General features: G+C 39.3%; 6 protein-coding genes across 6 annotated transcripts; 3 read left to right on the top strand and 3 right to left on the bottom strand.

The window, feature by feature from the left end:
• Positions 1–11648: 11648 nt before the first annotated feature.
• LOC129730781 (apolipoprotein D-like) lies at positions 11649–12584 on the bottom strand. The gene is made up of 4 exons (XM_055690348.1): positions 12187–12584; positions 12026–12121; positions 11838–11961; positions 11649–11779 (listed from the first exon to the last, which is right to left on the bottom strand). The coding sequence occupies exons 1-4, from the start codon at positions 12530–12532 to the stop codon at positions 11767–11769; spliced, it is 579 nt and encodes a 192-aa protein (XP_055546323.1). The 5' UTR covers positions 12533–12584; the 3' UTR covers positions 11649–11766.
• Positions 12585–15978: 3394 nt separating this feature from the next.
• On the bottom strand, positions 15979–16996 carry LOC129730779 (apolipoprotein D-like). The gene is made up of 4 exons (XM_055690346.1): positions 16523–16996; positions 16366–16461; positions 16181–16304; positions 15979–16122 (listed from the first exon to the last, which is right to left on the bottom strand). Exons 1-4 carry the CDS (start codon positions 16878–16880, stop codon positions 16110–16112), a joined length of 591 nt encoding a protein of 196 aa, XP_055546321.1. The 5' UTR covers positions 16881–16996; the 3' UTR covers positions 15979–16109.
• Positions 16997–17246: 250 nt separating this feature from the next.
• On the bottom strand, positions 17247–19583 carry LOC129730780 (apolipoprotein D-like). The gene is made up of 5 exons (XM_055690347.1): positions 19567–19583; positions 17930–18296; positions 17771–17866; positions 17589–17712; positions 17247–17530 (listed from the first exon to the last, which is right to left on the bottom strand). Exons 2-5 carry the CDS (start codon positions 18276–18278, stop codon positions 17518–17520), a joined length of 582 nt encoding a protein of 193 aa, XP_055546322.1. The 5' UTR covers positions 18279–18296; positions 19567–19583; the 3' UTR covers positions 17247–17517.
• A 7511-nt stretch (positions 19584–27094) lies between these two features.
• LOC129730777 (apolipoprotein D-like) lies at positions 27095–42409 on the top strand. The gene is made up of 4 exons (XM_055690344.1): positions 27095–27284; positions 30812–31043; positions 31104–31332; positions 41879–42409. The coding sequence occupies exons 1-4, from the start codon at positions 27153–27155 to the stop codon at positions 41964–41966; spliced, it is 681 nt and encodes a 226-aa protein (XP_055546319.1). The 5' UTR covers positions 27095–27152; the 3' UTR covers positions 41967–42409.
• A 1316-nt stretch (positions 42410–43725) lies between these two features.
• LOC129730778 (apolipoprotein D-like) lies at positions 43726–45180 on the top strand. Its single transcript, XM_055690345.1, has 4 exons — positions 43726–43988; positions 44287–44515; positions 44579–44798; positions 44906–45180. The coding sequence occupies exons 1-4, from the start codon at positions 43848–43850 to the stop codon at positions 44913–44915; spliced, it is 600 nt and encodes a 199-aa protein (XP_055546320.1). The 5' UTR covers positions 43726–43847; the 3' UTR covers positions 44916–45180.
• A 1143-nt stretch (positions 45181–46323) lies between these two features.
• Positions 46324–70559, top strand: LOC129730776 (lopap-like). The gene is made up of 4 exons (XM_055690342.1): positions 46324–46645; positions 46794–47040; positions 70115–70201; positions 70265–70559. The coding sequence occupies exons 1-4, from the start codon at positions 46394–46396 to the stop codon at positions 70507–70509; spliced, it is 831 nt and encodes a 276-aa protein (XP_055546317.1). The 5' UTR covers positions 46324–46393; the 3' UTR covers positions 70510–70559.
• The last annotated feature ends 641 nt before the right edge of the window (positions 70560–71200 follow it).

Raw genomic sequence — 71200 nt, 5'->3', positions numbered from 1 at the left:
AAAACTTCTGCACTCGGACGAAAACGACGTATTTATTCAATTTCTATCGAGAAAAAATTTGTAAGAAATAAATTCGAGTGAACTCATAAAATTATCACAATAAAACGTGAAATTCAGACAAAATTTATAAAAACTCGTAGATCTCTGAAACTTGAAGAGTTAGAAATTTTGTATATTCTGTAAAGTTTCATGGAATTTAGAGATCTACAACTTTGTCGAATAACGCAAAGCTCTAGCGTGTAAGGGAAGGCATCGCAACGCCACCTTTGCGGCTAAATTCGGAACTAATTCAAACATCCAAAATGAAGCCCTAACTATACCAAGAAATTTTGTAGTAGACTGGAAACCGATTGGTCAAACCCTGAGAGCGCTATTAATTTCGTTCCGCTAGATTCCATTTCTGGCCAAGTGTGCATTGCACGTTCAGGTCCACTTAAGCTGGTTCACGTTTCTTCCTCTCCGATTTTGGTTCGAATACGTTGGATAACCGGGCGCGAATCTGGCTTATTATGAGATAGTAGTCTGAATTGACCCGAAAAGACGTCGATGACGTCTGAAAAGTGCCGACTGTTGATCAGTAAATGATCGACCTGGGAGCAGGCCTCTGCATTGGAGTGTCTCCAGGTGTGCTTCCGAATGTTTCGAAGTGCAAAATAGGGGCGAAATAATTCCTCGCATCTCATCCAGTGCATTCGTATTCCCATCGCCAATCTTTATAAAGTCTCCATTAGGGTGGTTTACCGGTGAAACAAAAGCCGGTAAAACCGATATTTTTTGACGTAGGACTACGTCTAACCGCACTATACCGAGATACATTCCGCGAAAACTAAAACCAAGATGTAACGACGGAATGAAAGATTTCTTACTGATGTAACCACAGACCAAGATTTATACTGATGTAACCACATGATGGACCACAATAATCGATATGTCGTTGGATTGATAAAATGATGGACAATTTTGTGATTCTTAAATTTTCATTATCACTTCATTGTTAAACAGTGAAAATTGAATAAAAGTTTCAGTGAGTGAGCCAACTTCAACAAGACAAATAGATATAGAAGGAAGTTTAATTTCTACTAAATCGTACTCAATTAAATATTTTATAGAAGGTTGCCTTTTCGCGCATTAAAGAAAATTCGCTGTATTAGAATGAAAGGTCAATGGTCCAGAAACCAAATTTAGGGGAAAATCAAGTATCTAACTTTTTTACTTTTGTAGATAGAAAACCTTGTTTTACAATTTTATAGCTCCAATAATTTTAAGTAACTTTGTAAAATAAAGTTTTTTTCTAAAACATCGCTATAGAGCTCTAGACCCAAATTTTCTCCTAAATTTGGTTTCTGGACCATTGTGAATGTTAAAGAGAATATTTTTTCTTCTAAGATAGAGTGCTGCAAAGAAATAATCAAAATACAGACCCCGTTCGATTTTGGCAACACCTCAGAATTTTTTCTGTTGCCAAAATCGAACCATGCCAATAATGAACGGTTTTTTTCATGACTTTTTTGACTTTTTAAATGGTCAAAGACGACCTTAAAAGTAGAAATGGCCACCAATGAACTAGTTTTAGTTCCAAGTCGTTTGAGGTGTCGCTTGATGAATTTGGGCTGACGACCTAGATACTTGATATTACCACCGGAACCAAAACACCTTCCTTTTGGAAGATGTTGAGCTTAAATTGATTAAAACAAATCAAGCAAACTACAAAAGTAAAACGAGCTCAAATCAAACATAGCTTCTAAATAAAATTATAAAATTATTGTGGTCCTACGTCAACTATGCGGTCGTGTCTTGGTTACCACCCTTCTACTATTTCAATACCGAAATACCGGTATTAGAGTGGCGAAAAAACCGGTATTTTCGGTATTTTTCCTAAAATAAAAAAAAAATCAGTCACAATATTCCCAAATCATTGTGAGACAAATGAATGATACCCACTTAGGTAGGCGTTACAGATTACTTGACGGTGTATATAATAAAAACATTAAAACAGAAGCAACGTTGAAAACTAAGCTTTGCGATCTGAACGAAATTGAAATAAAAATCTACATGTGTTTTATTATGAGTTTTTGTCGAAATTGTGTTCTGTTACTCTACGCTTAAGGTTACTGGATTCATTCAACGAGGTTCGTTTGATAAATGCATAATTATATACAGCGATGTAACCCGTGCATTACACGCGGAGACGCTAGACAAAAAAAATCAAACTCAAATTTATATTCATATATTATTGGTGTTAGTTTTATTTTTAAATAGTACTAAGAGAACTCCTTACGTTTTTTCGCGAATATGATTTTTAATACTTCCCAAAACTATAGTTTTCAGAATTTGTAGTTGAACCAGTAGGTTTGAAAGCCACAAATCGCCCCTGATTTGTAATAATCCGAAAAAATAAAAATACCGGTTTTTACCGGTTTTACCGGTTTTCTTTTTTATGAATACCGAAATACCGGTTTTTTGAAAACTCCGTAATACCGACCACCATAGTCTCCATACGTTTTCTCAAGGAGCTCGCAGAACTTCTCATTTACGTCGTTGGTTTTATCGTTTGTCGACGCTTCTAATACACATAGACGGTAAACAATGGGCCTTCACCTAATGACACGCTTAACTTGGTATCCTAGTAGCACGAAACCGACGCCCCGTCGCCGCCACTGTAGCAGATGTGGTCCTAGAAAGAAATGACCGCGGTCGGGTGTACCAGCCGGCATTCACGCTCTCCGGTTTTTGGTGATTTCCAGAATTTAAGAAAATTCACAAACTCTGCCAAGGAAATTTTAAATAAACAATAAAAAAGACAACGAAGAAAATATAATGAACCTGTTGTTGTCTCACTTGAAATGACGTCATGTGTGTAACTCCGACCAATTCACATTTTGCATCATAACTTGTTTTTACTTTTTTCTATCCTTGTACAAAACTGTGGATTTTTTTGGACTTATATTACTGCTGAAGATTGTAAAACGCTATCTTTAGAAACAACAAAGTTATTTAAATAATACGAATTGAAAAGACTTTATCAGACAACTGTTTTTTTTCCGGAAGTGGATCAGGTGTCCTTTCAGAATATCAGATAATTTGATTAACCCTTGAACAACCGATTGGTAAATATTTTTTTTTTATTTTCAACTACAGCGAGGTAAAATATCCAGCCCTTTCAAACCTCGATGAAAGGCTGCCTCGATATAACGTTATTTTTTCAAATATTTTAAAATTAAAGTACAACAATTGTTTTTGGGGTGTATAATGTTCCGAAAGAATGTTTTTAAGAAGTTTTGGGATCAAATAGTACCGTAAAATGGGGTAAAATTGACATTTTGTTTTAATGTTTGTTACTGGTTATGTTTGTCTACGAAAATTGTCTTAAAGGGGCACAGAACAGGTTAATATATACTTCTAAGTGAAGGGATATAAGGTTTTGTGCACTTTTAAGTAGCCATAAAAAATTTTGCCACAATGAAAAAAAAATTTTCTTCGTGCTTCGATATAACGTAACTCGATAAAACGTAACGAAAAAAAAAGAATTAAGTTGCCTTACATCAAGGTATGATTGTACACGTATTTATGTATGGCTAATAACTATACAGAAAATATAGAATGTTTACAAAATCTTGGAAAAAATATGAGCAGAATGGGGATTTGAGTAATTATAACATAAAACTATTTATATCTTTTTGAATATAAGAGATAGAAATCTGACATTTTCGACAAAGTTGCTAGCAAAAGCATCTGCTTAAACTTTTCTGAAGACTCTGGCTGTCTATCTCACCGTTCCTAAAATAAGATTTCTTCATATCACTGCTAGGTAGATTAATCAATAAATCGTCCTTTTTAAAAGAAGCGCAATAATATACATAGAAACTTTTTCAAATGAAATGCATCATTAAAATCAAATGTGAGGACACTATTAATTTAGAGCACGAAATAAGCAAAATAAAATACTGTGCAGCGATGTGATATTGCCTTTCTCTTAAGGGGTAATATCCATCAAATGCTCAAAAAAACAAGGCTTTTCTTCGTCAGTGGTTATCTTCGGCCCCCTTTTGCATAAGATTGCTGCAGAAAAACTGCCGAAGAAAACCACTGCAAAGACGTTCTTGGAGAATGGAAAAAAAATTGCTACTTTTTCTACAAAATGGCGGCTGTGCAGCGATTACCGTAAACCGCTTTTTTTGAAGTTCTTCCGCGGCGAGCAGTAGGAGTCGTACCCAACTCCACCTATAACCAAAACAATTTTTTTTTTCATTATCTACATAAGCATCGCTAGTGAAGTACACATAATTATATTTTTAGAATTTTTCTTCGCAAAATCGCAACGGTTTGGGAACAAAAATTTCTTTTCGACAAACAAAATCGAATTAAATTATTTATAACTTTTGTTTTTGTTATTCAATTACTGAAATCGTGTGTACTTCACTAGATAATCTAATGAAGAAGCTACAGTTAAAATTTCAAGTCAATCGGATGTAAACTTTTTCAGTTCTACTGTTCGCCGATTTTGAAAACATGATTTTGAGAAAAACGTGTTTGAAGTTTCAAAATGCTATAAATCTGAACAATCTCAATAATAAAACCCCTAATATTTTTTGTACCTTCAGTCAGCTATCCCTGCGCCGTAAAGTTGTCCTTCCTGGGCTTTATTTTCTCTTCTTCCTTTTTTATCTGATGTAAGGCTGTGCCTACCCTCTTTCACGATATCAGACATGCGATGCTCAGCGACTTTGACGCGGTTGGCGTCTGATCCCACGCAAAACTCGTACATGTTCGGTCCAACGGTTAACCCAAGAGCATCGTAAACGGCAAACAGACCTGACAAGCCTCCGTTGAAGGTAATAACGGCCACATCAGTCGCATTATCAACTATAGTGATACCGCTAGAAATCGTTTTTGGAGCAATTGTCCACACTACAGCATTGAACGTCTCGTTACTATTACGCACCCAAGCAGCGGGACAGACGGTTGTCGGAGCCGACATGGGTTACAAATGGGTTGTATTGCCTTGAAAACATCCTCAAGCATTGTGCATTGGGTGTCGGTTACAAATTTTACTCCGGGTTGTTCTGGTACCTCTTCTTCTACTGTCTTTGTGGCCACTGGCCTTGTCACTCATATTTAAGTACTTTTGAATATAACTCACTGTTAAAAAGTATGGGAAACTCAAACAAAGAACGTACATAACGAGAACGACTGATCGCCTAAACAAAGGGAAATTGTGAGTAAACATGTGCTGTAAAGACGCTGTAACGGTCGAAACTTAATGCAGCGATCTCTACACTTCACATTTGAAACACGATATCGATCTTAGGTAATTTCTACTAGTTTACAAAGCCTCGAAATTAAAAAAAAAAAATCAAGCATAGCCAAAATAAACAAAAAATGTGACAGTCTAAATCCGGCCCTGGCTTTTAGCAAAAGAGGCATTCCATGGAAAATAGGTAAAAAAATATTTTTAGCATGTCATTTCCGATTTCGCTGAAACTTTTCACAGTTGTTTCTTTTTGATAATATGTATCATCATTTTATGATATCCGCTGTTAACGTTGACTCGCGATTGCTGCTTCAAAAAGGCCTATCCAAAATGGTGGCTGATAGATAAAAATTTCTATATCAGGAAAACGGCTTGTTTGATTGAAATGGTGTCTCAAGAAAAGTTGTAGGGAATAAAAATGCGGTTCTAGGAAAAATCTGTACAGTCATCCCAGTATTATGGGCCAACCAGTATTATGGGCCAATACACTTCGAATTGGTTTCTAACCTATGTCAATAACTTGTGATAGTCAACTTTGAGTTTGGTAAACGTTGTTTACGTTCACTGAAGCTATATTTGACTATTTAAAGTTATTTAAATATGTTAGAAACCAATACAAAGTGTAGACTGACCCATAATACTGGGATGACTGTACACTGTAAAAAAATTATCCTGTGCCAAATTTTCCAAGTTGTCACAAAATATTCAATATCTCAAAATGGATCTTTTTTAAAAAATAAAATTTTAAAAGTAGCGTGCGCTGCCTCAGGCGCAAGTTTTATAGCGAAACCTATCTCTGCTCAATGTGACAATTTGGTAAATTTGGCAAGGAAAAAAATTTGTACAGTGTACGTATTTTTTCTAGAACAGCAATTTTATTACCTAAAACTTCGCTGAAGACACCATTTCAATCAAACAAGCCGTTTCTCTGATATAGAAATTTGTGTCTATCATTCACCATTTCAAATAGGTCCTTTTGAAACAGCAGTCGTGGGTCAACATGAACAGCTGATATCATAAGATGACCTTATAATCAAAAAGAAGAAACTGTTTCAGCGAGGTTGAAAACAGTCGATCAGGATCGATTTGCGAAGTGGCATGGAATGACTAAAAGACACTGTAAACTTGTACTTCATTTTCCAAATGTTGATAAAAAATAATTTTGCACCATTTTTGATGTGCTGTTTTCTAAAATCACTCGTTCGTGTGAACCAACGAACAACTTTTTAATCGTTATATGAACGTTTTTTTATTTCTTAACGAATTCAACTGAAATAATTCATGACTGTTGCATGCATATTCGCGTTCGTTATTAGTAGTAATTATTAAGTTCCGTTTATTATAATAGGAGATAAATCCCCAGCTAGCCTCGAGGTGCGATGCTTGCCTAACAAGTGTAACCTTTAGAAAAGTTACAACCCAAATTCCAAAGTTTCGGTTGGAGATTTGCTATATTAGATCTAAAGAGAGATCAACTCTGCGGTTAAAAGTTATTATTCACGCAAATAACCGTCTAGCATTATATAAAATTACTAGCAAACAATGAAGCATACCAGCACAGACTAACAGACATAACACGTCGAACAAACTTTCAATAAAATCATCGTTTGGATGATTCCAGTACTTTACGTTAGTAACACTAGCACCATCTGCTGTCGTGTTCGCGCTGCGTCATGTATTTCGACATCAGCGCCAGCGTTACTGCATGCGTCAAATGGGGAACTACAAAATATGTATGAGATTGCATGACAGCGCCCCAGACGACGTTGTCGCGCGATGACTGTTATTCGATTGAAAATTTGAAATGAACGTTTTTTGTGACGATGGAGCTAGGTTCCAGTGTTACGTCTGTTAGTCTGTGATACCAGACTTAGTTAACTGGCAACATATGAGTAGACACGGCGTAGCGGGATGTAATCGGTTGCCACGCCAGATTTGAAAAAAGAACTATAAATCAAAATATGGGCAGCGTAGCAAAAAGACCCGATGTGCTACCAAATGGAGACCAATTACATCTTCGTACGTCAAACTGGAGTTAGGTAGGGTTGAATCTGGTATGCGTAGAGAGATGTGAGGAGACTCTGCTGTTTGTACGGAAATGCCGGCAGTCAAGACGTACACCAACCAACTATGCGTTCGAAAAGGAAGCATACATCGAGGAGTGACGACGTGCTGTCTTACGATTGGTCCGACTGCGGATCGGGAGAGTAACGCCAGCAGACTGCGTTTTGAGGCGGGTATAAAAGGCACTGTTGAACCAGCACGCGGGATCAGTTCCTGGGACAAGTTACCACTATCGACAGTTAATTCCTTTCGCGCGACCCGAATAATCGATAGGTGTCAGCATTTTAAAGTGACGCCGTTGTTATCTGGGGCCCGGTCCGTATTCCAACCCGGTTCACCCCATGCCGAGACGAGTACGAAGAAGTTAAGTGGGACTGCCGGACGTGAACGCTAAAACTACCCTCGTCCCCGGTGCGCGAGTGTCCCAGTGAAGTCAACCGTTCGTAAATATACGGCTAAACAAGTGTCAGGCCACAGCAAAACGGCCCCAATCAGACCACGCAACTCCTACGATCCCTCGGTGGACAGTGCGCGAGTGCCTTTGTTCCAAGCCGTTCGTCACCATACGGCTGAGTACACGTGCCGGGTCATATTAGACCGGCCCCGATTGAGTTCTCACGTCGAAGCCTGACCGTTTGTTAACCTACGGTTATAGGGCGAAATTCTCGTGCCAAGGGTGGCCGAGCACGTTCCAGCGACATCCACTACCCCGGTGAATAACGAGTAGCAGCAACGGCCGGCCAGCGAGCCGGCGTGATTCAACAAGGAGCGGTGCGAGCAGAAAATTCAGCGGTGGCGGCTACAGGCGACGGTGTTGTCGGACAGCAGTGAGTCATAGAAATTTAAGATTTCTTTCCAATAAATTGAGCCAGAAGGCCATGATCCAACTTGTATAAATTTACAAAATTTGCTTTTCCCTAATAAATTACCTGAGTTGCCGTAAAATTTAGTTCTTTGCTTATTTGCGTGAGCCGAAAATTTGGTTTGCAGGTAGTGATGGATTTAAAGCTACATAGGAAGGTAAGTCTCCTTGAGCGCTTTTTGCCGACCCTGTAAAAGAGAGTGACGCCGGGCAATCGAAAAGAAACACAAGCCAGTCGTCGTATGTTCGAGTCCCGGCTCGGGAGAGACTGTTAGTGTCAGTAGGATCGTAGCGCTAGCCCCGCAATTGTTCTGAACATTTAACAGTCGGCTGCGAAGTCTGTGTATAGTAAAACATAAGGTCGAATTTCGATACGGAATGTAGCACCAAGGCTTTGCTTTGCTTTATTATGATAGGAGCCACAATAACATAAAGTGAAATACTACAAGGTATACTGCCTTAGGGTTGTATGGAATGGTGACGTGGGACTAAACACTGTAATTAGGGTTTTTTTTGTTACAAAATATACAGCGTCTGCTGACAGAATCAATGTGTTTGCTCAGTGACTGTACGTATTTTTATTTTCGGCCCCCCCCTGGAAATCAATATTTGAAATATATTCAACAACACTCGAAAGAATACCGTTTATATCTGTAGATTTTCTGCCTATAATATTTTTTGTGCAAACAACATGTATTTGAGAAGGCACAAGCATATCGTGCTTGTTGAAGAATCACCAAGAATTTCTCGTCATGTGTCAAAGTCAGAATTAAATCTATACCCTCAAAAACCGAATCCAATAATACTTACCTTACCATAATGAATGGTTTTGTCTTATTTAACTTCGATTGAATCAAATCTATAATATGGATCTTACTTTCAATATAATATGGTAAGGGCTTCCATATTATATTGAAAGTAAGATCTATATTATAGATTTGATTTAATCAGAGTTAAATAAGACAAAACCATTCATTATGGTAACGTAGGTTCATTAATTGGCAAACATAGGAAGATATTTTAAACAAAATTATTAACGAGTTCCAGCAAAAAATCGTAGCAATCAACAATTCCATTTATTTTTTTTGCTTGACAATTTTTTTCATTTGCCTACAACGTTTATAATGGTAAGGCTTAGAATATTATTATATCATCTAACAATTCTGAAATGTAAAAATTTTTCTGAAATTCTGAATGAATCTTAGTAATAAAAAAAAATTCACAAGAATTCACAGGCTTTTACTCATCGATAAATGTGTATTTTTGAGAATTTACTCTTTCGATACTATCCGGTCACGATTATTTAGTGAATATCGAAAATAAAATTAAATAAATATCCATTGCAAAAATCAACAATTCTTGTTGAGTAATTTATGGTAATCATATTTATGAGACAAACTTTCAATCACCATCTACAGCAGCATTGCAGTTTTTTCTGGATTGCACACAAATAGAAATGTACGAACAAAAGTGTACCACTGCAATACGAATAGAACCGCTGCAGTACGAATAGAAGTGTACCGCTGAAATGTACGAACAGAATAGTACCGCTGCAATCATAGACAACGAGAGACCTGCGTCTCTTTACTCCGCTGGTACTGTTGCTTTACCGGTATGTTTTCTTTCAAGACATCAGTTTTAATTAGGTTCTGAAAGCAGGTTTAAAAATTGTTAAAGAATGGGAATTGTTTCAAACTTTTCGGCAAACTTTTACCTTCGAGACATTATATTAGTCTATGCTCATGGAAGCAAAAATAAATTGACCTATTGGGACGGGGAGACTCTGCCAATTTATATTTCGATATTGGTACACGAATATCACAGGATGGTGTCAATTTACGTCGTCTGTGCTAGGAATGCTCGCAAGTAATTGGTTCATTATTCGCGTAAATTTGTTATTGGAACTTTTTATCAATTTTACCGCTTAGCAATTAAATTAGAGTGATAACTAGCATATTACAAAATTGTTTTACATTATATCTATCCAACAACATATTGGTTATTGTTATCCATCATGTAGTTATGCTGTTATTAACGTTTGAAATCTGACGCAACATTTGCCAGTTTCATTTCCAATTTTACAGAATGCTGGGATGCATTTTAGTAAACAAAGACGTAGTCCCACGTAAAAAAACATGGAAAAAGTGTCAAAAGAAACCCTACGCGTCAGTATACTGAAACGACGATTATTTTTAAATGCCGATTGGTACTAAACACCAACAATTGACCAAAAATGTTAAGAATCTGTCAATAAAACAGATTAAAAGTGTGAAATACAGAACCTTTCAAACTTTACTATTGTTGCTACATATAATACTATTGTGGATATTGAAATGAATATTTGTGGGCATTGAATATAAATTGAATTGAGCACTGCAGTCTAAAGATTTATGTTTGCAAGAAATATTTTGTATGAGCAAAAATCTGTGCATTTATATTATTCAAAATTTCACTGCAAACAGTCAAACATATACCGTGGAATGGGGTGAAATGGACTGAAAATTCGTGATAAAAAATACTAATCAAAGGATATTGCTCTTACACCTCTAGGCAATGCTAACGTGTCCTTAAACGCAACTTTTGCATGATTCACATACCTGCCAAAGTTAACCCTTGCATACCCGGTGCAATTTTTCATATTTTCGAAAAATTCTTCTAACTCAATCAAAACTCAATCAAATTTTATCAAACAGGTTTCCAAATAACAAAAAAAAGTATTGAATTTACTTAAAGTAATCCTAACTGAGGGTTAATTACGTTAAATTTGGAGAAGTGAGAATAGTTTAATAAAAGTTGAAAAAATGTAATTTTCAACACTGATCATTCCATACCATTAAAGAAATACTGATGAATTCGCAGGAAACCACAAAGCTTTTAATTTCAGAGCTAGTTTTTGACTTTTTGCAACAAACCGAATAGAAATCGGTCTAACGACGATCAAATAAGAGCAAATTTAGCAACAAGCAGCCCGTGAACCAAAGTAAACAAATTTCAACCTGAAATATCGTTATTTTCGTTTCCAAACTAGCTGTAAATGATATTTTTCAGTACAGGAATCATCATTTATCTTTAGCTTATCGAAAAGAAGCACATTGCCAAAAGAATGTATGGATTTCAATGGTGATCAATTTCACCCCAATTTACGTCATAGTACCTTATAGAATTATCGAATTTATTTCATGAAGTAGACGATAGAAATTTTCCAATAGCCATAGAGGTTTACTGGAGCACATGCCAGTACTTGTACTATTTCGGGAAAAATGTACATGAAGCTAGTTAATTGGAAATTGTTATAAAAATTTATCAATTTCACCCCGTTCCATGGTACCATAAAAATTTTTCGGAGCCTATTCTTAAAATTCATGACTCTAACTTACTATTTTTATCAAATTTACGAATAACCAAATAATCTTTTAAAGTAAATGTTTACCAGAACTTTCGGACGATAGTATTTGATTCAAACAAGATGTGTGAGTTAGTGAATTATATTCAAACTTGTGAAAATTACTACACTTACAGTTGTCTTCAAATTCGTGTTTAAGAAACACTAAGTAGTAGTCCCATCACAATGTGGCTAAGGTTTTTGATCCTAATCGACACAACTGGAAGCACACGATCTGATTAAAACACATTTGCTACACAACAATAAATTTCACTTACAATTCTAAATCCTGCAGCGTGGATCTAACATGACGCCGATCCAGATACAAATCTGTTAACTCTTCCACGCGTTCCTGTACACTTTCCGGTAAGGGAACTGATCTCGAGAGCAACCAGAAGCTTTCTGGAGAAAAAAAAAACAAATACTAGAAACTTCGCTATACATTGTTAAGCTCATAGTCCTGCACCTGCTTTTATGTTATCACTGACTGGGAAACAACTCCACACAAACGAGAATGTAGTATAGTCCGTATCCAAGACCCAATAATTTGATCTGTCGGTGGCTGCGTAACGAAAAACCAGAATAAATATTTTTCTAAAGATAGTAAAATTTATAGTTTAAACTTACGTAATCCAAAAAAGCTAACGTTCAGCATGGCCTGAAGAGGTTCCTCGTCCGGGAACGATAAAACGGCTTGTCCAATTTCCACTCGAAATTCGCTTTCCGGTGGAACTATCATTCGGTTGTCTACCCGAACCGATCTGTCATCGTTCAAAGAGTACGCGGCTCTGCTGCACTCACCACCACGCTCGAAAGTCTGCTCATAGCGACTAATCTCGTACCATTGGCCCAAGTAAGCTGCCACATCAAAGTTCTGCACTACCGGGTGTACTGGACAGTCGCCTAGTGAAATAACCTGAGCCACTGAAGTTCCGACCATTAGGCACACTAGAACCAAGGTTTTAAGGGCCATTTTTTCGATTTTTCACGGAAGCGATGAGTCCGAATGTTTTCGAAGCGTGATGAAAATGCATGTTTTATACCTGATAGACGCTGACAACTCCATCATCAAATACAGTTAGTCGTCGTTTCGTTCCGTGTTCCGGAAGGGAGGAAAATTAGGTTGAAATCAGATCAAATATTGATCTTTATATTGAAAAAAATAATTAGGAGTAAATCAGAAATATACGTTCGATATCTTCGATCAACAGTTAAGAAAATCCTAAATGTGAAACTAACAAATCAACTACAGACTGTGTACACCGCTATTACCGATTATGACCGATAAGATTTTAATTTCAGCACTTTCGATATAGCATTGATTGCGTGTCCCTGAATCATACCGAATGAGTTGCTTGTTTTTATTTTCTATTTTTAAGAAAAAGCATCTGGTATACCGGCCAATTCAATTTAGATAGCCGTTATCGGTAACTTTCAATTTGGTCAATCAGTATTGTGTTCTTGGGCTATCAACGACATTTCCTGTCGTCAATAAATAATCCTTATATGAAAATAATACTGGAACTAGGGACTGTTTCTTATTTCTTATCAAAATATCTTAATAAACGCATTCAGCACAGCATCGTTTATTCCTTTCAAAACGAACCCATTCAGATGGTTTGTAATCGTAAAACGGCTGATTCAGAATTAACAACAAAAATTTATCTGTTGACAATGTATCAGGTAGGGTTGAGTTGTGTTATGTAATGAGAGATTTTCGTTAACCCTTTATAAGGCAGTGACAACTATATTGCCACCAATAACTTTCGTTTTTTTCTGCTTCATAATTACGAGCTATGATCAGTGATCAGAAATAAACAATAAAATTTAATCACATTTCTTTTGCCTTAGCCCGTTAAAGGGTTAACAGTTTGAAAAGTCTTAACGAGTTTTTTATGTTTGACCCAGTATGAAAACCCATCCTCGCAAAAAGGGGAGAGTCATGTGAAGACAAATTGCTATTATTTAGTTGAGTATTGCATGAGCTCTGTTTGTTTAACAGAAGGCGTAAATTGCCGAGAGTTTTGCATATACCTAACGTATAAAAATTCAATGTACGAAGCGGGTGCCTAGATAAAAAAAATACCCCATTTTAAATAGTAGTGGATATATCAATGCTCTGCATACTTGAAACATATAAAAACCGTACCAACCTGTTTGCGGGAAACGTTTTGAGGTTTTTACGAACTTTCAAAAATTTTGAATCAAACCCGAAAATTTTCCATTTCACGAATATTCAAAATGCCACTCAAGATTAAATGGGGATTGAATAAAAAAAATCACAGGAGGGTTGTGTGCGAAGCCACGACCGCAAGATTGAAGTAGAATACTTTTACACAGCTCTACTTACGGCTGTACATTAACCTACAACCGGGCGAATCGGTTCGCGCCGCTTTTCGCGCTCAGCCTGGCAGAGGCCTAATGCGCACGGCCAACACAATAGAAAGATGTTTTCACAATGAAAATTAGACACGGCTTTACTGGAGTAAGTATTGGCAAATGAATCTACCGCTAATACCACCGCTATCGCATGAAAGCGCATCGTTTCATGTGGGGAATAATATCAACAACGAAAAATGACGCGTTTAAGAACACCCGAACTGTTTCTCCGTGCCGCTTCCATTCATTTCCTTATAACATCGGCCTTAGGGAAGTACCGGCTGCACCTACCGCTGAGGCTGTTACCATACTGCTACAGGTACCCAAAACTATTAACTCTTCAAATTGAGTGTTTTGTTTGTCCTCAAAAGAACAATTGTTCAATTCCATATCGGATATAATGCAATCGCATCTCTGTAATATTACCGACAGTAATATTCTTCTGAACAAAATGATCCAACTTTTCCATTAGAGGAAGTGCCGGCTGATGCACCGCAAAAATCTCGCCCGATCGCTCGCGTTGGTGTTCAGCCTGGCAGAGGCCTGAGACGTGGTGACCAACCACAGGGCAAGTGATTTGTTCAATTTGAAGGCAGCCACAGGCGCAGCCCGCTGCTGTCAACGTTGTGGACGGTCCATCCAGCTCACCATCCGACTGATGAATGTAGTTAGTTTTCCCAAAAAAACTCTTTTATAGCCGAAGGGTGCTACGGAATAGGCCACGCCTTTCTGTTCAGTTGCACCATTTACTAATGTTCTTCAGACGAATTATTCCACAATTCGCATTTGATTTTTTGTATCCAGCGAATAAACACTGATGGTGCTCTCACACACGCAACGATTTTACCCCTAAGTGTATTGCGGCTTGTAACATCAAGCGATTTCGTTTGCTTGCTGTTGCGTGTTGCATCATGTTGCAACTTGGCAGCTGGGAGACGACGAAATTCTATTCATGCTGATAAGCTCTGATAAGCTCTGCATAGTCGAACTAGCTGCTTTTGTGAATGCGTTCTAACAGGGCAGTTTGTTATTCAAAATCGGTTATGCTGATCACAGCCTTTGCGCTACCCCAACAGGGGGGGAGGGGGAGGTTAACTCAATGAAGTAAAAATTAGACAACTACAACAGAATTTGATTGCATCCCGCACAGAATGTCTGCTTGTGTTGATGCCAGAAAATAATTAACCTTCAATTATTTGTTTATTTACCTTGAAAAGGCATTTTGCGGTTAAAAATCGGTTGCTGATCGCAACCTTTGAGCTGCCCTAACAGTGCGGGAATTAAGATTCAGTAAATTAGACGGGTGCGACAGATTTAAATTGCTAGGATCCAACACAAAATTCTTGTTTATTTGCCTTGGAAAAGGCATTTTGATTTCCAAAATTGGATTTCCTGATGGCAATCTTCATGCTGCCCCAACACGGGGGGAATAATGGCAGTCTGGTGATACACGCTGAGGAGAACCGCGCTGCTCCTGAGACGTGGTGACCAACCACAGGGCTAGTGCTGCTGCTAAGGAAGGACGACAGCTGTTGTCGCTGTATAGAACTATTATGAGCGGCTTCGGCTAAAACAGGCTCTTATATAGGCCGAATAGCATGTTTTCAATTGCAAGGTATATGATTCTGTCGACCGTGCTTGGGAAGCAATCATATAACGACCAATCAGAGGCCGAATTTTTCGTTTTGACAAGGCTTGACTATTTTCAATAGTACAATAGTGTGAATAATAAAATTACAATTATCTTCTTTTGGGAAGAATCTTAGAAGATTTTCCAATCTATTGCAACAAGAACGAAGGAAATCCATCGAATACTAACCGATTTATTAGCATTTGAAATTGGACATATTTTTCACTTTTTTCGGTTTTAGATTTTCATTTCACATCCCTTTGTAGCCGAACTTCCTAAAAGAAGTATTCTACTTCAAAATCATTCAAATTAACCGAAACAAAAAGAATTATGCTGAGTAATTAAATAACTCGTATTGGCAAAAGTGATAATCATTTTAGTCCACTAAAATAGTCGAAACCAGATTTTTCGTATGATAATATTTTATTCAAACAAGATGCGTGCGTTAGTGAATTACATTCAAACTACTGAAAATTTCTTATTTAACAGTTGTCTTCAACTACGCAGCAGTCCCGTCACAACATGGAGAAGGCTCATGGTTCTAGTTTACACAACTGAAAGCACACAATCTTATCAGAATGCATATGTTATACAACAATAAGTTTCACTTACAAATCCAGATTATGCTGCGTGGGTCTAACTTGACGCCGGTCCAGATACAAATCTGTCAACTCTTCCACACGTTCCTGTACACTTTCTGGCAAGGGAACTGATCTTGAGAGAAGCCAGAAGCTTTCTGCAGAAAACATCAAACACTAGAAACTTTGATATACAATGTTAAACTCTAATTCCTGTACCTGCTTTTATGTTATCACTGACTGGGTAACAACTCCACACAAACGAGAATGTAGTATAGTCCGTATCTAATACCCAATAATTCGATCTGTCCGCGGCTACGTAACGAGAAACCGGAATAAAATTTTAATGACTGTTATTTTTTTAATTTTCACTTACGTAATCCAAAAAAGCTAACGTTCAACTTAGCCTGAAGAGGTTGCTCATTCGGAAATGATAGAAAGGCCTGTCCAATTTCGACCCGAAATTCACTTTCCGGTGGAACCAGCATTCGGTTGTCCACCCGAACCGATCCGTCATCGTTCAAAGAGTAAGCCGCCCTGCTACACTCGCCGTCACGCTCGAAGGCCTGCTCGTAACGGCTAATCTCGTACCACTGGCCCAAGTAAGCTGCCAGATCAAAATTCTGCACTACCGGATGTACTGGACATTCGCCTAGCGAAATAACCTGAGCCACTGAAGTTCCGACCATTAGACAAGCTAACACTAAGGTTTTAGTATAGTGAATAAGAGCCATTTCTTTATTTTTCACGAAAGCAATGGGTCCAAATGATGAAAATCCGTGTTTTATAGCTACTCGACGGTGACAACGTCATTACCAATTACAGTTAGTCGTCGTTTCGTTCCGTATACCGGAGAGAAGATTGATGATGTACAAGTCAGATCAAAATTTTGGTCTATTGCTATAGAAAAATAATTAAAAATATTCAGAAATATACATCTAATCGATCAAATGGCAAAATAAAACACAACTTTCACTTTCATTCGAACGGCAATCCGAATGCGAAACTACCAAACATCTGACTGTACACCGCTATTACCGATTATAACTGATAAGATTTCATTTTCAGCTCTTTCGGAGCAGCATCAATTGCGTGTCGCTGAATCATATCGAATGAGTTGCTTGTTTTTTTCTATTCATTTCAAAACAGCATCTGGCAAAGTGAGCTCAATTCAATTGAAATAAATGTTTTCGAGGGTTTCAAACTCGGTCAATCGGAAATATATTCCAGAGGAAATTAAGCGACATTTTCTGTAGTCAATAAATAATATTTATTCAGGTGTATAAGTAATACTGGAATTTGGATAATGTTATCTTCTTTCGGATCATTACTCCCCTTTTTTAGCGTCAATTGGCACCCATTAGGTTCAGCTTAGTTTTGGCAGCTGAAATTTTTATAATGCGGGTTAAAATAATCCAAAAATGCTCGAAAAAGGTACTCACTAGGACAAATCATGGCTTGTCGTTCGAATGTATGATCGAACTAAATAGAGATCAATCAGTTGCTCAATCCGAGCTTCAGCAGCTTGTGGGATTTCAGTCGTCCTCGATAGCAGCCAAAAGTTTTCTGTCAAAGATGAGCATTTTCAATTTGGCTCGCATTATCCAATTTATCGAATACCTACCAGCACGAATAGTATCACTAACTGGATAACAGCCCCAGATGAATGAGAAACTGGTGTAGTCAGTATCCAAAACCCAGTAATTGGACAATATCGGAGCTACAAAAATTGCAAATCACAGTTTTAGTCATTTTCACCACTAGCTATCATCCTCTTACTCACGCATCGCTCCGAAGGTTACATTGAATTTCCCCTGGATCGGGACTTCATCGGGGAATGAAAACACTGATCGGCCAACAATCACGTCGAATACACTGCTTGGTGGTATCAGCTGTTCGTTTTCGATACGCACCGAATTATCATCATTCAGGCTGTAGTTCACGCGAACGCATTCAGCGCCGCGTTGCGTATCCCTTTCGTATCGACTCATTTCGTACCAGCTACCCACGTAAGCCGGAAGATCGAAGTTTTGCACTACCGGATGTTGTGGGCACTGTCCCAAGGAGATAACCTGACCAAGTGAACATTTTCCCAGGAACAGAATGACAACTACCGCTAGGCACCACTTCATTTTTCCGTTGATGTTGTCCTTCAAAACGCAGAAAACAAAATGAGCAAATTACTCAATTTATCACTTTTAAATGATAATGAGGAACCGCTTATAATCGTAAAACGACTGATTTGAAATTGTCGCTTATATTTGGATTAGATTGGGCTACGGCATTGGATATCTCTGTTCTTCATCTTGAAAATGCTGGACTTTCCCAAGAAGTTTATAGCACCTTCAGCGATCGGAGCTTTCATAAACAAACTGGACCCACGAAAATCTCTTTCAATCCACCTACAGTGCACTGAAAATATTTACAAGCAATTTGCACATTAATATTGAATAGACAAGATTTTGTGGTAATTTTCATCACTTTTCTCGCCAACTAACATTCGAATGGTAACATTGTATGGGTTAAATTTGACGCTTGCTACCTCAATAGATTGTCTCGTGCTACCTATCTGCTCGCATTCACCATGGCACGTCTAATATACAATTGATTGCATCTAGAAATTTCTCACCCAATCAGGGAAGCATTCGTTTTGTCATTATACGATCGTCTTATCAATCGTTCGCATGCTATTTACTGTAGGCCTGAACGACAATTAAACTGCGAACTGATTCGGTCTGTTCCCAAAATGATAACAGTAAGTTTGCTCCATACTGTATATTGTGTCGATTAGGTCACATCACAGATTTTAGTAGGTGCAGGTAGAACAAACGATCAAAAAGTTTTTGTCAAAGTATGCGCGAACAATGATATGTTTTTCAGGTGTTACTCGAGAGATACTATTTTAACATTGTCCATTATCTTAAATACTAGCTGATACCCGGCCCGCGTTGCTGCGCCATTAGGTTTATGGCAACCGCATATCAATCGAATGTTATATCTATAAGGCTCTATGTATTCTCTCCTAAAAACTGTTTTTCTGAATCATGTTTCTACAATGTTCCGATTTTTATCAAAACCCTAACAAAAACATTTGAAAAGAATTTAAAAACTTTACGGAATGTTCTGATACTAAGTTAATTATTTTGGCTAGGAATAGCTCAAGCATTATCCAAGTCTCTAATCAAGCAACACGTGCAAAAAGACCCTTATACCAAACATGAATGAATTGAAGTCGGTTATTTCGATTAAAAATAATTTGAAGAGTGTATTTTGCAAATAAATGAGTATTCATTCATTGTGACAACCACCTCAACTGTTAAAGTTGGGTGGTAAACAATTATTTCCGTTATAATAAGATAATCAAGAAATAAAAATGTTGGTGCCTATACAGTCAGTGTTTTTAACGTGGGGTATACGTACCTTGTAAAAAACCGCTGATTGGAAAATACGCGTAGAAAATCCTAGTAAAAAAGCTCAGCTAAATCAATAGTATCAGTAAAAATATAACTTATTTTAATTTTAATAAGATATTCATTTTCCAATGTTGTGTTCAAAGCCAAAAACGCAAATTTGACGTAGAACAACATATAGCTGTTTGTAACATGGCTTGCATTATTGCATTCGAGAACGATTACAGAAGATGCGTTCAATAATTATGATGGATTATCTTGTATTAACATGTTTATGTCTATAAATATCACCCATCATTTTGGGTGTTTTCCAGAAACCGAAAATCACCATCTTGGATTTGGCGCCTGGTATTCGGTATTTGATATTGCGGAAACCGGATATCACCATCTTAGATTTCAAAATGGCATCTGGATTTGATTTCCAATCTCTGGGTATCATATCGATTCCGGAATGATCACTTGTGGCTGTTTCCCAGCATCCTAACGTTGCAAGTTCAGATTTAAAAATAGCGTCTGTAGTCAATTTTTAGCTTCTGTGCAACACCAATATTGGGTGGTATTTGGTAGTTTCCAGTAGCCAGAAATCGCCATCTTGAGTTACAAAAAGGCGTCTGGACTTGTTCTCCGGGCATCACCTTGACTACGAAATAAATATTTTTGTCCTTCTTCCCACAACCGAAAGTTGCCACTTCGAATTGAAAAATGGCGTCAGGGGTCGATTTTTGGACTATGTACATCATCTCGAAAACGGAAATACCCATTTTGGGTGATGTATGGAGATTTCTGAAAACCAGAAGTCACCATCTTGGATTTCTAAACAGCATCTTGTATAATGAAAGGTCTCTTGGGATCATTTCGAATCCAGAAATACCAATATTGGGTGGTGTTCGGTCATTATATGTCCCGTCTGGACGAGAAAAAAATTTTCTAAGCCTAAAAGTCACACCTTCTATTCCCGTTCATTTTCGCATCCTCGCAAACTGCATACATTGCCCGCTTTACTAAACTTAAAATGTTAGTCATATGACAAAAAATTAAATTAGTTCGTAAAGCATTATATGTTGTTTTCCAGAAACCGGAAGTCGCCATATTGGATTTCCAAATAGTCAATGAAGTCGATTTCGGCCGGTGGTTATTATTGGTATATGGTCATTTTCGGTAACCGGGCGTCGCCATCTTGCATTTTTGAATAGCGGCTGGACTGGTTTCCGATCCCTGGGCATCATCTCGGTTCTGGATTGTCGATTTTTGACTGTTTTCCAGCAAACGAAAGTTACCACTTCGAATTTCAAAATAGTGTTTGGGGACGATTTTTGGCCAACGTGCATCATCTCGATTACAGAAATGCCTGTGTTGGGTGATTTTTTGTCATTTTCTGACACCGGAAATCGCCGTATTGGACTTTGAAACGGCGTCTGGATTTGACGCACGGTCTCTGGGCACCATTTTCAATACCGGTATTGGGTGGTGTTTGGCCATTGAAGGTTGTTTCCCGAGAGCCGGAAGTCGCCACCTTGGATTTCAAACTGGCATGTGGATTTTTTTCCCGGTATCCGGGCATCATCTCGAATCCTAAATGATAATTCCTGACCGTTTTCCAATAACCGGAAGTTGCCTTCGAATTAGAATATGACATCAAGGGTCGATTTCTGGCCTATGAGCATTATCTGGATTACGGATATAGCCATTTTGGGTGGTATTTGGTGATTTCTGAAAACCGGAAGCCACCATCTTGGATTTCGAAACGGCGTCTTGAGTTGATTTGAGGTCTCTTGGCATCATTTCGTCGGTGTTCGGTCATTATAGGTTGGTTTCCTGAAACCGGAATATTGGATTTCTAAATAGTCAGTGAAGTCGATTCAATGTAGTATTTGGTCATTTTCGGTAACCGAAAGTCAAAAAAAGCAAAGCCTTGGTGCTACACTCCGTATCTTCGTAGACTTCGCAACCGACTGTAAAGTGTCCAGGACTATTGCGGGCCTACGATCCTACTAACACTAACAGTCTCTCCCGAGCCGAGACTCGAACATACGATGACTGGTTTCTTAGGCCAGCATCGTACCTCGAGACCAGCTGGGAGATTCTACCGAGAGTCGCCATCCGGTATTTTATCTCGGTTCTGGAATAACAATTTTGGGCTGTTTTCCAGCAACCGGAAGTTGCCACTTGGAATTTCAAAATGGCGTCTAGGGATGATTTTTGGCCTATGTGCATCATCTTGATTGCAGAAGAGCCCATATTGGGTGATATTTGGTCATTTTCGAAAGCCGTAAGTCACCATTTTTAATTACACTGGAAATCGTCGTTTTGAATTTTAAAATGCTGTCTGGAGTCGGTTTTCGGTCGCTTGGTATCATTTTGGTTCCATAACAAACCGTAATAGGCGGTATTCGACAATTATTTGAAACCGGCAGTCGCCATCTTGGATTTCAAGATGGCGTCTAGATTTGATTTTCAGTCTCGGCACTGTTCTGGTTTAAGAAATATTTATATTGGGTGGTGTTGGACCATTTTGGAATGTTCTCCAGAAACCGGAGAATGTCATCTTGACATCTTGTGTTGATTTTCGGTTTCGAAAACACCAATATTAGCCTGTTGTGTTCAAAATATGTCTTCACTTTTTTCAATAGTTCAATAGTTCACGTGATAACATTACAATTTTGCCGCATACTGATAGAGGCATAACTAATTTCCCAATCCAATGTTGTGAAAACGAAGAAAATACGTTGGAAACCAACATGAATAAAGCACCCTTAAGAATTAATACACCCTGCAAAATTAGCTATCTTTGATTTGCAATACGAAAAATTCAATCCCCTCCCCTCCCCTTGCACACGCTCGTGCAATGAAGCGACACTAATGTATTAGAAACATATCCGATACGCAAAAATTTCTGGATACAAAATTTAAAGATGAACTATTAGAAGGTTCAAAAATAATGACGGTTGTTGGCCCCTCCTTTTAACCATGCCACTGAGATACATAAAATTCAATATCACGGGAATATAGCTCTTATTTGAGATCTCACGTGTACAGAATAACACAGTGATCTTGTTTGGTGTTTGGAAGTGTTATTGTTTGGCATTTAGGAGTTTACAATGAACAAATTTGCAGTTGCTCTCGTCTCCGCTTTTTCCCTTCCTGTATGAGATAGACATAATTTAAAGCGATTGAAACATATACGCTTCTAAAAGACCTTTATTAACAAAATTAAATAATAACCGGATAAGCGGTTTAAAAATTAATAAAGGTTGACAACATTCATCTCCCCCCCCCCCCGTTTTTTTCTTAACTACGCCACTGAGATATAGAAAAGTCTCAGATGAAAACCTCATATTCGAAACCACCTCTATATAAATTAACACGATGTGCATCTTAATAATTTACAAACAATAAAATTTGTACATCCCCCCTTACTACGCCACTGAGATAGAGAAAAATCAATGTTATAGAAACACACCCACCGATAGAAATTGGCACGGTGAGCAAGTTAGAGTTGAAGAGCTTACATATAGTAAATTTACCCCTCCCCCTTGCCACGCTTATGGAATAGGTAAAAGTCATTGTAATACATCAGCTACTATAGATTCTACATGCCGAATTTAATAGAGATCGGTCCAGCAGTTTTAAAATCATCAAAGATTGACATTGTTAACCTCCTCCCCTCATCCTTACGACGCCTCTGAGATGCAGAAAGGTCGTCGTAAAGTGGCTAAAATACATCTTAGATTCAAAAACATCTGTATATAAATTTGCACGGTTATCAGGGAGGAAGTTTTCACGTCCATGAAACATAGATTTACCCCCCTTACCTACGCTTATGAGATAAACAAAACTAATATTTTAGGATTACTTACCGTACTCGAAAACCCCTATGTACAAATTTCCGCGGTAATCGGTCCAGTAGTTTTTGAGTCTATATAGTCTATATTTTATATCGACTTCAAAACTTCTGCATTTTTTTTGACGTCCCAATGAATTTGATATACTTAAGGCCCAGTTACACACACACGAAGAATGCATGGCTCATTATGCCGATGATAACGAAGAATGCACGGAACAATCACCAAATATGCACGATATCATTGAGCAACTAAACAAAATACGCTTACATGCTCTTATTTCCGCACTTCTGTTTTTAGCAATACCAAAAATTGAGATTAAGTGGCATGCTTATTATTTATCCGTGCTTTCGTGTATGCTTTTGAGCCTGACAAGTGACGCCAATTATAATTCCGTGGAGTGGTTTAAACTATGTGTACCCTCTAACCAGTTTTTCATAAGAGGAATTTTGCAAGAGGAGTGAGTATTGTAGCGTTCAACGTCTGTCTGTCTGTCCATCTGTCTGTCTGTCTGTCTGTTTTTTTTTTTTTATATATAGTAAGGAGGTGAAACTTCAAAAGCCTGGCCTGTAGTTTGTTGTTGTTTTGTGGTTAACCTGAGTGTACCCTTGTGTTACCCCCTGGCACGGTGTGGTATCCACCGGAGCGCTTCCCCACTAAACACCTGTTACTCTTCGTTTGCCTCGATTCCCCCGGGACCACTTATAAGCGACTACTTCGGGGGGAGACTGTGCCCTTGCACTTCTCGTTTACTCACAACTTAAGCTTACACCACTAGCTGGCTGGCAATTTCTCCAGATTCTCTGCAACTCTGTAATGATTTGTGATACTGCACTGTTGACGACATTCCAAGTATTCTCGTTTTCACACATCTGTGCTACTATATTCTCGACATTTAGCGTTGAGATCTCTGCTCTTTCTGCTTCGAATCTTGGGCATTGAAAAACTACATGCTCCGGAGTTTCTTCAACATCCCCACATACCGCGCAAAAAGGAGTCGTCGCATGCCCGAACCGATGCAGATAGTGCCGGAAGCAATGGCTGTCTGTCTGTCTGTCTGTCTGTCTGTCTGTCTGTCTGTCTGTCTGTCTGTCTGTCTGTCTGTCTGTCTGTCTGTCTGTCTGTCTGTCTGTCTGTCTGTCTGTCTGTCTGTCTGTCTGTCTGTCTGTCTGTCTGTCTGTCTGTCTGTCTGTCTGTCTGTCTGTCTGTCTGTCTGTCTGTCTGTCTGTCTGTCTGTCTGTCTGTCTGTCTGTCTGTCTGTCTGTCTGTCTGTCTGTCTGTCTGTCTGTCTGTCTGTCTGTCTGTCTGTCTGTCTGTCTGTCTGTCTGTCTGTCTGTCTGTCTGTCTGTCTGTCTGTCTGTCTGTCTGTCTGTCTGTCTGTCTGTCTGTCTGTCTGTCTGTCTGTCTGTCTGTCTGTCTGTCTGTCTGTCTGTCTGTCTGTCTGTCTGTCTGTCTGTCTGTCTGTCTGTCTGTCTGTCTGTCTGTCTGTCTGTCTGTCTGTCTGTCTGTCTGTCTGTCTGTCTGTCTGTCTGTCTGTCTGTCTGTCTGTCTGTCTGTCTGTCTGTCTGTCTGTCTGTCTGTCTGTCTGTCTGTCTGTCTGTCTGTCTGTCTGTCTGTCTGTCTGTCTGTCTGTCTGTCTGTCTGTCTGTCTGTCTGTCTGTCTGTCTGTCTGTCTGTCTGTCTGTCTGTCTGTCTGTCTGTCTGTCTGTCTGTCTGTCTGTCTGTCTGTCTGTCTGTCTGTCTGTCTGTCTGTCTGTCTGTCTGTCTGTCTGTCTGTCTGTCTGTCTGTCTGTCTGTCTGTCTGTCTGTCTGTCTGTCTGTCTGTCTGTCTGTCTGTCTGTCTGTCTGTCTGTCTGTCTGTCTGTCTGTCTGTCTGTCTGTCTGTCTGTCTGTCTGTCTGTCTGTCTGTCTGTCTGTCTGTCTGTCTGTCTGTCTGTCTGTCTGTCTGTCTGTCTGTCTGTCTGTCTGTCTGTCTGTCTGTCTGTCTGTCTGTCTGTCTGTCTGTCTGTCTGTCTGTCTGTCTGTCTGTCTGTCTGTCTGTCTGTCTGTCTGTCTGTCTGTCTGTCTGTCTGTCTGTCTGTCTGTCTGTCTGTCTGTCTGTCTGTCTGTCTGTCTGTCTGTCTGTCTGTCTGTCTGTCTGTCTGTCTGTCTGTCTGTCTGTCTGTCTGTCTGTCTGTCTGTCTGTCTGTCTGTCTGTCTGTCTGTCTGTCTGTCTGTCTGTCTGTCTGTCTGTCTGTCTGTCTGTCTGTCTGTCTGTCTGTCTGTCTGTCTGTCTGTCTGTCTGTCTGTCTGTCTGTCTGTCTGTCTGTCTGTCTGTCTGTCTGTCTGTCTGTCTGTCTGTCTGTCTGTCTGTCTGTCTGTCTGTCTGTCTGTCTGTCTGTCTGTCTGTCTGTCTGTCTGTCTGTCTGTCTGTCTGTCTGTCTGTCTGTCTGTCTGTCTGTCTGTCTGTCTGTCTGTCTGTCTGTCTGTCTGTCTGTCTGTCTGTCTGTCTGTCTGTCTGTCTGTCTGTCTGTCTGTCTGTCTGTCTGTCTGTCTGTCTGTCTGTCTGTCTGTCTGTCTGTCTGTCTGTCTGTCTGTCTGTCTGTCTGTCTGTCTGTCTGTCTGTCTGTCTGTCTGTCTGTCTGTCTGTCTGTCTGTCTGTCTGTCTGTCTGTCTGTCTGTCTGTCTGTCTGTCTGTCTGTCTGTCTGTCTGTCTGTCTGTCTGTCTGTCTGTCTGTCTGTCTGTCTGTCTGTCTGTCTGTCTGTCTGTCTGTCTGTCTGTCTGTCTGTCTGTCTGTCTGTCTGTCTGTCTGTCTGTCTGTCTGTCTGTCTGTCTGTCTGTCTGTCTGTCTGTCTGTCTGTCTGTCTGTCTGTCTGTCTGTCTGTCTGTCTGTCTGTCTGTCTGTCTGTCTGTCTGTCTGTCTGTCTGTCTGTCTGTCTGTCTGTCTGTCTGTCTGTCTGTCTGTCTGTCTGTCTGTCTGTCTGTCTGTCTGTCTGTCTGTCTGTCTGTCTGTCTGTCTGTCTGTCTGTCTGTCTGTCTGTCTGTCTGTCTGTCTGTCTGTCTGTCTGTCTGTCTGTCTGTCTGTCTGTCTGTCTGTCTGTCTGTCTGTCTGTCTGTCTGTCTGTCTGTCTGTCTGTCTGTCTGTCTGTCTGTCTGTCTGTCTGTCTGTCGATTTTTTCGTTTTGACAAGGCTTGACTATTTTCAATAGTACAATAGTGTGAATAATAAAATTACAATTATCTTTTTTTGGGAAGAATCTTAGAAGATTGCAACAAGAACGAAGGAAATCCATCGAATACTAACCGATTTATTAGCATTTGAAATTGGACATATTTTTCACTTTTTTCGGTTTTAGATTTTCATTTCACATCCCTATGTAGCCGAACTTCCTAAAAGAAGTATTCTACTTCAAAACTGTGGCAGAATCGAGCAGATATTGAGATATAAAAATATCAGTAAACTTTCCACAGATCGGTTGGACCTCCTGATTTGTTTGAGAAGCTACATACGGTCCTCAATTGAACTAAATGGTGTCAATAGCGGAAAATAATCAGCCCAACAGGTATGCATCCCGCGCGACTCGAGCACATTGAATGCACTATTCACAAGCGGACATTGAAGCTTCATCTTCAGAAGATACACACTCCATGCCGTCAGTCCAACAGAAACCTTCGGTTTGCGTGGTTCCATTTTACCCGTCGAGCGGGATAGCGGGATACTGGGAAGTTGCTAACGTAAAAAAAGTTATTTTTCAAACGGGCAAAAAACAGCTAATGATGTCTATCCGACCGTTCGTTTTACAACTTATCCTAGCTGTCACGTGTAATGGCTACATTGTAAAAGACGGAAATTGCTCGATGGTTTCTGAAAAATTGCCTGTGGTGAAAAACTTCGAGCTGGAAAAGGTTTGTGTGGAGGACAAGAAAATCTATTAGTGCTCGTGGTTTTAGTAAATTCAGTGTTTATTTTAATTATCGTTTATAGTAATAATAGTTATAGTATTACGTTCATCAAAAATGTAAAATCATATCAGTAACAGAAATATGTTCAGATTATTATTCATTTCAAGTTTAATATTTACTGTTTACATCAAGAGTGGCATTTCATGGCTTGTTTCCTGATAGACCCAATTTATTCAATTGGGTTGTTTAGCTATATAATTTTTTTTTATATCATCTGGAAGAGCTGCATTTTCTAAGCAAAACGTGGTTTTCAAAAATTTTCTGTCGTTGTCATTCAATTTTTAAATCACGAATTAAACTGCTCGAAATCGCTACATCGACAGTTCGCCCATATACCCACTGTCATTGTAGCGATTTAGAGCAATTTTTATTTTTCATTTAAAAATCAAAGACAATGATATAAAATTTCAAAAAACATGTTTTGCTCAGAAAATTACACTCTTCCTATGGGCGTAGCCAGGGGGGGGGGGGCAGGGGGGCCGTTGCCCCCCCCCCTAAATGTTGACATTGGTGCAGAATTTTGTTTTCAATAGTTCTAATAGCACAAAACGACATCTCTAGCCCATAGAAACATCTGTGTAAAGTAACAGCCAGATCAAAAATAATTGATTGAAATGCTTGCGCTATGTTGCGTGGAATTGCAAAGGTTTTTCAGTTGATCCACCAAGGACATTGCAGCGGCAAAAGTACCGGGCAAATCCACCTGCATCAACTAGCTTGGAGTATTGGAACCGAGCTGTGACAATTCCTCACTTTGGTTCTCTTGTAACCTCACTGGAAACACGGTTCTATGAAGATAGTGCACCTGCCTACGCGTTGTCCTTGCTGCATCCCGCTAACGTAATACGCATGTCGTTGGAAGAGTTCAAGCGCAAAAACGAAAATCTCGTAATTTTTTAAGAAGTTGACCATTTTGTTGGAGAGGTGGAAGTTTTGCAATAACATTACAGCAGTATGAGAGCAGATCGTAAGAACTTGGAAGAGTTGGATCTTATAGACCTGCTAGCTAAAGCCCGTTCTTTCTTCCCTGCGACTGAGAAAGCAATTAAAATTGCGCACGTCGGGTGAAAACCTGGCTGAGGTCAACAATGGTTGAACAGCGGTTGAGTGGTCTCTGCTTGCTGAGTGTTCATCGGCAGATGGTCAACAACAATCGTGAAAAGACACACGAACCGCTTCCGGAACGTTTGACGTTTGATGCCCGAAGATTTAATTGAGAATCTTGACTGTGTCCTCAATCTTCACGTCCTTGGGAAGCTATGACAGGATGTAGTTGAGATAGCGGCCGTGCGAATGGGTGTCCAGCTTCCGGAGAAGTAAACGTACTTTCGCCGCATCATTCAGCTGGCCTGCATCGTTCTCGAAGAGGTCCTGGTAGCGGTTAAACAACAACGTCCGAACGTAACTCCGTTTTCTTCGTCGAAGACAAACTCGATGATGTTCGAAGAGAGGGACTCCAAAATCTGCTCCGGGGTTTGATACTGACGCTGCTGCTGCTGGACCGCTATCCGCTGTAAAATTTGGGCCATCTTGTGAATCATATGAGCCGTTGTGGAACAGAGTGGTCTAAAGACCATTTTTTTCAAAAATGAGTTTTTTGCATAAACCGCATCTACTCAAGAAGCTGAAATTAGGAGACTAGAAAAATTTAACTTGAAAGCTGATTTATACCACGTTGAAATTTCGTCCGAAACAGAATGGCCATTCTGTTTCGGAACAGAGTGGTCTATGTATATAAATCGAGGTATAACCATCATGTAACATGTGTTATGTAACATATTACATGTGATATGTAACTTGTCACTTGCCCTGTAACATGTTACACGTGATTTGTAACATGTTGCACGTAATGTAACACGAAAAATGTAACATGTCGAATATCATGTATTATGTAACATGTTGTGTTACATGTAATGTTACACGTCACATGTTACATGTGACATGTCATGTACATCATATAACATGTGACACTAATGATTTTATACGAGTTAACGTCATTTTTATTTGTGTTTATGTACATAGACCACTCTGTTCCAACACGGTACGAGGATTCCAGTAAAAAATATATGAAGTCAGAGTGGTCTATGTACATTGGTATGGTAAAATCACTTATTTCGCCAAAAAAATGGTGATTTCATGTATTCACATGTTAAACCACTTCATAACCTTTATATTAGAACATTTTGTTTGAAAGAATCCGTTAAACTGAATTTTATTCAGAGATTTTTCGAAAATTGCTTCTCCTGACAAATTTGCTCGATGGCACATAGACCACTCTGTTTCGCAACGGCTCATATCTTAAATTCCCGGTTGCGGCTGCTGATCAACTTTATCTTCTGCCATGCTCGTGGATTCTTGAGATCCTCGTCGCCTAAATAATATGTCCAAAGGTTTAAATGAACATAAGAGTTTTTAGTAAAGAACATCTATTTATATTCGAGGTTGGACAAAAAATAATCAAATTTTCCACTCTGATGTCAAGGACAACTTTTCACTGGTTGCCTTGATGTAACAATCACTAAAGACTAGTAATTATTTCTATTTTTCAATACACAGTAAAGTTGCTTTTTACGCGTAAAAAAACGCGTAAATTCCGGAATCCGCGTAAAAAACGCGTAACTTTCGAAATCCGCGTAAATTCCGGAATCCACGTGAAAAAAAGCCGCGTATAAAAAAAACCCGCGTATAAACAACCGCGTAAAAAGCGACCTTAGTGTACCATTTTTTTACTTCTAAAATTTTGAAGAGCTTGCCACCCACCCCCTATTTGTAATTCTGGCTACGCCCATGACTCTTCCAGCTGATATATAAAAATAAGAAACCCTTGAATAGCTAAACAACCCAATTCCTAAAACTTAACAAACTGACCAGTTCATAAAACTAAGCATTTGCATTCAATTTGTTTGAATATTTTATCAAACCCTTTCAACACCCTCATATGAAAGTAGGACACCATAAAGCAAAGTAGTCAACCAATATTATTAGCTGCCTACCGTTAAGTTGAAGATCAAATAAATTAGGCAGCACGCTGTGCTGCAGCAAACTGGTAACAAATCCGTCAACCGCGACCTATCTTTCAAGGATAATAATGATGCACCATTGCCGCTACCCGATGCCATCAACTAGTTATCTATTACGATAATTTATTTTACGCGCGTTTCGTGACTCGTGGAATTAATTGGCAGATCAGCTAGATTATTACCGATACACTGGCACGAACACAACCATACAACCATTGCAGCACCCAGCAAAGTCGGCAAAAGCTAATATTCCCATTAGTTAGTAAATTAATATCAATCTCCAACCAAATGGCTACCCGTAAGCAAACAAGTTGTCGCAGCTGGTAATAGTATTAAAATATGGGACTTTGATTCAAAAACCACAAGACCTGCCTCACAACAGCATGATTTAATTAAACATCAATTATTATTTATTTTCAAATTTTTCAAGTCAACCTAAACTATTTTCAGTATCTCGGAAAATGGTATGAAATCGAACGGTACGAGCAAGACTATCAGCGCAATATGGAATGTGTTACGGTAGAGTACAGCCAGGGTGAAGGAAACCAATCTTTCGAATTTAAAAACAAGGGATTACTACCGGAAAAGAATGCGTACGCCTCATTCAGTGGCTCAGGTATTCTTTCGGATCCTACGGCCGAACCACTCGTGGGCAAATTAAATATAAGTTATGGAATCAAACGTAGGTTGTTGCTTGAACGATGTTGAGTTATTTTTAAGATGTTCGTTTTCTTTTGCACAGATGCTGGAGATTCCAATTATTGGATAATGGACACAGATTACACGAGCTTCGCACTCATCTACTCCTGCGTGCCAATAGTTGATACAGCGTCGGTGATTGAAGGCTATTGGCTTTTGTCAAGGATGCCCGAACTGCCAGAGGAGTTGCAAATCCTAGAAAAGGTGAAATTTATTCAAAACACCTATTTCATAGCTGACCATGTTAGAACGACCAACCAAAGCCAATCGTTGTAAGTACCAAATACAATATTTTTAGGGTAAAAGAGTAAATACGTAAAAAGTTTGTTGGGGCCTATTTGAAAATTCTATCATTTTTGGAAAGTAAAAAACTTCGTCTTGAAAAGGGCGGTTAATTTATGAACTCCATCACTGTTTTTCTTCAAGATGAAACACAAAACAGCGAGTTGTATTGTCACGAAATGGCAGATAATGTTTCTCACTCTCTCTTATTATATAAATATCATTACATCACGCCACACTACTAATAGAATGAATGAATTTGAAAAAAGGGAGCAAATTTTTACAACATATGGGTAGAAAAATTTCGGTGTGACACCTATGGAAACGGGAGAACAGACTCGGTATTTGCGAAGAGTATAGTAAATAACATTGAATTCTTGAAAAAGAACATCAATCGCAGTCAGATTTAGTTAGGGGAGGATTGTACAAAACGCACCAGTTAAGCATTTACGCGATTTACAGCGCTTCAAATCATTTCAAAGCGACATTGAACGTGTAGTATGGTTGTAGGATCTTTTTATTGTATGGTATATGACGAAGTTTATAATGAAGTACTCGATTTCAATGTCTTTTTTGGTAAAAATTACCATTGCCGCCAAACAAGCCCGTGACCAAAACGCACCACAACCAAGGTCAGTATGCTCCAAAGCAGTATGCTAATATGCCACTAGCAGAAATCAGCACGCGAAGTGAGAAGCGCTTGATGTCTCGAAAATAAAATCAAAAATAATGGAACACGCTCTAAGTTGTCAAGCAATCTCCTGCAAGCTCTTCGTAGTGCGTCCTGCCCCAATTTTAATGTTGATTGTTTTTAGGTAAAAGTTGACGAACGTTGGTGAAATAATTTGAACTACTCATAGCATTATAAACTCCAAAAGTGTAAAGGTTAGGGGAACCATAGTTTTTTGTATAATTTACAAGTCAGTTAATCATAAAAGCTTAAATAAAATTCATAAATAATTACATGTTGGACAGAGCCACAGCAAATTGCACAGTTTTTTGAGTATTTTAGCCATTATGGCACACTTTTTTATATGAGAACTGTAGAGAAGCTGGGTTTTTATGAGAAAAGCGCAGAATTTCGTCATATAAAGCCATATGTATAAGTATTTTGGGGAATTAATAGGATGGGTCATCTTACCCAACTGGTGCGTCTTGTACGGTTCTCCCCTATATTCTACATGTTGTTTCTACAAACGCTAAGCCTAAGTTGAACATTATAAATTAAGTGATCAATATTCCCTCCCGAAGTCTTTAATGACATGTTTAAAGCCAAAATGATGGCGTCGATATAAATCGAATAAAAGTTACTGCGCAACTTGTAAATTCGAATTACGAACTGCAAGTGTAGCAAACATTGGTTAGTATAGGTGTTCGGTTCAGAATATCGTTTGTTTCAAATGTCAAGAGTTTGGTCACAAACATGTTTGGTATTTTCCTCAATATGTAAGAAGAGCGGAGCGAATATTTACCGTTTGCTTCTTGTCCAGCATGAGCGCTGCTTGTAGCAATTTTTTGCACAGCACTTTTTTTTTCTTTTGTGCTGTGTTTCTGCTGCTCGCAGAAAAACTAACCCAGTCAACAACAAATAGTATACCAATGAATAAAAATTATCGTAAATATATCTCAATGAAGTTGAAAGCGTACACAATGTTTGTATCATGCGCAGAAGTTATTTTGACGTAGGACTACGTCTAACCGCACTACCGTGCTGGATCGAAATCCGTACACTTAAGCACATGATAATCTTCGACGGTCAATATAAAATCAAGAAATCATATATTGCTTTGAACTGACATGTTTACTTATAGGTCTACTTATATTTTATCACTATTTTCAAGCAAAATGATTAAAATCACTCCAAAACTCGAAAAAATCATGTTTAAATAGAACATGTTTTGAATCGAAATCCGTACACAGTTTTTTATCTGAATCAAAACACGTACACTTTTGAATCGAAATCCGCACATACGCGATATAGACTGGATCAAAGTCCATACAACATTAAACCAAAATTCGTATAGATATAGAAGTACAAAAATGACATCTTTTATTTATAATTTATCTTTTAATTTACGAATAAACATATTTTGAGGATAAATTGGTTCCTTAAGTTTCACACGGTTTTCTAATTTTTTATATCAGCTGAAATAGTGCAATTTTCGTAGCGTTTCGTTGCGGCACCCCTCATTGTAGTTACCGGAACGCAGGAACCTCTCGAAGCTTCCCGGTACGACTTTCCCTTGCGCACCTCAGTCACAGCTCCTTCGAAATTGTTTGCCGTATATTTATACTTGTTTTCTTCCATTATATGCTGAAAACAAGAAGAAAGTTCAACAATATATGCATGATACACACACTGTACCGATTTCGATTCAAGCAATTAACAAGAATCAAAATCCGTACGGCACAGTTTTTGTTAAATAAATACAATTTTCACTATTTACCAGACAATATACAGCTCGAAAATGACAAAGACTTACCTTTTCCATCAATTTAAAAAGGTTCACAGAGAAAATCACTTATATCCAACTTGAAAATCATTTTTATCTGAAGAACGTTTCCTTAGTAAATTCTCTAACGATACAATGAAATGACAGCTGAAACCGATACACGATTGATTTTTCATTTTTAATATTTTTATTTCATGGCCTACTGGTGCATAGTTTAATTTAACAGAAGGCCAACAGTTCAACGAATATGTACATATAACTATCATATGAATTTTCATCTTTATAATGCTTAAAACTGAAGAAAAACATCAAGGTGTACGGATTTCGATACTGTACGGGTTTCGATCCAGCACGGTATATCAAGATACATTCCGCGAAAACTAAAACCAAGATGTAACGTCGGAATGAAAGATTTCAAACGGTTATACTGATGTAACCACATGATGGATCACAATAATAAATATGTCGTTGGTTTGATAAAATGACGGACAATTTTGTGATTCCTCAATTTTTATTATCACTTCATTGTTAAACAGTGAAATTTGAATAAAAGTTTCAAGGTCGAATTTTCACTCTACACATTTGAACTCTACACTTTGCTTTTTTCAGATTAGATATAGAGGTATAGAGAAAAACCAAATTCATTTTATCTTGACATTAGAGTTCCGACATTAGTATTTGTATTTTTCAATTGAAAATTTTTTTGAATTAGCATTTGCAAGAAAATATAACTTTCCATAACCATACTTGTAATTGAACAACGCTATGCAAACATTAATTGCAGAGGCTAATGTTGTGTATCACTCTAGCCTAGTTTATTTTCGAAGATAACAGACATATAACTTTCAAATATGGTATCTTCGTTGTTCTTTGGTATCTTGGAACTGATCAAATTTTTTCTGATTGATTCTGTATACTGATAAAATGTTTAAATTGATCTGAATTAAATGTTATCATGTTCTTAAAATTATATGTCAGTTTCGAATTTTCTGTGAATATACATTTTCTACTAAAACTGTAATTCGTTATCGATATTTTTTCCACGAGCTTGTAACTGCAGGAAAAATATATATATATATATATATATATATATATATATATATATATATATATATATATATATATATATATATATATATATATATGACATCTTTGCCGCTTTGTGATCGGTGAGTGAGCCAACTTTAACAAGACAAATAGATATAGAAGGGTTTTTAATTTCTACTAAATCGTACCCAATTAAATATTCTATAGGAGGTTGCCTTTTCCCGTATTAAAGAAAATTCGCTGTATTAGAATGAAAGGTATTCATCAATGGTCCAGAAACCAAATTTAGGGGGAAATTTGGGTCTAGAGCTCTATAGCAATATTTTAGAGAAAAACTTTCTTCTACAAAGTTGTTACATATGATAAAGCGCTTATTGAAAAAGTATCAAAAATTAGAGTGACCAAAATTTTCGATGTTAAAGAGAATATTTTTTCTTCTAAGATAGAGTGCTGCAAAGAAATAATCAACATACAGACCCCGTTCGATTTTGGCAACACGCCAGAATTTTTTTCTGTTGCCAAAATCAAACCATGCCAATAATGAACGGTTCTTTTTCCATGACTTTCTTGACTTTTTAAATGGTCAAAGACGACCTCAGCAGTAGAAATGATCACCAATGAACTAGTTTTAGTTCCAAGTCGTTTGAGGTGTCGCTTGATGAATTTGGGCTGACCTTTTTTTTCGTAAAGAACCGCGTTAATTGAATAAAACGTTGTAAAAAACCGCGTTGTTTGGAAAAACGTCGTAAAAAAAATCGTGTAAAAAACCGTGTAAAAATTTATTTGTGTAAAACACGCTACTATAGCATGTGACCGTTATTGTTACTTACTGTAACTGTTTTACGCGAGAGCGAAAAATCGTGCAATCGTTATTCGAAAAAAAAAACGACGTAAAAACCGTGTTATTTGGGAAATCGTTGTACAAAGAAAAAACGTGTAAAATTAAACCGGTTTAAAAATAACGTTGCTGTGTAAAATGCTGGAAGCTGACTGATATACTTCCTTACCTAGATGCTCTACTCATTTGATATATGCTTCTGGAGTGAAGCACTGCAGTGAACTCTGTTGTATAGTTATTGAGCGTAATGTCCTTTCGTGTGAGAAAGCTCACACCAGTTTATTATCTTTCTGGAGCAATATTCCATATTCCACAGCGGTGTTTTTATGCATGCTGCTCAGATACATACGCTTGGCGGCTCTCCAGAGTTTAGCCGAAGAGAAAATCCAACATTCAGTAGACAGGGTTTCATTTATCGGAAACTATTTGGAAAAAAAGAACAGCATGTTGTCAGTAAATAACCGCTGGAGAAAACGCAATGTGATATTTCTAGCTGAACTCATATAGTAGATGCTGATCCATTTGATCAGTATGGCATTCCGGACTCCTAAGTAGCTTTTTGACTTTCATATTCCAGACCCTTGGAGAGATTGCTGTTTACGCTAAGAAATCGATCAAATTCAACCTCTTCGTAAAACGACTCTGTTGAAAAAAATGGTTCCTGGGAATATCAGTTGAAAGATACACAATTATGAGAAATCTAGGAATTGTATACCATTCCCGAAGAATAAGACTGGTGGGATAATTTCATTGATTCGAATAAAATAATAGTTTGTTTGAACCAAATTCGAATCAATTAAAGCAACAAACGGAATTGTTGTGGTTAGTAAATAGCTGGACACGTGTATCTTGAGACCCTAATGACAAGCAACTCCTATCCAACCTCCACGAGGTTCCGACCAGGATACGAGTAACCTTAACGGTGATCGGGTAACCAACCCCCGGTAAAAACTATGGCTGACTGGAAAGGGGGGTCGTACGTGGCAGTGTTCTCATGTTAGGGGTGGCGTACAACAGCGTCTGACCCAAAGCGGGCGGCTGAATTATGAAATGCTGTATCCTGGCTGCAGCTGGAGCCATACCAGCAGGATGTAGGTATCGCAACCCTGGTAAGGTAGCATACCGAAACCTTTATTTCAACCACGAACAACGAAGATAGTAGAAATACGAGACGAAGCGATCGGCAAAGAGCACAGAAACAGAAAACGGCAAACGATTGGATATTGGTTACATAGATTGTCCGTTCTCTCAATGAACCGGCGCGAGCTGGCTTGCTTACTCGAGAAGTTCTCGACGAGAACTACAGCGGCAAGGAGCTGAAATCGCAGCGACTCAGAAAGTTCGGTGACCATATTCCGGAGAAAGGGAATTCCGTGGAGTAGAACTTATTACACACACTTATTTCAAGTACCACATCTACAGTGGCGGCAAAGCAGCGGAACGGAACGTGGGTTTCGTAGAAATAAAGAGGCATCCGGTGGAGGCCCATAGATGATCGTATATGCGTGTTGAAGATTAGGGGCAAGTTCTTCAACGACAGTTTAATCAACACCTAAACAACAACCACCCGACAAACGACAAATCGGATAACGTCAAAGATGAGTTCTACGTAAAGCTTGAACGAACCTATGACGAGTGCCCAAAACACGACGTAAAAGTTGTCATCGGAGATGCGAACGCACAGGTTGGAAGGGACGGATTCTTCTGTCCGGTCATTGGAAGGCATAGCTCTCACTCGTGAGCCATTGAAAATGGCCTGAAGCTGATAAACTATGCCGCGGTCAGCAAAATGATCAGATGTAGCTCGCTATTTCTCACGCTTGAATATTCAGAAACACACCTTGAGGCATCCAAATCGAGAAGTCTGCTCCCAGATCGCTCACGTACTGATGTTGGGGCTTTTTGGGGATCAAACAACGACAAAGACGATGCGTTTCAACATACATTGGTTGAAAGTCGCTGGCGTGGCAGAAAATACGCCATAGACCTGAATCAACGATTCACAGAACAGCAGGACGAACGATTGGAACGAGGTGGTAGGTACGACTTGTGGAAGACAGCGTAACCACTGGTTTGATGGTTAGTGCCAGAGAGCGACGGACGAGAAAAACCGTACCAGGAGCTGCATGTTTACAGTGGCCACACATCAGAATCATAGGCGTAGCCAGAGGGGGGGCCGTTGCCCCCCCCCCCTTAAATGTTGACATTGGTGAAAAATTTTGTTTTCAATAACTCTAATAGCACAAAACGACATCTTTAGCCCATAGAAACATCTGTGTAAAGCATTAGCCAGATCAAAAATAATTGATTGAAATGCTTGCGCTATGTTGCGTGTAATTGTACAGGTTTTTCAGTTGATCCACCAAGGATATTGCAGCGGCAAAAGTACCGGGCAAATCCACCTGCATCAACTGGCTTGGAGTATTGGAACCGAGCTGTGACAATTCCTTACCTTGATTCTCTTGTAACCTCACTGGAAACACGGTTCGATGAAGATAGTGCACCTGCCTACGCGTTGTCCTTGCTGCATCCCGCTAACGTAATACGCATGTCGTTGGAAGAGTTCAAGCGCAAAACCGAAAATTTCGTAATTTTTTATGAAGTTACCCATTTTGTTGGAGAGGTGGAAGTTTTGTATTAACATTGCAGCAGTATGAGAGCAGACCGTAAGAACTTGGAAGAGTTGGACCTTATAGATCTGCTAGCTTAAACCCGTTCTTTATTCCCTGCGACTGTGAAAGCAGTTAAAATTGCACTTGCTCTACCATAGAAACATGCACGATTGAACGCTCGTTCAGCACATTACGTCGGGAGAAAAACCTGGCTGAAGTCAACAATATTTGAACAGCGGTTGAGTGCTCTCTGCTTGCTGAGTGTTCATCGGCAGATGGTCAACAACAATCTTGAAAAGACACATGAACCGCTTCCGGGACGTTTGACGTTTGATGCCCGAAGATTAGTATGATGCTGGAAGGATCGAAATCATGCGTGCGATAGCCGGCGAGATATCAGTCGCGTTCGTAACGATAGATGGACTGAAGCAGGGGGATGCGCTCTCCAACTTAATACTCAACATTGTCCATGAAGGTACAGTACGAAAAGCAAACGTGCAAAGAAATGGTACGATCATGACGAAATCTCACATGCTCCTTGATTTTGCAGACGACATTGATATCATCGGTATCAACCGCAGAGCCGTGGAAGAGGCCTTCAGGGCTTTTAAGAGTGAAGGGGTGAGACTGGAACTCAGCATTATTTCTGCTAAAACAAAATACATGATAGCTGGCAGGGAGCGTGGGAATTTCGGTGGTGTCGATGCTGAAGGGGAGATCGATGGAGAACGATTTAAAGTGGTAGATGAATTCGTTGACCTTAGTACGCGTGTAACTTGTGACAACGATATGAGCTGCGAAGTTAAATGACGAGTTGCAGCAGCGAACAGGGCCTTCTTAGGATCACGTAACCAACAAAGGTTCCGTAGTTTGCAAATTCGCACGAAACTAGCGCTGTATAGGATGCTGATACTCCCGGTGACTCAGACATGAAGTAAGGACGCTGAAAGAGAATGAGTTGTACCAGCTATACAAACATGCTGATATAGTGGAGGTTATACAGCGGGACTGTCTCTAGTGAGCCGGACATATAACCAGAATGCCTAACGACGAGAAGACTTGTTTTAATACTTCTCAATCGGATTCCACACACTTGATGTACCGCAGGGAAGTGTTTTAAGGACTATTGTGTTCTTATTTTATATTAATGACATAAAGTGTGTTTTCCGGTTTTGCGATATCAATTTACCTAAGTGAGGGTGTCGCACTTCTGAATCATGATTTACAGCTTTCGATGAATTGGTTGTAATTTAAACAGATTAAGTTGAACATTTGTGAAAAAATATTCTTGATAATTTCTTCTACCAACTCCTGACCAGATGTAAATATTGTCATTAATGGGGGGATATCTCCCGTAAATGACTGATTAAAAATAAATTAAACACAACACCCAACTATTGAGATTACAGCACTTACTGAATAACGTAATAGAGCAGTTATTATCAATTTATAGGGTGTTCAATAAATTCGAATACATTTGAAAATGTTGGGTAGTGGTTTTGAAGTGCCGGAGCCACAACCTTCTCCAAAACATCAGCCTTATAGCACGCGGCGTTAATTTTCACGTTTTCGACGTAGAGCTACGTCTATCAAGAAGTTCGGCTACATATGGATGTGAAATGAAAATCTAAAAACGAAAAAAGTAAATGTCCTAGTTCAAATGCTAGTAAGCCTTCCTTCAATGGATTTCCTTCGTTATTGCAGCAATCGATCGGAAAATCTCTCTATGCATTCTCCCGAACCCATTGAATTTTGATTTGCGTTTTAACTAGAGATGCACCGAATGTTCGGCCGGCCGAATATTCGGGCCGAATATCAGCAAAAGTTGGAATTTGCCGAATATTCGGCTCGCCGAATAGTAGGTTTATTATTCGGCCGAATAGGCCGAATAAGCCGAATAGTTGCCAATGATTATAAGGAAATAATACAAAAGTACAGTTCAATGTTCTATGAACGGGGGTAAACGAAAACTGAGGATGTGACATAGGCTTAGAAAGGGATATATCTCATTAAGACGAAACACGAACCACAATCTCCACACAATAGTTCATGTCTCATCTGAGCCAAAGTCACATCCTCAGTTCTAGTTCATTTTTCGCATTTTATAGAATTGCATGCACTGCTTGCTTTGCAAAAACACTTAAAATGTAGTTGTAACGCAAACTTTTAAATTGTGTTAACCATAATCCTCAAAAACATGATTTTTAAACGACAGCTCAAATAAGAACAAAAGTAGGTGCGCCACGGATTAGCGTGCCTCATTCCATAGGCGCAAAATAATTATTTCTTGTGCAACAGTTCAGACAATTCTCAATCATTTTCGTACATGAACAGTTGAAAAGCGAAAGAAACGATTTATACTTCGAACAAAAACCATTTGATTATTTTGTTATCATACGATCAACGCTGTATTCAGCCGAATATACGGCCGAATATTCGTCTCACCGAATAATGGAAAAAATGTTACTCGGTACTAGTACTATTCGTTGCATCTTTAGTTTTAACAAGGCCTGACAAATTATTAATAGTACAATAATTCCATTATTGAAAAATTGTCGCGGTTTGTTTCGACCTCTAAACAAACACGGTCGACAGAATTACAGACCTAGTGAATCGGGATTGTACTATTTGGCCTATAAAAAAGCTTTTTTCTGGCTGAACAAGTCATACTAGTTTTAAACAGCAATAAGGAAAGTAGCAGTAGCAATGGCAGCAGGTATCAGCAGCGATAGTGGCAGGGTCAGCTGGTGCAGTGGCATTTTCTCTAGTTGAAAGCTTCCTTTGTGCGGTAGCGGGCAACATCAAAAGTAGATACATCAGCCGGCACTTCCTCCAATGAAAAGTTGCCGTATTTTGACAACACACAAACGTTTTAGGATGCTGGCATCCAAAATATGTGAGTCGTCAAATTTTCAGTGTGAAAACAGCTTTCCACTGTGTTATCTGAAAAAAACCCTATTTCCACGGTGAGGGATAGCACAGAGGGCCGATCAGCATCATATACAACGAAAAGAATAACAAATTGTCCTTTTGAGGAAAAATTACATACTTAATTAAAGAGTGAATATCTTCGGGTACCACGACCGCAAGTTGACCTAAAACTAAACTTTTAAGTGTTAGTTTAGTATTATTGTTAATGATCATCGTCGTGACATTGGTGTTTCTTTTATATGCACAACGAATTTAGTGATTTTATTGTGGCGTCACATATTTGTAGATGTGTGAAAATGTCTGACTTTGAAAATGTTACTTTTTTTATTTCATTATACAAAAGGTGGCTGAAGCGCATCGAAAGATAAATAAAAAGTTTACGGAAATGCTGTTTTAAGTGAAACAACGTGTCGTGATTAGTTTCGTCATTTTGAATACAATAATTTAGACTGTCCGTGTGACCTTCGGAGACATTACGTCAAAAGAATTGCTCTATGAGGTTCCATGTCAAACGCAGGAACAGCTTACGGCGGTAGTCAAGCCATTTTTGCATGCTTTGGAAGTGATTCTAAAACAGGGAATCTCAATCAAAATAACGCAATTTCTAAAGCGAAAACAAGCTTTAATTAACATGAATTATTCTTCTAATCCACAGGTGTCGAATGGAACCCAAAGAACCAGTCACTTCAGACATACTGATTTTCCCCCTGTTGCCTGATGTCAAGATTGAGCCACGAAAGTGAAATGGTGCCAAAAACAGGATATGTTTGATTCTAAAAATATTTAGATCTATAGGAACATATTTTTTTAATTCAATGAAACATTACTTCATAACATAAAATGGAATAGATGTAGTATCAAAAAAAAAACAAAAAACGTTACCAAAAAGAGATCGTGTTGAGACAATTCAATCGATAAATCGCATCAACTTACTGTTCAAAAGGTACATTAGGTGTCGAGGAAATATTATGCAATCAACTGGTTTTCATTTTGAAAATAATTTTTTTCTAAACTTTACACTTTTCGAACATTCCGGGGGTGAGATTATGCCAAGCTTTAATGACCGGTTCAGAGCGCGGAATTGACATTCACAACAAAATTATACCAATGTACATTTCTTCTTCTATATTAGAGATAACATTTCCAGCCATAGGGTAGATGTTCTAATTATGATAGTATATGGACCAGAAACTGAACATAGTCTGACATTGGTACACGCAAAACTTTTCCTTATTACTTTAGAAGCAATAGCGCAAAATTGCCTTTTAGGTAACAAACCTATTACTTAAAAGGCAATAAAATTCTTCCCCATTCAAGTAACAACACATACTATCATATGTTTAGCACGTGTTACGGGAGTACGACTATCTAATAATGGTCGTTTCAACCGCATGCAGAATTTTTTTCTGTCGAAAACTGCTCCCTTTCTATCTCAAGTCAAAAAAGAAAAAAACACACCGTCGCATATGTTGCACATGTTACAAGTTTCTTCAATCTCCGATTCATCCGGTGTGCGTGTATCAGTTCGCTCGTTGTATGCATACGGAGTAAAGAAAAAAAATATGACAAGAGCTGCCAAGCAGCATTTTCCCCGCCATAGAGTATGCAAACATTGATAATTTCAAAGACTTGGAATGCGTCTTGAAATGACATCACGATCTATAAAATGCGTTAGAGAAAAACAAAAACATTCGCTTTCCTGCAAGATATCTAAAACACATACTCATTGGTTCATGGAAAGTCTTTTGCACCTGTTTGAAAATACAAAACTCGTGCCCATCCAGAACAATATTCGCAACTTCGGCAACTCTGGTCAGACAGTATTACGTATTTCCATTTCAACTAAACACTGGGGGACGAAACGAAAGTGTTTCTAATTGGACATTTGAGGTTGACGGTTGAGATTCTGATTATGTGTGGATGAAGGGAGACAAAAATGAGCCAGATCGTTGCATCAATACAAATGCAGCGAGTGAAGTCTTGCTAACACATGCATTGCGGTGCTTGGCTGTATGTTCTCCTGCAGAAACACATACAAGCGTGTGGCCGTCATTATTTTTATTACTTTTTGTTTGTTACTTTTTGTGTATAATGCGCAGTCATAAGACACAATAAGTAACAAAAAATTGTCCTAAAGTAATAAAATGTTCCCCGTTTGCGTTGGGCCTATAGGCTATCAGTTTCGAGATGGAATATTTCACCTCGGTAGACGGTATATTTGTTATTAGACTTAAGTGTGAAACGGCAATCAATGGAATATACAATCAATTCATAACTTTAGAACTGTCTTTCCGAGACAACGATTGACAGTTCGGTGTTGATCCAACAAATGCCATCATCAGTCTTCAGCATGTCAATAAATACTTCATCCTGCTGCATCATCTCTTCTGACTTCCTACATCTTACACTGATCGTAAATATTTTTGTGTCGGTACTTATGAGATAATTTTAAATTATGTAAATAAATTCAGCTGATTAAAAAAACTCTCTCCCTCGCGCACTCATCGAATACGCTAGCGTTCAGTATAGATGAAAGCTTAGTCCGGACTGCATCGTCTCAAAAACCAGCTAGGAACTACCAAGAGTTGTGAACACGTTGTAATTATCGACGCAACCTTGACACGATGGCATACTCCGCGATTAAAGTGACGTTAATGCTAATTTTGCCGTCCATTTTGGTTTCGGTCATAAGCCAGCGAATTGTCGATCAGGCCTGCCCGGACCCAAAAAGTAAACCTATCTTGACAAACTTCAACTTGAAGCGAGTAAGTCTCGAGTCGGGGCGTGTGGATACCTAAGAATTTACATTTTGATAATTACACCTTGCTCGTTGGCACCACTGAAGTGCCGTTATCAAAGTGTAGATAATTAGGAATCCAGCAGGTGCAAGTAAATGTGTATTAAAGTGAAGAAATTCCCTTCCAAGTTTTAATATTAAACTTACTTTGACTATCCGAAGAAAGAATAACTTTTAATATACACAAATTGAATCATTGAAAAGAGTTTCCAAATGCAATTTAAATAATTACAAACATCAAACTCGGTGCAATTTTCAACTTGCAGTACATCACAGGAAAATGGTACGAAATTCTTCGATACGATCAGCATTTTGAGCGTGGTTGTGACTGCGGATATGCCACATACAGCGCGAGGGACGACGGTTCTATAAATGTTGAAAATTGCTGCGCCCGGTTACCAAACACCACAAAACACTGCTCCGTCGGACAGGCCGTGGTCAGCTTCCCGGATGAAATTCCTTTGCGTGGCAAGCTGAACGTTACCTTCGGCGGACGTAAGTAGGATGCACCGAAAAGCTTTTAATCTAATATTTCACAACCCGTGAACAATTTTACAGCCCCTATCAGCTCCAACTACTGGATAATGGATACCGATTACGACAACTATGCTGTTATTTACGCTTGCAAAAATATCTCACATAGTAAATCAGCAGAAGCTGCGTGGGTGCTGTCCAAGCATAGAACAATTTCCTCAGAAGTTCGCCCCATCGTGGATGGACTGGTAGATCAATATCTGTCCCGGTCCGATATGCGAATCACAGAGCAAAGCCAATCAAAGTTTGTCCCTGTTCATTTTTTCACTCAAAGTTTAAACTATTTTAATGAAATCTCCTTAATTTTCTTATCTTTTTTCTTCGCATTTCTTTCGCGTGCTTGTGCACCAGATGCAAATAGCAGCGCACTGAGCCAAACTAGTCTTAATTGATCCGGAAAACTTTCAACTGCGGGGAATCTTATCATCAACAGCAAACAACGCTAGCAGTGGATCGAAGACTCGGCGGTGATTGGCCTGGGCGGAGCACATCACAGCTAAAGAAAAAAGGCATTCTTGTTTTTAACAGCTTTGCGAAGACACCGCAGAGTTTTCGAACCAATTCTCTCCAATCGAAAGAGAACGAGAAACTTTTTCTGCTAATAAAATTTCTGTTTATTTTTTGTTTATGGGGTCTCAGTTATTTGCAGCTCTGGGTTCGAATGCGAATGGAAAACACGACAACTCAATTGTCCTGGGAAACTCAGTTTATGTTTCGTTCGAATTGTTTCTTCGGTATTAATTAGCCTCAGTTGTGTTTTCTATGTGAGGCTACATTCGACCGCATCGAAACTTCAAACTCGTTTTTACCAAAAAATTAGCTCACCGCAATCGAGTTTTGTTTGCTTTTTTACTAATCGTCGGCTGATGATGGCAAAAGTCAAAATGAACCGTGCTAGCTTCTGGTGAGTAAAGTGGTTTTCTATGAAGCCAAGTCACTGAATGCCAGGAACAACAAATTTAAAATATAACCAATCGACCAAACTGACCGAAAACATCAAAGCGCAGCAAATCATGAAATAATTGGTCAATTAAAAAATTCAGCATGAGCCATGATATTGATATCGATCACAATGTTATTTCCAGAGAGCAAGTATGCAAAAATAAACATGCAACTAAAACAACTACGCCCATGTCAATGCTTTTTAACAGATTCGACAGTGCACTGCAGTGGCACAATTATCACGAAAATTCATGTAGCTTTCAAAGAAAACAAAATTTCGCCTGGAAATTTTATACCACATTCAAATTGCCTCGAGCAATTCCACTCATTATGTCCAGTATTTCGCCAATTGACTGATTCTAATCCTCACAAAACTTTTTTGATATGCTGGCTACCGTATAACATTTCTACTAATCATAATTTATATCACTAGAACAAATTTTAACAAAAATGTTTTAATTAAATTTGACGAATTTCGCATATTTGTCGCATTATTGATTACCTATTCAAATTCGTCAATCTCCACACAAATTCGCATATTCACTTTTTCAGAAGTCCAAATCTTACAAACACTACAAGCAACTAAACAAGCATAAGACCAATTAAAGCAGAGATACTGTAGCCACATGTTATATATAACCTTTACATTGAAAACGCATTCACGAGCTCTGTTTTGACGGTTATTTCCTTTGTCGACAAACCTGCTTTCTGCGATGCCTTTTTGTTCTAGATTTAATAATCTCACTGGATGCTCAGTATCACCAAGCGCTGAGCAGACGAATTTCTCACTTCTCCCTTATTCCTGGTAGTAAACCTGCCATAGAAACCGAATGAGTTGAGCGACGCTAAACTAATAACGACTACGCTGCAGACCGCATGCAAATGAGAGATCAGTAGATGTTTGAAGCAGTTAGCAAACGCACGATCGCCCCGCAGAGTACCGGTTTTACACGAGCATACACAGTTGCACTATCAACTTATCAACCAACAGCCAAACAGATCAACCGAAAGTGGGCGTTCAAAATGTTATCATCGCGCGCAGTTTCGAATTTTTTATTGTTTTTGGCGTTGATTTCGATAGCGGCTGCAGTGATCTACGAAAAAGACTGCCTGAAGTTGGATGAATTGTACGACTTTAAAGAAGATCAGGTTAGTAGGTTTTTTTGCGGGGATTCCAAACAATACAGAAAAAACCTGATGACTCAATAAAAGAATCCATTATTCGCAACAATGAATACGCAAAGGACGGAGGATAATGTTTGAAAGTAAGTAAATCAAACTTTTTTTTTTGTTTTAGTATAGCGGCAAATGGTACGAAATTCGGCGTCTGTCCGATCCAGATGACGCCGAACCGGAGGATTGCGTTCAGGAAAAGTACACACGCCTGAACAACAAATTGGATTTTGAGGTTATTCGATCTGTTCAAAAGACGGCCGCTGGGAATCCTGTTTACTCGATTGGAACCATGAGCCCAAGGTCGTATGAAAACTCGAAAGTCCCACAGTTCTTTCTACGTTACAACACTACAAGCAATGCAGATCCAGGTAAGTCAATATTGGCTGTGCTGCTCGCGGATCTCCCGGTGTGTTTACTCTTGCCTAGTATTTGCTTTAGCAAGTAAACCGATAGCCTAGAAACAATCTATTGAGACGTGTTCAAACAGAAATGCTAAATGTAATCCACGTGTGATTTGTTTCTACATTGTACTATGTATCCTTCCTCTTAGAAATTATATTGTATGTATTTCAATAATTTTTCAGTCATGTTCAAGCTTCAAAACGATTCTACTCGTTTGGTAGATTTGAATATCATTTCAAAATTTTTAATTTGTTTTAATCACCTCAGTACGTTGATATGATAGGAATTTTATTTATATTTTATTAAGCTCAACTCAATTATTTGGATTTACCAGAAACGTCGTTTCATGACATTGGTTTATAATGTAAAATCACGATTATTTTCCCGTAAGGGGCCATTTAAAAATGGCAATAACAAATCATGATGAATAGATACATGGTGTAACGGTATGTCAAAATGCATAGTCAGCCATGTTGATAAACCAGTTGACATGGCATCGGGTTGTTTATAAACAATAATCAAATTTTTCAGCTGCAGTGGATAAAGAAAAATTGGCTTTGATCTGCTTTCATCGGCCGCGCATAATACTGTTGATTTAGATCATCAAAAGGCTGTAGCCCAAACATATTTCTGGTCTTAGGCGAAAGCAAAACCCAGGTGCTACATTCTTCTTGAAATTTGACCTTCTGTTTATTCGACATAGACTTCGCAACCAACCGTTAGTGTACAGGACAATTGCGGGGCTGCCGCTACGATCCTATTGACTCTGACAGTCTCTTCCAGCCGAGATTCTAACATGCGAAGGCTGGCTTGTTAGGCCAGCATCGTTCCTTGAGGTCCAAGGCATCCGTACCAAAAAAAAAACGATAAATAAAAACCCGAACTTTAACACAATTTATTTTAAACTAATCGGCCTGCAGTTGAACGGTTTCCCAGTCTTTGGTGCCTGTTTTGAAAGATTTTGCTGCGCGAAGGGACTTTCAGCACTTGCTGTACTTTATAGAGATTCCTTGAGCCTTATTTTTCATTTAACCATTTTAATCCAGAGCGCCTCGTTTTTATCTCATTCCCGATACAGTTTCATCAACAATTAGGTGCTTGTGTTGCTATGCTGATCAGCCAGATTCGCGGTATATACCTAGCTGGAAAATTCTGTAAATTGTATTTTCAATTATAGTCATCAGATTCGCAATATTGGCTATTTATGCGCGAGACCATATTGGCTATTTATGCGAGAGACCCAGCTTTCCCCTGAATCTCTAACGACTTTTCTGCCGCTATTCGCATAACAGTCCTATGTAAAATCTGGGTGTTTTCTTGTTTTTTGTTTTGGCATACTCTACAAGAATAGCCAATAAAAAACCAAGGTTTGTTCCCCACAACCTCGATTTTTTTTTGTTCTCTGAATGTACTACGTCCTTATTTTTATCATAACAGTCCTAGGTTTTTTCGCATATAACCTTCCCTCGAAATCCTTTTAATGAAGTTCAACGTGAAATTGCTTTCTATATAAAGTATAAATTAAGTAGAACTGTGTCGAGGCATCAACCATAGAATACGAAATAATGATAAAAGTTACTTGAAGAAATTAACACTCGGTTCTGCAAAATAATCAAAATAATCGACAATGTGTCCGGATGTGTTTCTATAATCAATAACAACTAGTAGTATTACAGTAAACAGCGCACTTTCCCGGTTCCGGCCTGAACGAAGGATATTCGTAGTTCCGGATTTCATTCCCACATCCGGTTCCGGGGTCCATTTATTACCGAAACAATTCCGTCAAATTGAAATTTGGAATCTTTGGCTGCTGCTTTAGAGTAGTATCTTCAAAGATAATTTGATTGCTAATGCGTTGCCGGAATCCTCCTTAGAATTATCGTCTTCACTTCTATAAATCTTTAGCAACTCAAGAGCAGACATTTTCGAGCACATAAACAAAAAAATGCCAAAAGAAACTGCGTTTTGGCAAAAAATAAACAAACAACCACTCGAACGTAGGCGTAGTGTGCGAAAATTTTGTTGATCGATGGGTAAAATATTCGCATAGGGTAGATGATCCAGTAATGGAGGGTCTAAGCACCAGTGTTTTTTAAAAACGAGAATATCGATATTCAAATCGCATATATCAAACCCATTTTTCTTTGGTGTTATAGAAAATATCATAAACTGTCATGTACAATTACAGTTTGTATATGTTATTAACAAATTAAGTATGAAAAATTAATAATTGTACACCAATCTTATGTTTCAGTTATGGAGGCAATGTTCCTATAATGGTGGAAACTGTGCCAGTAATGGTGGTAGTTGATTTTTTCATAGGCTGCAGCAAATGAATTACGATTTAGTTGTTTTTATGCTTTAAGGTAGCATTCCAAACCTCTTCTTCCACCGTGGGCAATCGTCTAGCATAAGCTGTGATAATTATTCGTTTTGAATTTAATGGTGAAAAAATTGTGAGATTATTTTTTTTATTTTTCCTGTAGGAGGCTGAACCACTGCGACCATTGGTAGTAGATCTATTGTGGTATGCTCCGATTTAATCCAGGTGCATTCAATTTCGGCGCATAACTGTTATTAAGTTGATGTCCAATTTTGATTTGCACGTGTATCCCAGTCAGATATCACAATTCGAATGAAGTGTAATATCTGAGAAGTGCTTTTGTTCCAGATTTCGGAAGGACTTAGAAATCCTTTATCGAGAATACGCAGTCTGCGTTGTATTAATACTATGTATTCGCAAAGTAGGTGTTCAGAGGTTTCATTCTCATGTCCGCAGAAGCGGCATTTCTCGTCATTGAGTCCGCCCATCTTCTTCAGATGGTACTTACTCGGACGGTGACTAGTGAAAAGTCCTGTTATCGTACTTAGGTCATTTTTATGGAGCCTAAGTAGCGTCATGGTTTTTGCGTAGTTTGGTTTTATAAATTTTTTTGATTGCCGTAAACCAGATACAGCATTCAAATTTTTACTTATGACCATCCTCTCCCACTCATCTAGTTCTATTTTTAAAGCTCTTGATGAGACGCCACAGACGGGTTCTGGTCCTATAAAATTTTCAGAAGAGCCTTGTCTTGCTAGTGAGTCGGCTTTTTCATTGCCTTCAATTCCGCAGTGTTCTGGTACCCAGTATAGTAAAACCTGTTTTTTTTGTGCTAGCCGAAGTGAAAGAATGCATTCCCACACTAATTTTGATTTGCAAATGGGTGCTTTAAGCGCTTTGAGTGCTGCCTGACTGTCGGAGAAGAAACAGATATTTGCGTGTCTGTAATTTCTCTTTAGACAGATGTATGCACATTCCATGATTGCGTATATTTCAGCTTGAAAAATTGTTGGCCAGTTTCCCATTGAGATATATTCATTTATTCCTGGCCCGGTGATGCCAGCCTCGGTGGCTTTATTCATTTTTGAACCATCGGTGCAAAAGATTATTGAGCCCTGTCGAACTGCTGGACCTCCTGTTTCCCAAGATTACCAAAGGTTTTGCTACACACCCACAGAGCGCTAGTTGCCTTCTTGATTGCATTTTCAATGTGTGTGTTCTAGTTTAATTTATAATCAAGCCATATTCCTAGAAACTTAGTTTCAGTGGATGTGTTCAGATCAGTGCCATCGAGCCGTAATTTTTTTATCGTGTATTTCCTTCTTCGTGTGAAGAAAATAATAGTTGTTTTCGAAAGATTTATAGATAAACCCTCTGTCCTGCACCATTTCAGTGCGAAATTTAAGGCCGATTGCATATGGTTGGATATAACGCAATCGAATTTTCCTCTGACAATAATTACTATATCGTCAGCAAAACCGATCACCTCAAAGCCCCTTTCAGTGAGGTTTATCAAAAGCTCGTCAACAACTAATGACCAAAGCAAAGGTGAGAGAATACCCCCTTGCGGACATCCTCTAGTTGTTTTTCTCATTTGGAATACACCCCCTAAGTGGGCGATGATTTCCCGATGTTTGAGCATAGCATGAATCCAACTTACTAAAATGTCATCGATGCCGTGCTTGCTCATAGCTTTTCGCATTGAGAGATGGGAGGCATTATCAAATGCTCCTTCGATGTCAAGAAATGTAGCCAGTGCAATTTCTTTTGTTTCGATAGTCTTCTCGATTTTGCTAACCAGCAAATGTAACGCGTCTATGGTAGATTTGTTGTTTTGAAAGGCAAATTTTAGTTTATTCAAAGGATTAACCGAACGGTTTGAACCGGTTTCAAGTGAACGGTTTTTATTTGATAATCAATCAGTTTTTCCATAACCTTTAAGAATATAGATGTTAAACTGATTGGTCTAAAGGCTTTCGGAAGTATTTTGTCGTGTCTTCCAGCCTTTGGAATAAATATAACTTTGGTTTGCCTCCAGCTCGTAGGTATGTAATTTAGTGTTAGACTAGCGCGACAAATCTCGGTAATGAGTGGAATAGTTAGCGGTTTACTCTTTTGGAGCATAATTGGCAATATTCCATCCATCCCCGGGAATTTGTAAGGCTGAAATGAATCAATTGTCCATGCGATCTTCGACTCACTGAATATGGTGCCGGCCAATTCCTGAGCTTCTATCCTAGCTATACTATGACTAGGCGATATTTCAGTACGATCCCGCACCTCATCAGTGTTGATAGCGCATGACCCTGGGGAGTGACGTTCCATCATAACACTAAGTGTTTCCTGAGCGTCGTTGGTAAAAGTACCATCACCCTTCCTCAGCCTACCTAACCCGTTGGAATGATCTTAAGATAGGACCTTCTGTAACCTAGCCAAAGTCGTAGTGTTTTCAACATTTTCGCCCATGTGTCTCCAGCTATTTTTTCTTGATTTTCTGATTTCCCTGTTGTATTCGGTCAGAGACTTTTTATAATATTCCCAATTTCCCGTGTTTTTTGCTTTATTAAAAAGTTTCCTAGTGGACTTTTTTAGCTTTCCTAAAGTGTTGTTCCACCAAGGTGTACTTTTGTTGGATGACTTCGTTTTAAGCGGACAGCTTTTCAGTATAAACAGAAAGAAGTTTGCTTGTTATTAGCTCAGATGAGAACTCTAGTTCTTGAATAGTCTTGATGTTTTGTTTTTTCAGAAGTCTTTCTGTTGATAACTTACTGTAGAACAGGTTCCAGTCGGTGTTTCTGGCATCCCTGTATGTTTCCGGTTGGATTTCTCCAACTTCATAGCTGAAGAGAATTTGCCTGTGATCTGATAATGATGTTTCCTCAGACACATGCCAGTTTGATATTTTATTTGAAAGTTTGTCGCTCGACAGGGTTAAGTCTAGGACTTCCTGTCGTATAGCGTTGATGAAGGTTGGGTTATTACCTCTATTACATATCTCAATGTTGTTAGTTAGTATGTAATCTAACAGAAAAATGTTGTTAGTTAGTATGTAATCTAAATTGTGAGATAAAAAACAAACTACTTCTTTTGCTCCAGATGATGCTTCGCAATGCTAGAAGGATCTTATCCGGTAGTTTTACCCCACTCTACTTTTGATCTTTGTGTCTGCTCAATTTTGTTCTTCAAATCAAGGGACACTTTACGAGCGCTTGTATGAATCAAAAAATTCGAATGTTTTAATGAAAATATAAAAGAAAAACAAACAGGTCATGAAACAATTGTTTAAATAGTCCAAATCAGAGAAAATCAGCAGTAAATAACCATTGTGCTGTATCACATTAGCGCTTGGAAAGCTTTGAAGCTTGAAGAAGCTCAAGTTTGTCCTTCTGCATCGCATCAACTTTCAGCTGTTCTGTCATCTCTTTTCTCTGTTATAACCTTGCGTTTCGGTGGTACCTACCACTGAAGTAAGGTGAAATAAAAACTTACCTATAATATCAAAATGTAAGAATAACGGTAACTGGACTGTATTGTGTGAACCAGAGTCAGATTTACACACGAAAGTAGTTCGCGCACCACATTTTGTTTATATCTGCTGAGTTAAAACCTAACCTCAAATGTTAGCTGGAGCACTACCACTATTACTGGAACAGGGGTACTTGAATTGTTCCTATAGTAGAGTTTCAATTTATTCAGTATTCTGATGATTATTTGTGATTTTTTCGATTGATTATGGTAAGAAAAATAGTTAAGAACAATTCTGCGAAGACTATTGCACAGAAATCGTGTTTACATTGATATTTCAAGCTACGAAATTTCACTGTTGCGTTACAAATTTCGTTGGAAACTTGGTGTTTTTGTCACTCTTTAATGAATTAATAAATACAAAGTGTTTAAATAAGATTTCAAACCAATATAGTTTACCAAATCGTAGACATATTCCCACAGAATCAATAAAAATTATCTGATAATATATTATTATCCCGGAAAATGCCCTAATAACGCTAAATGCTGGTATACCACCATTACTGGTACACCCACCATTACTGGCTCATCTACCCTAACACCCAAGCAACCAGAGGTTCGAATTTCACTTACCAAACGAACTTAGAAGTTTACATAAGGTTCTGATTTGGTTCCGCGGAACTTTCTTGCTGAACAACAAGACACATTACTCACAAACCGAACTTCATTCTAAATAAAGTACCGTCAACACCTGAAAGCAATGTAAAAGATCATGAGAAGCTGCTTGTTCCCCTTTATTGGAACCTTAAAGTTTACATAAAGTTCAAACGTGAACTTCAAAACCCCCGGAAATTAAAGTTCGGTTAACATTTTATCCGTACTTCTAATCAGCACGAAAGTTCAGTAGAAGCTGCTTACTACTCTTCATTGGAACCTTAAAGTTCACACGTGAACTTCAAACCCCTTAGAATTCAAGTTCGGATAGCATTTTATCCGTACCTTTAATCAGCACGAAAGTTCAGGAGGAGTATATGTCGTACTTCATTTCCACTTCAAAGTTCATGTTAAGTTCTGACTCGTGCTTTACTCTATTCTGGCGAAAGTGAAGTTTGCTTCAGGATTAGTGATAAAAAATGAGTTTTTCAAAAACAATAAAAATTGTGGTCTATTTTATTATCATCGGAATTTTATTATCTAAATTAATGGCAAAAAGAAAACAAAGCTATGGTTCCAATAGGTAATATTAGGATGCTTAAAGGTTTCTCTATCTAAACACTTTCTTTTGTTACCTTACAGAAAATCAATTATGAATTCAGATACCCATGAATGTACAGGTCAAAAGAAAAAATAAACCGGTTGTAAGCTGTGAATTCCCGTTAGACATTTGCTGTGCGTGATGCTTTCATCCCTGCGCAATTTGCCCAAATCTTCTGTGTTTTTATGTAGGCCACAGCATGATATTGCCGGTTTTGGAGGTCCGAATCCATTTCTCGGACACCACCAAGAGTTCCCTGTGTTCCAAGGCGTTGGTCGTTTCGACTGCGGCACACAGCATATCTATTGACCGAAAAAGTTTTTATTGATTTTGAACATTTATCATACTTTGTATATACTGCTTACCAGAATAAAATTCCAGTAAACGTTTGGAAGGAAAATATTGCGTGCACAACCTTTTTCAATTACATTACCAACGAACTGCAGCAAAATCAAAACAAACTAGAGAACTGTCAGACTGAAGTTCACATTGCGCTCTGCGTGTACTTTTTCTGAAATTGAAAGTTCCGAAAAAGTTCCGCGTCAGCCTTTTCTGAACTTCCAAGTTCTCATGAGGTTCCACCTGTACTTTATCTGAACTTCCAAGCTCTCTCTTTCAGTTCCTAGCTATGAACGTGTAATGAAGAGAAACCAGCACATCGAGTAAAATCGATGCTGATCTCATATAGCGGGCACGGAGCAGTGGTATGAATCTAGGCTTCAAAGAGGGAGGACTCGAGTTCGAAGCTTGTGTAGTAAGTTGCGAGAAAAAAATTATGCAATTTAATAATAAATAAAGCCAGACATTATTATGGGTATTCATGTCGAGCTCGTAAACAAATACCCAGCCGTAAAAATACTCACCTCCATTGACGAGTAATGGAAGATACACAGTTTACGGCTGGGTATTCGTATACGAGCTCGATGTGAAGACCCCTATTATTCTTCTGATCTAAATTGCTTCAGTAAATGATTATCATGGGATTGATTAAGCAACACGAATGATGAGTGCGGGAATTGAAGAATTGCAAATTGGTTTTTATTTTAAGTATGTTGAAGATTTTATTCAAGCTGAATAGCGCTCTGTTCAGCGACCTAACCGAACTTAATGAGAACTTTCTAGTTCGGTTTAGAAGCTGCTTTGCATGCTACTCGAAGTTTATTCAACAAATGCGAACTTGAAAGTACGGTTAGTTACTAAAAAATTGAGCTGAATAGAATTCTATTCATGATCGTTAGATTGGTTGATTAGTCTATGTATTCTACTTTTATCCGAACTTTTGGTTACTTGGGCAGTCTCGCTGCTGTTTTTTAGTAAAAAATCTTGTTATTTTTGTGTTTTTTGCGTACGAAACATTCGTTCCTTAAAAAGCGTGTGCATTTGTGAAAAGAATTTGTAATCAAAGCAATAATACTCTTGCAAAATGATCATTATATCGAAATACTTCCAGTCGCATTTTTTTCGACTGCTAAATTTTCGACAAGAGACTGTTATGCTTAAAGCGGCAGTATGACAGAAAGGAAGGTATTTTGTCACCGTGGTAAGTGACGGATTTTTATACTTTTCCTCTATGCTCAACTCTATTACTCTTCATCTTTCCCGAGCCTCGTTAGTTACTCCTAAATGCATGAAAAATAGTTATGCGTAAAAAAACTTTATTTAGTGTGTATATTGGTATATTGGTATTTGCGAATTCGTATCGTAACGTTGTAAAACTTTATTGTGAGCAATAAATATTCAACAGACCGAAACAAATGAATTCTGAACTCATTAGTACCACACATGCAATGTGAAATGTTCGGCATAATTTTTTACAAGGGTTTTTAAAAAAGTGCACTAATGATTTCAAAATCAGCTTTTTGATCAAAATTTTGTCTTCAGCAAAACAATAAAATATTATGATATCTGGAAACAAAAAATGTATAATGAATAACAGAAGGTGCAGATATTGCGATTTGAACAGTTCTATATGCTAAAGCTTGAAGCAAAGCTAACCAGCGTCGCTATAGTCTGACGACTTTTAGATAAAAATGACTCTCTATATCGAGTCATTTTTGATCAAAAGTTGTCAGACTATAGTGGCGCTGGTTACCTCCGCTGTGTAAGAACGAAAGGGATCGAAATATTTGCGCTAAACGTGCAATACCTACTTCCATATTAACCGTAAAATATGTTTGAACTCTAAACCTGATTGACCTACCTGATTACTATATATATATATATATATATATATATATATATATATATATATATATATATATATATATATATATATATATATATATATATATATATATATATATATATATATATATATATATATATATATATATATATATATATATATATATATATATATATATATATATATATATATATATATATATATATATGGGGAGCTGATCGGTCTATCACCGTTGGTAGTGGCGGGCGACTTCAACGCGTGGGCAACTGAGTGGGGAAGTCGACGCACAAACCAGAGAGGCCGGATCTTGTTGGAGGCTTTGGCGAAGCTCAACATAGATCTGGCCAACGTCGGCTTGAAGAGCACCTTCAGTAGAAACGGCGCGGAGTCGATCATCGATGTGACATTCTGTAGTCCAGGATTGATCACGAACTGGAGGGTAGACGATGGCTACACTCATAGCGACCATCTGGCGGTCTGTTATAGCGTAGACTGTAAAACGAGACCGCATGTGGCGAGTAGAATTAACACTCCAGCTCCTCGCGGGTGGAGGATATCACACTTCAACGAAGAGGTATTTGCGGAAGCAATTAGACTAGAACACGAGGCAAGCAGAATTCGTAACCCGAGCGCTGATCAACTTGTTGCCATACTTTCGCGGGCGTGCGACGCCACTATGCCTAGGAACCGCCAGCCTAGGCATGGAAGGCCACCAGTCTACTGGTGGACCGACGCGATAGCGGACCTCCGCAGAGCGTGTCTTCAAGCGAGAAGAAGGATTCAACGTGCGCGAACCGACGAAGAAAGGGAAGATCGTCGAGGGGAATTCAGTTCCGCAAGAGCGGCGCTTAAGAGAGCAATAAAAGCTAGTAAACGTGCGTGCTTCGAAAGACTGTGCGCTAGTGCCAACACTAACCCGTGGGGTAACGCCTATAGGATGGTGATGGCCAAGACTAAGGGTGCGATGGCGCCCGCAGAAAAATCACCAGCGATGCTTGAGCGGATCATAGAGGGACTCTTTCCACGCCACGAGCCAAATCCTTGGCCTCCGGCTGGCGAGTCACTTCACCGACGTTCCAGTATCTCAAACTCAGACCAGAGGTGGTCGGCCAACCTGCCGAACACCCAATATATGAGTGACGGCGTTAGCCGTGCCGAGGCAGAGGAGGCGGAAACGGTTACGAATGAGGAACTCATCGCGATCGCCAACTCCCTGAAGGTGAGCAAGGCACCGGGATTGGATGGGATTCCGAATCTGGCTGTGAAGAAGGCCATCAAAGAGGCCCCCAGACTATTTCGGGAAGTCATGCAGAAGTGCCTGGATGACTGTACATTCCCAGACAGATGGAAGCGACAGAAGCTGGTCTTATTGCCGAAGACAGGGAAACCACCTGGTGACCCGTCGGCATACAGACCGATATGTCTGCTCGATACGGCGGGTAAGGTGCTCGAGAAGGTTATCCTCAATAGACTGGTTAGGTACACCGAATGTGCAAACGGTCTGTCGAGTAACCAGTTCGGCTTCCGAAAAGGCAAGTCTACGGTGGATGCTATTCTGTCCGTCACCAAAACAGCAGAGGTAGCACTCCAGCGTAAAAGATGGGGCATTCGCTATTGCGCAATCGTCACGTTGGACGTGAAAAATGCGTTCAATAGTGTTAGCTGGGATTCCATAGCCCACTCGCTTCGGAAACTAGACATTCCGGTGTCTTTGTACAGGATTCTGGAAAATTATTTCCAGAATCGTGTGCTAGTTTACAGCACAGACGAGGGTCAAAAATGTGTCCCAATTACCGCAGGGGTTCCACAAGGTTCCATCCTGGGCCCGGTACTGTGGAATATCATGTACGATGAAGTGCTGAAACTAAAGCTCCCTCAAGGGGTTGTGATCGTTGGGTTTGCGGACGACATCACACTTGAGGTCTACGGCGAGTCGATCGAGGAGGTTGAGTTGACGGCTTCGCACTCTATAAGCGTCGTCGAGGACTGGATGCGCTCCAAAAAACTGGAGCTGGCGCATCATAAGACGGAGATTTCAGTTGTCAATAACCGCAAGTCGAAGCAACAGGCGTTGATCAGTGTCGGGAATTGCACCATCGCCTCTAAGCGCTCCCTGAAGCTGCTGGGGGTGATGATCGATGACAAGCTCGCCTTCGGGAGCCATGTCGAATATGCCTGCAAGAAGGCTTCAATGGCTATTGCAGCATTATCTCGCATGATGTCCAATAGCTCAGCAGTGTACGGCAGCAAGCGGAAACTTCTAGCTAGCGTGACTTCGTCCATACTGAGATATGGCGGGCCAGTGTGGTCCAAAGCACTAGGTACTAGTAAACATCGGAGTAAGTTGGAAAGTACCTACAGGCTCATGTGCCTGAGGGTTGCGAGCGCGTATCGAACTGTGTCATACGACGCAATCTGCGTCCTGTCCGGCATGTTGCCTATCAGCATAGCCATTAAGGAGGACGTAGAATGCTTCGATCAACGTGACACAAGGGGCATACGAGGTACCAGAAGATCATTCTCGATGATCAGATGGCAGCAGGAGTGGTCCAATTCCGCGAAGGGTAGATGGACGCATCGACTTATTCCGGATGTATCCGGATGGGTCGGGAGGCGCCATGGAGAAGTAAACTTCCATCTGACACAGATTCTGTCAGGCCATGGTTGCTTTAGGCAGTATCTACACAGATTCGGGCATGCGGGGTCCCCCATGTGTCCCGAGTGCGCGGATGCGGAAGAGACTGCTGAGCATGTCTTCTTCGTGTGCCCTCGTTTTGTGCATGCGCGGAGCGACATGATGGTAGTGAGCGGGCCAGACACCACTCCGGACAACCTAGTTCGGAGGATGTGTAAAGACCCAAACATTTGGAGGGCGGTTTGTACAGCCGCCTCTCAAATAGTTTTAGAATTGCAAAACAGGCGACAGGTTGACCACCGACACGCCAGTGTTAGCTAACGGCCAGTCTCCAGGTTAGTTAGCTAAGTTAGCAAAAAGACCTAAAGAACCAAGAGGGTGCACAGAGCACAAAAGCCGCTCCCCGAAGCAATACCTAGCGGTGGTCCCGGGGAGTATTATGGGCTGGAGACTGAAGGGGTTTTAGTGGGTCCGGTCACTGATTCAAACCAACCCCACACTCCCTGAGGTTGGTCACCTCAGGGGTTTGGATGCAAATTTCCCCTTCACCTGAAACAAAAAAAAAAAAAAAAAAAAAAAAAAAAAAAAAAAAAAAAAAAAAAAATATATATATATATATATATATATATATATATATATATATATATATATATATATATATAGATATTTTTTTTTTTTTTTTTTTTGTTTCAGGTGAAGGGGAAATTTGCATCCAAACCCCTGAGGTGACCAACCTCAGGGAGTGTGGGGTTGGTTTGAATCAGTGACCGGACCCACTAAAACCCCTTCAGTCTCCAGCCCATAATACTCCCCGGGACCACCGCTAGGTATTGCTTCGGGGAGCGGCTTTTGTGCTCTGTGCACCCTCTTGGTTCTTTAGGTCTTTTTGCTAACTTAGCTAACTAACCTGGAGACTGGCCGTTAGCTAACACTGGCGTGTCGGTGGTCAACCTGTCGCCTGTTTTGCAATTCTAAAACTATTTGAGAGGCGGCTGTACAAACCGCCCTCCAAATGTTTGGGTCTTTACACATCCTCCGAACTAGGTTGTCCGGAGTGGTGTCTGGCCCGCTCACTACCATCATGTCGCTCCGCGCATGCACAAAACGAGGGCACACGAAGAAGACATGCTCAGCAGTCTCTTCCGCATCCGCGCACTCGGGACACATGGGGGACCCCGCATGCCCGAATCTGTGTAGATACTGCCTAAAGCAACCATGGCCTGACAGAATCTGTGTCAGATGGAAGTTCACTTCTCCATGGCGCCTCCCGACCCATCCGGATACATCCGGAATAAGTCGATGCGTCCATCTACCCTTCGCGGAATTGGACCACTCCTGCTGCCATCTGATCATCGAGAATGATCTTCTGGTACCTCGTATGCCCCTTGTGTCACGTTGATCGAAGCATTCTACGTCCTCCTTAATGGCTATGCTGATAGGCAACATGCCGGACAGGACGCAGATTGCGTCGTATGACACAGTTCGATACGCGCTCGCAACCCTCAGGCACATGAGCCTGTAGGTACTTTCCAACTTACTCCCTCAGGCACATGAGCCTGTAGGTACTTTCCAACTTACTCCGATGTTTACTAGTACCTAGTGCTTTGGACCACACTGGCCCGCCATATCTCAGTATGGACGAAGTCACGCTAGCTAGAAGTTTCCGCTTGCTGCCGTACACTGCTGAGCTATTGGACATCATGCGAGATAATGCTGCAATAGCCATTGAAGCCCTCTTGCAGGCATATTCGACATGGCTCCCGAAGGCGAGCTTGTCATCGATCATCACCCCCAGCAGCTTCAGGGAGCGCTTAGAGGCGATGGTGCAATTCCCGACACTGATCAACGCCTGTTGCTTCGACTTGCGGTTATTGACAACTGAAATCTCCGTCTTATGATGCGCCAGCTCCAGTTTTTTTGGAGCGCATCCAGTCCTCGACGACGCTTATAGAGTGCGAAGCCGTCAACTCAACCTCCTCGATCGACTCGCCGTAGACCTCAAGTGTGATGTCGTCCGCAAATCCAACGATCACAACCCCTTGGGGGAGCTTTTGTTTTCAGCACTTCATCGTACATGATATTCCACAGTACCGGGCCCAGGAATGGAACCTTGTGGAACCCCTTGCGGTTAATTGGGACACATTTTTGACCCTCGTCTGTGCTGTAAACTAGCACACGATTCTGGAAATAATTTTCCAGAATCCTGTACAAAGACACCGGAATGTCTAGTTTCCGAAGCGAGTGGGCTATGGAATCCCAGCTAACACTATTGAACGCATTTTTCACGTCCAACGAGACGATTGCGCAATAGCGAATGCCCCATCTTTTACGCTGGAGTGCTACCTCTGCTGTTTTGGTGACGGACAGAATAGCATCCACCGTAGACTTGCCTTTTCGGAAGCCGAACTGGTTACTCGACAGACCGTTTGCACATTCGGTGTACCTAACCAGTCTATTGAGAATAACCTTCTCGAGCACCTTACCCGCCGTATCGAGCAGACATATCGGTCTGTATGCCGACGGGTCACCAGGTGGTTTCCCTGTCTTCGGCAATAAGACCAGCTTCTGTCGCTTCCATCTGTCTGGGAATGTACAGTCATCCAGGCACTTCTGCATGACTTCCCGAAATAGTCTGGGGGCCTCTTTGATGGCCTTCTTCACAGCCAGATTCGGAATCCCATCCAATCCCGGTGCCTTGCTCACCTTCAGGGAGTTGGCGATCGCGATGAGTTCCTCATTCGTAACTTTTTCCGCCTCCTCTGCCTCGGCACGGCTAACGCCGTCACTCATATATTGGGTGTTCGGCAGGTTGGCCGACCACCTCTGGTCTGAGTTTGAGATACTGGAACGTCGGTGAAGTGACTCGCCAGCCGGAGGCCAAGGATTTGGCTCGTGGCGTGGAAAGAGTCCCTCCGCCATCGCACCCTTAGTCTTGGCCATCACCATCCTATAGGCGTTACCCCACGGGTTAGTGTTGGCACTAGCGCACAGTCTTTCGAAGCACGCACGTTTACTAGCTTTTATTGCTCTCTTAAGCGCCGCTCTTGCGGAACTGAATTCCCCTCGACGATCTTCCCTTTCTTCGTCGGTTCGCGCACGTTGAATCCTTCTTCTCGCTTGAAGACACGCTCTGCGGAGGTCCGCTATCGCGTCGGTCCACCAGTAGACTGGTGGCCTTCCATGCCTAGGCTGGCGGTTCCTAGGCATAGTGGCGTCGCACGCCCGCGAAAGTATGGCAACAAGTTGATCAGCGCTCGGGTTACGAATTCTGCTTGCCTCGTGTTCTAGTCTAATTGCTTCCGCAAATACCTCTTCGTTGAAGTGTGATATCCTCCACCCGCGAGGAGCTGGAGTGTTAATTCTACTCGCCACATGCGGTCTCGTTTTACAGTCTACGCTATAACAGACCGCCAGATGGTCGCTATGAGTGTAGCCATCGTCTACCCTCCAGTTCGTGATCAATCCTGGACTACAGAATGTCACATCGATGATCGACTCCGCGCCGTTTCTACTGAAGGTGCTCTTCAAGCCGACGTTGGCCAGATCTATGTTGAGCTTCGCCAAAGCCTCCAACAAGATCCGGCCTCTCTGGTTTGTGCGTCGACTTCCCCACTCAGTTGCCCATGCGTTGAAGTCGCCCGCCACTACCAACGGTGATAGACCGATCAGCTCCCCGGTGGCTCGGTCGATCATCCTTGCGAACTGCTCGGTAGACCAACGAGGCGGAGCATAGCAGCTGCAGTAGTACACTCCGTTCACCTTGGCAACCGCGTATCCTTCGTTTGAAGTTGACACTATCTCTTGAACCGGGAACCTGCTCGTCGTCCATATTGCCGCCATACCGGACCCGTCCGAAATCCAGTTACCGTTTCCGGAAGGAATTCGGTAGGGGTCCGAGATTATGGCGATGTCCGACAACGACTCAGTGACTGCTTGGTATAGCAGTTGCTGAGCCGCGAAGCAGTGGTTCAAATTTAGCTGTGTCACTCTCACGCCCGTGGCTTGCTAGTCGGCTTACCGGCCGTGCACCTCGGGCCTCCCATTATGTGCTTTGCGTCACGCTTCCCGGCGCACGCCAAGCACTTCGGGGGCTCTCCGCAGTCTTTGCTTTTGTGGCCTGCAGCACCACACCGCCTGCATAGGGAGCTCCTGTCAGGCCCCTTGCAGCTAAAGGACTTGTGTCCTTGCTCGAAGCATCGAAAGCAGACCTCCGGCGGCTGGTAGATGCTGAGTGGGCACATTGACCAGCCCACTTTGAGCCTCGCTACCTTTATATTAATATATATATATATATATATTTATATATATTTATATATACATATATATATATATATATATATATATATATATATATATATATATATATATATATATATATATATATATATATATATATATATATATATATATATATATATATATATATATATATATATATATATATATATATATATAATTTTAATTTAAGGAGTAAATGTAGTAATGAAGATAGAAAATTAAACTAACTGAAAATATGATTGTAGAAACTACGAAAAATATAGTTCAGCAGGTGGGACTCGAACCCACAACTTCCAATCTCCGGTCAGATGTGTTCCCGTTACACGACCGCAGAACGTTAAAGACGTAGTTCTAGAATCGAGTTTTGTATCGCTTATCCAATTCTCGCACTTCGTACATTTACTCAGTAGAGACTATTATTTAGAGCTGGCTATTGTTTCAACACCCTCAGTGGAAGTTGGAATGACTTCTCAGTCAGTTCTACTAGAGAGTAGAGATGGCAACTTACTGGCACGTTTCTATCTCTCACACTGAGAAGTCATTCCAACTTCCACTGAGGGTGTTGAAACAATAGCCAGCTATAAATAATAGTCTCTACTGAGTAAATGTACGAAGTGCGAGAATTGGATAAGCGATACAAAACTCGATTCTAGAACTACGTCTTTAACGTTCTGCGGTGGTGTAACGGGAACACATCTGACCGGAGATTGGAAGTTGTGGGTTCGAGTCCCACCTGCTGAACTATATTTTTCGTAGTTTCTACAATCATATTTTCAGTTAGTTTAATTTTCTATCTTCATTACTACATTTACTCCTTAAATTAAAATTAAAAATAGCATGACTTTGCTTAGAGTCGGAAAAAGAAAAGTATATATATATATATATATATATATATATATATATATATATATATATATATATATATATATATATATATATATATATATATATATATATATATATACTATATATATATATATATATATATATATATATATATATATATATATATATATATATATATATATATATATATATATATATATATATATATAACAAATATATTTAACAATAATATATTTAACAAAGAAAACAATTTTTTTCATGATTTTTTTACAGTGTATATTATTTTTTAGAAGGACAAAATTATTGTGTAACGGGTGACACTGAAAATTTGGATTTTTTTGAGGCTTTCTTACTCCCGACAAACACGCTTAGAGAGAAATTAAAATATCGATATGAAAGCTCTCTCTTCCTCTCCTCATCATGCCAGTTATTTTTTGTTTTGTTCATACATGCCCAGTTGTGTTCAAAATAGTATCGAAATAGCTTTCCGGAAGCGCATTGTACAGTTTGCTATGAACTGCACAACAATTTTGGCAAAAAGCTCATGGTAAACCCTTTTGAAAGCGAAAATCTTCCGGTTTTTATTGTGTATTGTTTTCTGCGAACCTCAAATATAGCCCGCCAGGAAGGTAGTTTTAGTGGTAGCCAGAGTAGTGGAGAGGAAAGACTTTTTCATTTTTGTCAAATCATGGTTCAAGCCTAATGGTTTGGCTATCAATCAAAATGTATACCAGAAGGAATGTTTGAACAGCATTCTTCCATTTCTTCCAAAACACCATACAGATGAAAAGTATTTGTTTTGGCCAGAGAAATATCATCACAGTACGTCAAAAAAACACAAACCTTTCTAAACAACCAGTCGACTCCATTCGAACTCCAAATACGCAACCCAACAAATCTTCCTCGGTGTCGTCCAATCGAATATTTCTTTGGGATTTTGAATTCCTTCGGTGCAAAAATAACTGGAGATCAACGATTTGTGAACAGTTGATTGGTAGAATCAAAAGATGCATTCGAAAAGCAGACTTGCAGGCCGTACAACGCTCTTGTTCCGGCATCATCAGAAAATTTCGTCGGACAGGCCGGTAACGGACCTTTCTTAAATGTTCACTTTTTTGGCATTTAATAATGAATGTATTCTCATGAGAAAGTAATCAGTTTTTCTTCAAATTAATCCACCTTTTTTGACAGCAGTAGAAAAAAATTCAAATTTTTAGTTGTCACCCGTTATAACTTCGCCGGAGACACTTTACCGATAAAACAAACCGTTTTGGCTCCGAAAATATTTTTTTCATTATCATCGTTTTTTTTTTTTTTTGAAAACAAAACAGTTTATTTAGATGTATATATATATATATATATATATATATATATATATATATATATATATATATATATATATATATGTGCCTGAGGGTTGCGAGCGCGTATCGAACTGTGTCATACGACGCAATCTGCGTCCTGTCCGGCATGTTGCCTATCAGCATAGCCATTAAGGAGGACGTAGAATGCTTCGATCAACGTGACACAAGGGGCATACGAGGTACCAGAAGATCATTCTCGATGATCAGATGGCAGCAGGAGTGGTCCAATTCCGCGAAGGGTAGATGGACGCATCGACTTATTCCGGATGTATCCGGATGGGTCGGGAGGCGCCATGGAGAAGTGAACTTCCATCTGACACAGATTCTGTCAGGCCATGGTTGCTTTAGGCAGTATCTACACAGATTCGGGCATGCGGGGTCCCCCATGTGTCCCGAGTGCGCGGATGCGGAAGAGACTGCTGAGCATGTCTTCTTCGTGTGCCCTCGTTTTGTGCATGCGCGGAGCGACATGATGGTAGTGAGCGGACCAGACACCACTCCGGACAACCTAGTTCGGAGGATGTGTAAAGACCCAAACATTTGGAGGGCGGTTTGTACAGCCGCCTCTCAAATAGTTTTAGAATTGCAAAACAGGCGACAGGTTGACCACCGACACGCCAGTGTTAGCTAACGGCCAGTCTCCAGGTTAGTTAGCTAAGTTAGCAAAAAGACCTAAAGAACCAAGAGGGTGCACAGAGCACAAAAGCCGCTCCCCGAAGCAATACCTAGCGGTGGTCCCGGGGAGTATTATGGGCTGGAGACTGAAGGGGTTTTAGTGGGTCCGGTCACTGATTCAAACCAACCCCACACTCCCTGAGGTTGGTCACCTCAGGGGTTTGGATGCAAATTTCCCCTTCACCTGAAACAAAAAAAAAAAAAAAAAAAAAAAAAAATATATATATATATATATATATATATATATATATATATATATATATATATATATATATATATATATATATATATATATATATATATATATATATATATATATATATATATATTTTTTTTTTTTTTTTTTTTTTTTATATTTTGAAAGACAAAATTTGTATCTATCTATAATAAATAAAATAAAAAAAACTAGCTACGTATCCATCCAAATGTAGAAAATTGTGATTTGATCATGCGAATAGTTCGTAAGTACGATTGAAAATTGTCAAGCCAACGTAAACGACGTGTCCGATTTTAGAACAACCTGTTCTTATCAGGACAACCAAATGAATAATTAAAAATTAAACATTTTTCTCTACTGCTTTTGCACTAGCATTGCTGCTTTCAATCCAACTGGTTAAATTAGTTCTAGGTTCACCTTGCGGTCGTTGCCTGTTTTGTTCAAATATACATGGCTTATTTGATCTTTGAAATAAGTCGACTTCCGTTGTTTTTTACAATTAAATGCATAACGGTTATAATAAAAGTCCGAAAACCTTTGATTTGACACTAAGATTGTTGAAATCAGTTCAGCCATTTTTGGGTAAACGACTGAATTTAAAAAGGCGTTCGTTTCTTTTCATAAGCCATAAGTCTTGAATTTCATGTTTAATCATAACGGAATTCATCGGTTAGGGACAGGGCCGGATTTAGAAGCTGGGGGGCCCGGGGCAAATTTGTTTGTGAGGCCCTCTTTCCTTAAAACATTTAGAGGTAACGTTCTGGAAGGTGACGAGCAAAAAAAAAAGGTCGCTTTAGGACTTGGGGGGCCCTTTCAATCGGGAGGCCTGGGGCATTTGCCCCCTTTGCGCCGCCTCAAATCCGGGCCTGGTTAGGGGTTTTGAAGACAACTTCTTCATTTGATTTCAACTATGTTCAGATGGGATGTGTGGTTTCTGTGGTAATGAAGTTCAATTATGTATTTTTCCAAATTTTGTATAATATTTTCACTTGAGTACTTCAAAAACTTCTGTACTCGGAAGAAAACGACGTAATTATTCAATTTCTATCGAGAAAAATATTGTAAGAAATTAATTCGATTCACATTCGATCACATTAAACGTGAAATGCAGACAAATTTTATAAAAACTCGTAGATCGCTAAAACTTGAAGAGTTGGAAATTTTGTACATTCTGTAAAGTTTCATAGAATTTAGAGATCTACAACTTTGTCGAAAACCGCAAAGCTCTAGTGTGTAAGGGAAAGAAGTTGGCATCAGAACGCTACCTTCCCGGCTAAACTCCGAACCAATTCAAGCATCCAAAATTAAGGCCTAACTATGCCAAGAAACTTTGTAGAAAATCGATAAGTCCTGAGAGCGCTAATAATTTCGTTCCGCTAGATTCCATTCCTGGCCCGGTGTGCAATGTTAGTAAAAAAATAGCTTATTATGCGCCAACTAGAGCTTTTATTTGAGACTAATAATGCGAAAATCGGCTCGACCATTTCTGAGAAAAGTGAGTGAACTTAAGCAGTCTTTGGAATATGTTTCTTTCCAAAACGTGATTTCACGTTCACATACATAACGGACAAAGTTACAGTCCAGTTACAATAAAATTAATATTTTTTTTTTTTTGAAAGACAAAATTTGTATCTATCTATAATAAATAAAATAAAAAGTAACTAGCTACGTATCCATCCAAATGTAGAAAATTGTGATTTGATCATGCGAATAGTTCGTAAGTACGATTGAAAATTGTCAAGCCAACGTAAACGACGTGTCCGATTTTAGAACAACCTGTTCTTATCAGGACAACCAAATGAATAATTAAAAATTAAACATTTTTCTCTACTGCTTTTGCACTAGCATTGCAGCTTTAAATCCAACTGGTTAAATTAGTTCTAGGTTCACCTTGCGGTCGTTGCCTGTTTTGTTCAAATATACATGGCTTATTTGATCTTTGAAATAAGTCGACTTCCGTTGTTTTTACAATTAAATGCATAACGGTTATAATAAAAGTCCGAAAACCTTTGATTTGACACTAAGATTGTTGAAATCAGTTCAGCCATTTTTGGGTAAACGACTGAATTTAAAAAGGCGTTCGTTTCTTTTCATAAGCCATAAGTCTTGAATTTCATGTTTAATCATAACGGAATTCATCGGTTAGGGACAGGGCCGGATTTAGAAGCTGGGGGGCCCGGGGCAAATTTGTTTGTGAGGCCCTCTTTCCTTAAAACATTTAGAGGTAACGTTCTGGAAGGTGACGAGCAAAAAAAAAAGGTCGCTTTAGGACTTGGGGGGGCCTTTCAATCGGGAGGCCTGGGGCATTTGCCCCCTTTGCGCCGCCTCAAATCCGGGCCTGGTTAGGGGTTTTGAAGACAACTTCTTCATTTGATTTCAACTATGTTCAGATGGGATGTGTGGTTTCTGTGGTAATGAAGTTCAATTATGTATTTTTCCAAATTTTGTATAATATTTTCACTTGAGTACTTCAAAAACTTCTGTACTCGGAAGAAAACGACGTAATTATTCAATTTCTATCGAGAAAAATATTGTAAGAAATTAATTCGATTCACATTCGATCACATTAAACGTGAAATGCAGACAAATTTTATAAAAACTCGTAGATCGCTAAAACTTGAAGAGTTGGAAATTTTGTACATTCTGTAAAGTTTCATAGAATTTAGAGATCTACAACTTTGTCGAAAACCGCAAAGCTCTAGCGTGTAAGGGAAAGAAGTTGGCATCAGAACGCTACCTTCCCGGCTAAACTCCGAACCAATTCAAGCATCCAAAATTAAGGCCTAACTATGCCAAGAAACTTGGTAGAAAATCGATAAGTCCTGAGAGCGCTAATAATTTCGTTCCGCTAGATTCCATTCCTGGCCCGGTGTGCAATGTTAGTAAAAAAATAGCTTATTATGCGCCAACTAGAGCTTTTATTTGAGACTAATAATGCGAAAATCGGCTCGACCATTTCTGAGAAAAGTGAGTGAACTTAAGCAGTCTTTGGAATATGTTTCTTTCCAAAACGTGATTTCACGTTCTCATACATAACGGACAAAGTTACAGTCCAGTTACAATAAAATTAATAGGATTTTGTGAAGCAACTAGACCTTCCATACGGAACTAGTTTTGTGAGAATCGGTCCAACTATTTCTAAGAAAAATGAGTGAGTTTTAACAGCCTCAGGAACACGTTTCTTTCAATAACTTTTGAACCACATGTTTAATCTAGGGATGGGACACCTATCGATAATTATCGTTAGTATCGATGGTTGCCGGATATCGAAAGAATCGTTAAACTTTTAGCGTTATCGATAGTTATTGATATTTTCCTAGCATTGGTGTTCATACTTCACAATGATGCCAGAGCTGAAAAAAATAAATTGGCCTTGCCATTGTTGAAAGAGATTTCGATGCTTGTTCGCTCTCACCCGAAACCCTCTTTAAAATTGTTAGAAAAATGAGAGATAATCTTTTTCGCTCACTCTTACTTGTACGGACAACGACGAGATTTCGTATAAGTGCAAATTATATGTGCGAAAAAACTTGTAACTAAATATTGTTATTGGGGCCACTAGACCCTTCTTTTGCAACTAATTTCGTGAATATTTTCCTAACCATCTCTGAGAAAAGAGGGTGAGTTTTACCAGACTTTGGTATATTTTTTTTTATAACTGTGAGTAAATTCGTCATGTTCTTTCAATTTCAATCTGCTTTATTACAAACAGGAACGTTTTTCGGGCATCTATGTTTCAAAAGCTATAAATACATGCACAAAGTACCGCAAAAACCTAATTATGTTATTTTTTCCAGACATTAACGTAGACATAGTAAAAACCGATTACTTAAACTACGCCATTGTATACGCATGCAACTCTATCAACACCACAACTTCGTCAGGTGAGAAATGAAAAATGATTTCAACCTTTTTCGGGTCGTAACTTCAAATCACTTCATTCCCAGAAAATGCATGGGTCCTATCGCGTCATCCTGCTATTCCGAAACACGCCGCTGATGTGATCAATAAATACTTGTCAGAACATTTCACTCATCAGCAGCACAAATGGCGTGCAACGGAACAGTCGGAAACATTCTGCAAACCCACAACAATTCACGAACAAACGTCTGGAGCATCGGTCCACAGAACCGTTTGGTTTAACTTGCCGCTCACTTTAATTGTGGTTTTAGTTACAAAACTCCTGTTATAGATCCTGTAAAAGATTTTTTCAGTTAAAAATATATGCGCATGATGAAACAATGTTGCAGCTAGTTCATCAATCACCCGACTATCGTCCGTATTTGTTATCTGTTTGTTTCGTACAACATTGTAGGAAGCACTCGCTCCACTCGAAACGTGTCGACAGCTTTAAGCTCAGCATACATATTTCACAAACATACAGCCATTAACAATGAAAGAGAATCACGCTAATAAGTTTCTAATTGACAGAAAGGGAATGCTTCGTACAAGCGACAACGACGGACGAAAAGAAGCTCTGTCGATAATTGCCAAATAGATCTCGCTAATGCACGTTCCATTACCGATAATTGACGTTATAATTGCACGCACGTGACTTTCTACACTCGAGATAAATTCACTTCGAAATTTGGCAATCATATAAAGTAGGAGGCATGCAAACATCCTTTGATTCATTTGAAGTTGAAACCAAATTTAAGACGAATTCTGCGCAACCGGAGTATACAGTCTATCACGAATTTGTGTAGCACGTATGAAGAACATCTTAGAGTAGAGCTTATCGGATTAGTTTTCGCGAATTTACATTATGCTATTGGTGAGGTAAATCAGTTCGTCACGATTATGAACCTTTCACACATTCTTGTTTCACATAGAGAGCAGTCATTCAACATCCCATCCTGCGTCACATATCCCATCTGGTTCAG

This window comes from Wyeomyia smithii, chromosome 3, assembly GCF_029784165.1.
Source record: "Wyeomyia smithii strain HCP4-BCI-WySm-NY-G18 chromosome 3, ASM2978416v1, whole genome shotgun sequence".
Taxonomy (NCBI): Eukaryota; Metazoa; Arthropoda; class Insecta; order Diptera; family Culicidae; genus Wyeomyia; species Wyeomyia smithii.
Note: the sequence above shows the minus strand (reverse complement) of the source record. Positions and strands in the feature narration are given on the sequence as shown.

Excerpts from the sequence above, each read along its gene's own strand:
- LOC129730781 (XM_055690348.1), bottom strand. The coding sequence starts at position 12,532 with ATGGCCCTTAAAACCTTGGTTCTAGTGTGCCTAATGGTCGGAACTTCA. Across the intron at positions 12,122-12,186 it reads CGTTAGCTTTTTTGGATTAC|CCACCGACAGATCAAATTAT; the intron begins GTAAGTTTAAAC and ends TTCGTTACGCAG. Across the intron at positions 11,962-12,025 it reads CAGTGATAACATAAAAGCAG|AAAGCTTCTGGTTGCTCTCG; the intron begins GTGCAGGACTAT and ends TTTTTTCTCCAG.
- LOC129730779 (XM_055690346.1), bottom strand. The coding sequence starts at position 16,880 with ATGGCTCTTATTCACTATACTAAAACCTTAGTGTTAGCTTGTCTAATG. Across the intron at positions 16,462-16,522 it reads CGTTAGCTTTTTTGGATTAC|CCGCGGACAGATCGAATTAT; the intron begins GTAAGTGAAAAT and ends CTCGTTACGTAG. Across the intron at positions 16,305-16,365 it reads CAGTGATAACATAAAAGCAG|AAAGCTTCTGGCTTCTCTCA; the intron begins GTACAGGAATTA and ends TGTTTTCTGCAG.
- LOC129730780 (XM_055690347.1), bottom strand. The coding sequence starts at position 18,278 with ATGAAGTGGTGCCTAGCGGTAGTTGTCATTCTGTTCCTGGGAAAATGT. Across the intron at positions 17,867-17,929 it reads TGTAACCTTCGGAGCGATGC|CTCCGATATTGTCCAATTAC; the intron begins GTGAGTAAGAGG and ends CAATTTTTGTAG. Across the intron at positions 17,713-17,770 it reads TAGTGATACTATTCGTGCTG|AAAACTTTTGGCTGCTATCG; the intron begins GTAGGTATTCGA and ends CATCTTTGACAG.
- LOC129730777 (XM_055690344.1), top strand. The coding sequence starts at position 27,153 with ATGATGTCTATCCGACCGTTCGTTTTACAACTTATCCTAGCTGTCACG. Across the intron at positions 27,285-30,811 it reads AAAACTTCGAGCTGGAAAAG|TATCTCGGAAAATGGTATGA; the intron begins GTTTGTGTGGAG and ends AACTATTTTCAG. Across the intron at positions 31,044-31,103 it reads TATAAGTTATGGAATCAAAC|ATGCTGGAGATTCCAATTAT; the intron begins GTAGGTTGTTGC and ends TCTTTTGCACAG.
- LOC129730778 (XM_055690345.1), top strand. The coding sequence starts at position 43,848 with ATGGCATACTCCGCGATTAAAGTGACGTTAATGCTAATTTTGCCGTCC. Across the intron at positions 43,989-44,286 it reads CAAACTTCAACTTGAAGCGA|TACATCACAGGAAAATGGTA; the intron begins GTAAGTCTCGAG and ends TTCAACTTGCAG. Across the intron at positions 44,516-44,578 it reads GAACGTTACCTTCGGCGGAC|CCCCTATCAGCTCCAACTAC; the intron begins GTAAGTAGGATG and ends ACAATTTTACAG.
- LOC129730776 (XM_055690342.1), top strand. The coding sequence starts at position 46,394 with ATGTTTGAAGCAGTTAGCAAACGCACGATCGCCCCGCAGAGTACCGGT. Across the intron at positions 46,646-46,793 it reads ACGACTTTAAAGAAGATCAG|TATAGCGGCAAATGGTACGA; the intron begins GTTAGTAGGTTT and ends TTTTTGTTTTAG. Across the intron at positions 70,202-70,264 it reads CAACACCACAACTTCGTCAG|AAAATGCATGGGTCCTATCG; the intron begins GTGAGAAATGAA and ends CTTCATTCCCAG.